Raw genomic sequence first — 72,089 nt, 5'->3', positions numbered from 1 at the left:
ATAAATCATAATATAAATATCATAAGATAGGGAGATAAGTGAAACTGCCCTGAATGGTGGATGAATTTCCCAGAATAGTGAAAAGTAGAATTGTAGATAATTGTAGGGGTAGTGCAAAATTTTGAGCGACTGATAAAAAAATAAACACAATGCTGAAGAAGATTAAAAGGTTACTCATTAAGAAACAACCATAATAATTAATATAAAGTTTAAAATTCGAAAACAAAATAGACATAAAAATAAAAATAAAAGATAAAAATAAAGATAAACATAAACATAAAAATAATCGGACTCAATGGTCCTCATCATCAGACTGATCAGTGTCACGAGTCAGTGGTGCTGAAGGAGTGATGTGAAGGTACTGGCAGATCTGCTGTAAAGTTGCATCAATACTTTCGAACCTCTGTATATAGTACTGACAGAAACTAGTGAACTCCTCGGGGGATACTCCTAGGGAACTAGCAGCAGAGGGAGCATGTCGGTGACTCGATGGTGGAGGCTGTGGTGGGTCCTTGTGATAGGGAGGAACATCATCAGTGGCATCCTCTGGATCATGTTGAATGTCAGACTGGACTAGTCTGTACTAATGAGGGTCCACCCCACATTGCTGCTCGATCATCCTCATGTGGATCATGCTCGAGATGTCCTGAGGAGACATCTGACCAACTAGGGTAAGAGTCGAGGACTGCTCTGGTGTGTCGAGTAAACCGAAGTGTCGAGCGAGACGAGTCACGTAAGGGCCAAGAAAGATGAGGCCCTTCTTATGGCGTTCAGTCTGATTGCGGCAAGTGAGTGCAATGAAATATGCCACATCAAACACATGTCCGGTAATCATGCTCCATAGGAAATAAGCGTCATAGGTACTAACCACTCCTATGCTCTTTCTCTGACCTGTCAAAGTATGAGCTAGGAGGCGTGAATATACGTAGGGCCGGAGAGAGGTGCGTCACCTTGGAGTGACTCGCGTCATAGTTAGTTAGGCCACTGTGAGCTGCACCCAACATCACGAGGGTGAGTAATGAATATGTCGATGAAGGTAGAGAAAGTCCTCAGCGCTCATGAACTCCTCTGTGTAAAGTCCTAAAGTAGCACCGAACTCTGGGATACTCATGTGTCACACCAACCCACCAAGGAAAAAGGTGATGGTGCCTAGCTTATCATGGACTGACATGACTTACTGGACTAAAAATGTGGCGCCAAACTCTAAGGTGAGCTTTGAATAGGTGGGCTCGATAATGGTGAAGAATCTATCCTATGGGGTTGTGGTAATATTTGCGCACACACCGTCAGCCAAACATACCTGCTCTAACACGGTCCAATCAATGCAGCGACCCACACCGAGGGGTCGTACTCGATGAAACTGGTATAGTTCCTCGTGAGGGCCCACCTAGAATCGAAGATAAGGATGGCGAGCCTCGGCAAATGCGCTCGAAGAAGAGGTTGTGCCAGGGTCCTTTCGCTTTTTCGAAGAAGGCATAGCAGTCTTCTTACCTCGTGTAGTTGTGATAATAGATCTACAATAAAGCAATCATATAATTCAATTTCACGAATGAACATCATTGGTAAGCAGATAAAGAAGAATCATCCAAGTTCAGCCCAACAATTAAATGAAAGTAGAGAATGGAATGAAAAGTAAAATGTTACTATACAATAAAAACTAACTAAATGATCACTATAAATAAGTAAGTAGAATACGAATGAAATCGTCAAGACAATGACCCGAAGATATATGCAAACTGCTAGTCCAAAACTAAATTAAACATAAAATTATCAATAATTGAACTGAATAAGAATCAACAAATCAGTAAAGTAGTAGTAATAATAATAATAATAATAATAATAATAATAATAATAATAATAATAATAATAATAAACAATATATCAAGAATGAAAATAATAGCAAAAAAACAAAATAAAATAGCACAGTAATAGAGAATAAGAGAAATAGTAATAATAATAATAATCAATTTGAAAATAGGAAAAAAAGGAAAACTGATGATGGGTGATGGTCGGAGTGGCGCAGGATCGGATGACGTGATAGCGGTAAGGAAAATGGTGGGTGGTCAGACGGTGGAGGAAGAAAGATGAGGGAATAAATGAGGGGAAAAAGGGGTTCGGCGGGGGAGGAGGTATGTGCGCGAAAAGGAGAAGGGGAAAAAGAAAAGGAAAGAGGGAGGATAAGGAGAAAGGAGGGAGAGAGGGCTAGGGAGGGAGTTGTGAGGGACGAGATAGGTGTAGGTGACGGTGGCCGGAGTAAGGGGAAAGGGGAGCGGTGGCTAGGGTTAATTTTGAGTGAAGAAGAAGATAAAAGATGAAAAAGAAACTAGAAGTTAGGGATTTTAAGGTGACACAGTTGTGTAACGGCCCGTGTTGGGCCATACGACAGTGTCATACGCCCCCATGTCTCTAATTCTAGCCCGTGTTCATCAAGGAGAAAATTAGCCCACTCATCACACGGCCTAGGACACGCTCATGTGTCCAGGCCGTGTGGTTTACACGGTAGTATTGCACGATCGTGTCCTACGTTGTTCGCTTCTCCCATGTTCGTGTGGTCTCCTACACGCCCGTGTGTCTGAACACACGGCCATGTGCCTTGCCCGTGGAGCTCTCTAACTTATTTAAAATTTGAAAATTTAGCTCTAATTTTTACACGGCCATTTGACATGCCCGTATGTCTAGGTCGTGTGGGTTACAAGGCCATATCGCACGGTCGTGTTCGCTTCTCCCAAGCCTGTGTGGTCTCCCACATGCCCACGTGTCTGAACACACGACCGTGTGCCTTGCCCGTAGAGCTCTCTGACTTATTTAAAATTTGAAAATTTAGCTCCAATTTTCGCACGGCCTTTGACACGGTCGTGTGTCTAGGCCGTGTGGATCACACGCCCGTGTGGATCACACTGCCGTATCGCATGCCATGTAGTCTCTATTAGGCCGTGTTTCTATCGATATTTGGGAAAATTGAGTCCCATAATCAACACGGACAAGGACACACCCGTGTGTCTAGGCCGTGTGGATCACATGGCCATGTCGCCAGGCCGTGTAGTACACTGTTTAATCCCTGTTAGAGCACACGGCCTGGGACACGCCTATGTGTCTAGGCCGTGTGGGTCAAAAACCTGCATTTAAACATGAAAAATATATAAAAATAGACTAGTTAGTGGTGCTAGTGCTCGGGTTGCCTCACGAGAAGCGCTTATTTAGAGTCTAAGCTCCACTTACCTCGTATTCACATGGTCACAGTGGATCACAGAGTTGAAACTCCTCTTTCTCGTTGTCAATTCCTTTATTTAAATAAGGTTTAAGTCAGTTGCTGTTTACCTTAAAAGTGTCGAAATGCGAATAGGTTACCTTGACTGTACCGTATGGATAGACTTTGAGTACTGTGAAAGGAGTCACTCCATTTACGTTGAGCTTTGTAGTGATAATTTGAGGGTCGGTTTCATCTAATAACTCTTGGTCACCTACCTTGAATTGGTTCGTCTCGTCTTTATGCTCGTCATGGTTTTGTTTTGATTTGGCATTGCGTATTTTTGGTTCCTCCTTGGCATGTGTCCGCCATTCATCTAATTCATCAATCTGAAGCCTTCGTTCTTCATGGATTGTTCTAATGTTGTAGAATGAACCAAAACGTGGCTCATTATTGAGACTCAAAAATTTTTTCTGCAAAAAGGGTTGAACCACATGATTAGTCTTATTATTAGAATTTAGAAGATTACCTTCATCATTCAATGTCTTAACCGAATCACGAGCCTAAAAAGTGATTGTTTCGTCACCTACATGAAGCGTGAGTTCACCTATACCAACATTAATAATAGTCCTGGCAGTCACTAAAAAGGGTCTCCCTAAGATTAAAAGAAAATCACTGTCCTCTTCCATGTCTAAAACAACAAAGTCTACTGGGTATATGAATTATCAATTTTTACTAGTACATCTTCAATGATACCCCTAGGAAATTTAATAGTTTTATCTGCTAGTTAAATACTCATCCTAGTTTGTTTGGGCTTCCCAAGACCTAGTTGCTTAAACATTTTATAGGACATGACGTTAATACTTTCCCCTAAGTCAGCCAAAGCATTATTAATAGCTAAACTACCAATTAAAGAAGGAATAGTAAAACTCCCTAGATCTTTCAATTTACTGGGTAGTTTATTCTGCAGAATAGCCGAGCAAACTGCATTCAACTCCACATGCGATGAATCATCTAACTTTCATTTGTTTGCCAGAAGCTCCTTTAAAAATTTAATCGAGTTGGGCATCTATGAAAGAGCTTCAATAAACGGTAAGTTAATGTGTAACTTTTTTAAAATGTTAAGAAATTTACTGAATTGTTCATCTGTACGATCTATCTTTGTCGCTTAGGGTATGGTATATGAGGTGTGTATTCTATGCTTACCGGTTTTTGTTTGTTCTGGCTTTCATCCACTTTATCTTGACTTACCACAATTTCTTTCCTTGGTTCTAGTTTGGACTCAACTAACCCTTATTCATGTTCAACAGTAATCGCATGAAGCTACTCTCTTGGGTTAATCTCAGTGTTGCGAGGCAAGCTACCTTGTGGTCTTTCTGAGATCAACTTAGCAAGCTGACCTATTTGAGTCTCGAGACCTTGAATCAATGCTTGCTAATTTTTAAGCACTGTTTCGGTGTTTTGGAAATGTGTTTCTGACACCGAGATGAATTTCGTTAGCATCTCCTCAAGGTTCGGCTTCTTTTCCTGCGGGTAAGGTGGTTGAAAGCCTAGAGGGGGTTGTGGTCATTGATTGCCTTGACCACCCCAAGAGAAATTGAGGTGGTTCCTCCAAACTGCATTGTAAGTATTACTCTAGGGCTTATTCTGAGGTCTAGAATTGTTACCCATATAGTTGACTTGTTCATTTGTAGTGCTAGGGTTGTAGGCTAGGCATTCTGTATTATTCATTCCTCCTCCACTTGTGTTACACTGCATCACCGAATGTACCTGCGTAGAGACACATAAACTATCAATCTTTTTATTTAAAAGCTCTACCTGGTTTGATAGCATAGTGACCATGTTGAGGTTGAAAACATTAGCTGCTTTATTAGGCTTTGTCCTCATGACTTGCCACTGATAGTTATTCAGTGACATTTCTTCAATAAATTTATATGCCTCCTCAGGTGTTTTTGTGACAGCCCTAATGTGACCCTAGTCGGAAAGTGGTTTCGGGACTACAAAACCGAGTCATAAAAATAATTAGCTGTCATATTTGATGCTTATTATATGTATATATGCATGTGTGAAAATTTCATATTTGAATTTTGTTTAATTGTAGGTGAATTTTAGTAAATAGGACTTATGTGAGAAAATTTAGAAATGTGCTAGGCAAATGTAAAGTGACCTATTAATGCATGTTATAGAAATGATGGGCTTGCATGTCAAATTGCCCAAAATTTGAGCTAGTGGCCGGCCATGCTATGGGTCATAGCATATTTTAAGCATGGTGTGTTAATGTTTCATGTTGGAAAGAATAAAATAAAAGAGTTAGTAATAAAATAAGGGGATGAAGGGTGAAGAAAAGAAAAAAAAAAGGTATCACCTTGTTCTTCTTAGCCGTACAAGAAGAAGAAAAGGGGGGGGCATTCGGCCTTTTGAATGAAGAGAAGGTTAGTAAATTTTGTTAATCTTTCGTTTGAAATCTTAGTTTGTTCAGGTTAATCATCATGTTTTTCTTACCTAGCCATACTAAAATTTTGAATTTAGAGGGTTGGGTGGAACTTTCGGTTATGGTATGTGTGAGAAAGAAACAAAAGATTGTTGATGAAAGAAATTAATCTTGTTAAAACTTTAAACTAATAACACCCATGTGTGTGATAGCCGAACATAGACTTTGTTTAAAGTCTTGATCAAAGGCCGGTTAAGTGTCTTGAAATGGATATCTAAGGTGTTAAATAATAAAACTCTTGATGACTTGGGTTAAATAGCATTCGGTCATCTTAGGTTAATATTAAGGTAAGGAGCTTATACTAGTGATAGCCGAATTAAAGAATGCTTGATGTCATGAGTAAATGTTGTTCATGTTATTTGGATGAGAAATGGTAGTTAGGTGAAGTAGAGTCTAGCAAATGAGCACATATGTGCATTAGTTGCTAAATGGAGAAAAATCGGCTAACAATTGTGTACTAAGGCCGAATATGACTTGGAATATTATTGAGTGATGTATGTGTTTTGAATTGATGGAATGGAGAGGATGCTTTAATTGTGTTATGAACAATTATATGTTAAACTAAGGTTTGCTAAGCTAGCTATTAAGGTGAAGTGCAAATGTTAGTATTTGATTACTAGTGTATATATATGTGTATTCGACGAGTTTTGAACTTGAAACAAAATGGTATTTAGTCAATACAAGTAACCATATTTGTGGAATGTATTAAGTAAATAATCGGCCTCAACATAGACATGCATATTCGGCCACATGAATGAATACATAGATTGATGTTGTACGTTCGGCTATAGGTAAGCATATTGATGGCCTTATCTTGACTTAGAAAATCGGCTAAAAGAGAATATTGGCTAAAATGTTGAATTTGATTCATGATTTCATACATATATGACTCTAATGCCTAATATATATATGGGCTAAGTACCTTAAATTCCTCCTTGATGTTCAAAATGATTAAATCAATTTATTTGTTAAATTAAGCTCAAGAGCAAAGGGGGACTAAATCCGATAAAGGAAAGGAAAAGGTGATCGAATAGCCGTTAAAATCGTTCGACAGCATCCGAGGTAAGTTTTCGAGTAATGGAACTTAGATTATGACTCGATTAGATCATGTTATATAGCGAATCAAAACCATGCTCTTTGTATGTGGCTATTGAGCCGAAAATGGTAATGGTAGATAAGTGCCTTGTGTCTGAGTTCTAGTAATGATAACGAAATAAAAATGTGTTATGATTTGTGGACATATGTGCATGATTATTCGGATGATAACCGGGCTAAGACCCGAAGGCATTTGTGCGAGTTGCTATATCCGGGCTAAGACCCGAAGGCATTTGTGTGAATTGCTATATCCGGGCTAAGACCCGAAGGCATTTGTGCGAGTTGCTGTATCCGGGCTAGGACCCGAAGGCATTTGTGCGAGTTGTTATATTCGGCTAAATCCCGAAGATACTTGGGTTTGGAAGTGAGCTATCTTGCTGTAATAATTTCAATTAATACGCTCATAAAATCCAAACGATAAGGTATGTTTTGTACATGCATCGGAAAAGTCAATTCGTTTTAAATAGTATCCGTTAAATTGATTAACGAATTTTCGGCCTTTAGATAGGTTTGATACCTTGTGTATGAATATATTGGTTGAAGTGTAAAGTAAGTATGATTATGAAAATGTGCATATATGAAGTTATTCATTTAGCTATATGAATGTTATACCTTAGCCGAAACTAATTTCATTATTCAAAACTTACTAAGCATTAAATGCTTATTCCGTTTCTTTGATTCTCTGTTTCATAGATTTTGGTTCGTCAGTTATCGGACTCGGGATTGTCAAAGTCGAAGTCGTCCACACTATCAAAGTCCTTGTGGTACTCTTTTAGTTGAACTCTGCTAATGGCATGTATAGGACTACCCTTTTATTGTTAGTCAAGTACTTTGGTGTTGTATATATTTGGATAGCCATGCAAAAATGGCTTATATATTTTGAGCATAGTGTTATAATCATTTTGTATGTATATGGTTAATGAGAGGTGTGGATATGCTTGGCAATTATTGGCCATTGGAATGGTTAATCATGATCATATTTTGTGCTATATATGCTAAAGGGCTAGTTGAATCATGGAAACTATGAAATAGGTAAAGTCTACCTTAAAGGCAGATGCTGACAGCAGCAGTGATGTAAATTTCAAAAATCACTAAAAATAGTAAGAATGGAATTAAATAGTGAATAAATTATGTAATCGAACCTTGATGAATGTAATTTCATATGGAAGAAACGAAATGATCATATGAGTCGTATTTTAAGAGATATTTAAGTTTTCATGGAACAGGGCCAGAGCGATTTCTGGATCCCCTGATCTGACTTTGAAAATTCACTATAAATTAACCAGAGATAATTAGAAGTCATTCCATATATGTATATATTCCTTTTTGAGTCTATTTTCCTTAGAAAGAAACGGCATAAGTATTGAAGCCCTGTACAGGGAGATATATAAGTCGTAATGCATGAAGGTCAGAGCAGTCAAACCCTGAAATAGGGGGGCTTTAACTAATAAACTGTACTAATTGGCCCGACAAAAAATTCTAGAAAAAAATTTGTAGATGGACTTATGGGTCTAGTTTCAGAAAAAATTTATGGAACTGGTTTTCAAGTTTTGGAACTTGAGATATGATTTTTAAGGTGACAGTGACGCAGTTAGCCAGCTTGTCTGGAAATTTTAAATGAACTGTGTTTTACAATGAAATAAGTCTGTTAACACCTCGTGTTCGACTCCGGCAACGGTCTCGGGCACGGGGCGTTACAGTTTTGTTATTTAGGGTTCCACCGGCGGTTGCATCGATTAACTATCTAGTTGAAGGGTTCAAACTGTTGTAAAAAGTTTGAACCTATAGCCATAAGGGTAACCCATGGTGAGGGCACATTCTCAATAAGTCCTTGTACCTCTCCAATGCATCGTAAAGAGTTTCTAAATCCATCTGCACAAAAGAAGTGATATCATTCCTCAAATTTTCCGTTTTAGCTGGCGAAAAATACGTTAGTAAAAACTTTTCGATCATTTGTTCCCAAGTAATGATGGAACCTCGTGGTAACAAGTTCAACCACTGTTTAGTTTTGTTTCTTAATGAAAAGGGAAATAACCGAAGATGAATGGCATCATCAGAAACATCATTTATTTTGAATGTATCGCAGAACTCTAAGAAGTTGGCCGAATGAGTATTTGGATCTTCATCCTGCAAACCATCAAACTGAACAAACTGTTGAATCATTTGTATAATGTTAGGTTTCAGTTCAAAATTATTTGCAGTAGTTGCAGGTCTAACAATACTCGATTCAGCCCCCGCTAAATTAGGCTTAGCATAGTCGTACATAGTATGAGGAGCAGGATTCTGATTCACTAGATTTGCGGCAACCATAGGAGGTAGCAGATTGTTTTGATTTTTAGTCATCTCCTTGGTAATATTAGTATCGTCTTCGTGCTCTTCCTTTATATACTATAGACTTTGCCTTATTTCTCTATGATTTTTGCGAGCTGTGCTTTCAATTTCACTATCAAAAAGTAGAGGTCCTATCTGGTTTCTTCTAGTCATAAACTATAAGAAACTGCCAGAAGCAAATAAAAGAAAAATTAGTAAATTACAAAAAAAACAAAAAAAATTTGCAATAAAAATAAAAATGGCTAAAGTAATAAAAATCAAGCGTTCCTAATATCTTAGTCCCCCACAACGGCGCTAAAAACTTGATGGTCGTTAAACTGACTAAAAATTCGACAAAGGCAAGCGCACCTATCGAGCAGTAGTATAGTTATGGTGAGACCGAAAATATCGTATCCACAAGAACTAAAAGCACTAGTAATTACTATCTTTTTGTTATCTAACCTAAGAATTAAAGGGATGTTTTTAAACTAAGATTAACTATCTAATTAACTAAGAACACGACAGAGAAAAAAGTTGGAAACTATTTTTGGAAAACCAATGGAGAAGATAATACCTAAGGAAGAATCCACCTAGACTTCACTTATTACTTCTGAATTAGACGAATTATTCACTTGACTTAATCCGTAGAAATCCCTAGCTTATGTTAATATCTCTCTAGAGACTAAAAACAACTGACTCTAGGTTGATTAATTGAAATCTATTTCTAATTAAAACCCCTATTGTCGCATTAACTCGATCTATGGAATCCCTTATTAGATTTGACTTTAATCTGGCAGATTTATGTCGTCCTATCTCTAGGATTGCAATCAACTCCGCTTAATTATGGAAGATCTACTATTAAACAGGGACTTTTGCTCTACTGAATAAGCACATCAAAACCTGAATTAATATCCTGAAATATTAAAGCAAGGATTAAAACTCATAATTAACAATAAGAACAAGTATTTATCATATAATTTAAAAGATAATAAGATTCGTCTTAGGTTTCATCTTCCCTAGGTATTTAGGGAATTTAGTTCATAACGATAGGGGAAAACATCTCAAAAATGGGAAAACAACAAAACATAAAGAAACCCAAAAACTTCGGTAGAAATTGAATGGATATCTTCAGTCTTGAAGGAAATCCTGCTTTTGAGCTGATTCTAATGGTTGTCTTCGAGTATTTTCTACCTTCTACTTTTTGTCAACCTATAAGTCTTCTTCTAGTATGTATTTATAGACTTTAGAATGCTCAGAAACCCTAAAAATTGGCTTTTTTCGTGTCTTTGGGAAATCTGGAGTGATATCAACACAGGTTGCCACATGCGGGTGTGGACAGCCCGTGTGCATCATATGGGCGTGTGCTCAGCCCGTGTGGAATTTTTCTTGGTCATGTGGATCTTTTCATTAGCCTGTTTTGTCTGTTTTTGGCCCGTTTTATGCTTCCTTTCATTCCTCTATTCTCTCCTGAGTATAAAACATGAAATTAAGAGATTAAGAGCATCTAATTCACTAAATTATATGATAAATCATCTAGAATTCGCACTTGCTCAACTTGGCTTAGAGTTGTTTCTCACAGAGTATTTGAAATACTACTCTAATATGCTTATCATGCTCATCCTCAGTCTTGTAAACCAGAATATCGTCGATGAAGACTACGACAAATTGATCTAGATAGGGCTGAAACACTCAGTTCATCAGATCCATTAATATGGTTGGAGTATTCGTCAAACCAAAAGGCATAACTAGGAACTTATAATGTCCATAACGAGTCTTAAATGCAGTCTTATGAACATCAGCTTCCTTAAGTCTCAACTGATGTTACCCTGATCGAAGATCAATATTAGAAAACATTGAAGCCTCTTGGAACTGATCAAATAGGTTGTCGATCCTCAAAAGCGGATACTTATTCTTCATGGTCAACTTATTCAGTTGCCGATAATCGATGCACATCCTCATGGTGCTATCCTTTTTCTTAACAAACAAAATCGGTGCCCCTATGGAGACACACTAGGACGGATGAATCCAAGGTCCAAAAGTTCTTGAAGCTGAGCCTTAAGCTCTGTAAGCTCTTTTGATGCCATACTGTAGGGAGTGATGGACACTGGAGCTATACTCGGAAGAAGCTCAATCCCAAACTCAACCTCTCGATTCGGAGGTAAACCCGGTAACTCTTCCGAAAAATCCTTTATAGTTCTAATATCCCCAATAGAAGAGTCCCTAGAAGCAAACACACTGACGTAAGCCAAATACGCCACACACTCTTTTCGAACCAGTTTCTCAACAAGAGTGGAGACCACATTGGAGAAATAATCTCGACGCTCGCAGATCACAACCACTTCCTTATTATCCTCAATCCTCAAAACGACCCTTTTAGTTGTGCAGTCCAAACTAGCTTGATGCTTAACCAACCGATCCATGCCCAGAATTAAGTCGAACTCCCCAAACGGAAGCTCCATCAAATTTGCCAAAAAAATAATCCCTTGCACCTCTAACGAAACATCCCTATAGAGCTTACTAACCAGAACAGACTGCCCCAATGGACTCAGTACAGTAACCTCACTAGAAGTGCTCTCAACATAAACCCCCAAGTTTTCATATACAAAGCTAGCTACATATGGATGTGTAGAACCTATGTTTATAGGAGCAGTATAAGGTACATCAGAAATTAAGAACGTACCGATGATAACATCTAGAGCATCTCTATCCTCTCAGCGTCGAGCAGCATAAACAAGTGCAGGCTGCCTCACCTCTGTCTGATTAGCACCTCTATCGATGCTCTTTGTTTGCTGCCCAAACCATTACCACCCCTAGCCGCTCCAGGCCCCTTTGAGGCTAAGGGTGTTCAGTCGGTTAACCGACCCCAAAATACCATTAATCGAATTAACCGACCCTTCAAAAATTTTAACAGTTAACCGAACCAAAATTTTTTCAAAAAAATTAACCGAACTAATATTTTTCGGTTAATTTGACCAGTTAACCGAATTAACTAAAAAGTATTTTTTTATTTTTGGTTAAAATAAGTATAAAATTAACCGAATTAACCGAATCAACTTTCTACAATCAAAGCTTTCGGCAAGACAATCCCAACATCTAGTAACTACAATCAGATAACTCTAAGTCTATGATTTATTTTCCTATTTAACAATCAAAAAAGATGATAGAATAAAATGTCAAACATTAGGGATTTTTTTATGATATTGTCCACATTATGGATCACAATTAGCCAAGTCAGTAAGTAGTACCAACTTGCTTGATGAATGAGAAACCTATAGTATCTTTACTCCTCTTCTCAACTAGCATTTTTTACTTACAGAGAAATCAAAAGTTAGAGCAAAACTACATTATTTTAGGCAATGTTTCAAACACAAAGCAATCAAATCTTCAAATCTGACTCACCAGCCATCTAGGAGACTTTGGAATGTAGAATAGAAAAGGGAGTTGTACAAGACTCAAAATTATACCTATGCATAAAATCAACCCCCCCAAAAGTTAAGTTTAGATTGCAATTCTAATACAGTTCACATGGCAATAAAGTTTGGAAGTTACCGATTAGATATTGAATCACTAAATAATTAGAAACATTACATAAGTCTTTGAACCACTACATAATTAAAAACATTACATAAGTCTTGAAATTAACACATAATTGAAATATAAGTCTTTAATATTCTCCATCTGTATCTATTTCTTCTCTCCAAAAGAACTCCATTTGCATTAAACCTATAAAAAAATATGTGCAAAAAATTAGCATATAATAGAAATATATGCATTTTAAAATATCAAATAATATAAATAAATGAATAGATTATAAGTTAACAAGAATAAGATAGTAAACATACCCTTCAATTCACAAAAGCTCATGAATTTAAGGTAGGCTCTGATGCATTCAAAGAAAAGTCCAAACATTGAATCAATTAAATAAGTAAAAGTGACATGGTAAAAAAATTGAAACTATTAAAATAAAACAATAAATATACCATTTTCAATCTTGTCAAGCTCTTGGATTTGTTCTTCAATCTTTTTGATGTCTTCTTGTGATGATGATTTTTGAATCCAATCTTGAGTACACACAAGAGCTTGTACTATTTTAGGAGTTAAAAAACTCCTATATTGATCAAGCACACGTCCCCTAATGCTAAGTGCAGACTCTGAAGCAACCGTAGAAACCGGTATAGCTAACACTCTCTGGCCATTTTTTGAAACAGTGGGAAATCTAGGGCTGTTAACTTTCCACCACAATAAAATATCAAAATCTTCAACAAATTCTTCATTAGCATCAGCTAGATATTTATCCAACTCAGATGTTTTATCCTCACAACCATTTTTCAACTCACGCTTTTTATACAAAGCTTGCATTCGCCTTTTCATTTTTTGTTGTGGTTCACTGAGAAAAACCTGTGTTAGCACACTCGATTGGCTACAAGTACTATGAAGTGGAGGTTTATACTCATCAAACAATTCATACAAAGATTCCTTCATTTTTTGCATTATTTCACAAGCTTTTTCAGAATTAGACATTTCACTAAGTGCAAATTCAAGATACTTTAGTTTTTGTCTAGGATCTAAAACACAAGCAACAAAAATAAGCAAATTCATCTTATCAATATCACCCCAATACTTATCATACTTCTCTTTCATCTTGATGGCCATAACATTGAAATCGATGTTACTATTTAATTGAGCATCTCGTAAAAGAATATCAATTTCAGAAAGCTCATCAAAAAAATTATTGGACGTGACATATTAAGTGCCAAATATACGCAAAGTGACTTCATAAAAGTGTTCCAAGAAATCCCTCAAGTTTCTAACATTAGCCCAATCATCCACACTAGGCCAACCCTCTTTCCTTTCAATTTTAGCCTTAAAGTTTGTATCTTGCCCCTCAAATCTCTTAAAAGCTCTCTCAAAGTTCTGAGCAGTGTCTAACATTAAGTAGGTCGAGTTCAACCTAGTACAAACATCAAGACACAACATCTTCTTGCACCCTATCTTTTCCACCACAACACACTCCTTAAACTTTTGTAATCTAGCTGGAGATTGTCTCACATATCTAATAGCCCCCTAACACGTTCAACAAATTTATTCATTTCCTTTAAGCCTTCAACAACAATCAAATTCACAATGTGTACCATGCATCTTATATGAAGATATTTACCATTTTCAACTAAACCCCCTCGAGTGTTAAATTTCTTTCTTAAATAACCAATAGAAACATCATTTGAACTTGTATTATCAATAGTAAAAGTAAACAATTTATCAATCCCCTAATTCAACAAGCATTTCTCAATCACCATCCCAATGGACTCACCTTTATGACTAGAAATTGGGCAAAAGTTTACAATTTTTTTATTCAATTTCCAATCGCTATCAATAAAGTGAGTAGTGATACACAAATAATTAACTCTTTGCAAAGAAGTCCATGTGTCAGTAGTCAAACAACTCTAGAACAAAAACTTTTCAAAAGTTGTTTTATGTTGACCCTTTCATCTAAATACAATTGATAAACATCCCTAGTCATAGTAGTTCGTGAAGGATTATGAAACCTAGGACAAGCCACAAACATAAATTTCTTAAATCCTTCACTTTCAACAAACTTGAAAGGTAATTCATCAATCACAATCATTTGTGCTAATCCTTTCCTATATGCTTCTTGATCAAATCTCCAAGTTGAAAGATGCTATTCTCCCCTTCTACTCCCTTTCTAGGTAAAACTAGTTGTCCTTGACTAATGTCAACAACATTACTAGGATTTTTCTTACATGAACCAATATGATATTTCAATGACCCTGTACCATTTTTTTCATATCACAACAAAATTCCTTTTGAAAATAATTACATTTAACCTTACTTGCACCTTCACTATTAACAATCTTAGTGAAGTGAGACCAAAATTTTGACCTTTGAGGAGTGGCTTTTCTTTTCCCAATAGTCCCCTTTATTTGGCTTGAAGCTCCAACTCCCTAATTTTCAAAATCTATCAAAGCAGGCAGTGTAACACTACCCTCAATAGATGTTGGCTCGGTGGACCTTCTGCAAGAAAAAAATCATATAATAAATGAAAATAAATTTATAATATTAAACATATTTTGAGAGTAGGCTTATAGAGCTTAATCATTTGTATCGAAAATGCTTAGAAAAAAACAAAACAAAATTGAAAGTTGTTTGGGTTAGAAAAGTAGAAATCAAAATTTATTGAGATTATGGTTTAATTTTTAATTAATGGATATAAGTTATATTAGGCTAATTCATGAGTAAATTTAGCATTTACCAACCCCGATTAAAGAAAGAAAAGAGTGACTGTCTGTCACTATATTCTAGGGTATTATTATTTTTCCTCCTTATGAATAAAATAAACAGAAACAAAATTACGTATACTTATAGCAGTAGCACTTCTCATGTAATCACGTGGGTTGGGAATTTTTGTTCAATAGGTTAGGCATGAAAATAAAGGAAAATAATTGATATAAATGATAAACCTACAGCTAAAACTTAGTTTATTTGTGCATGAAAATACTAATAGTTTCTTGAGGAACCAATGTAAATAAAAAATAATTGTTATATTGGATAGGAAATTACCCAGTTAGCTATGTTCTACAAAGTAGAAAGAAAAAAATGGTCTTCCATCAAGAATTTGTAGAATTAATAAATTAAGAAAAATAATGTAACATATCATAATATTGATACAAGTTGGTTTATATCCATTCATCTCTTCAGCTGTATATTGGTCTAAGAAGAATGTTGCAGCTAACTAGCAGAACAGATGTGGCATGTATAACATTTAATTCAAAGATGCACAAATGAAACTAACAATCAAGAATTTAAGGGAAACAAAACAACCCCAGCTCCTAAATAAATACTAAAATTCCAACTCCAAGTAGCATGTATCAGCATCAACATTATTTTAACATTCCCTACTCATGCTAGTTCAATGAACTTTTTACTTCTAAAATTGCACAGCACATTTTCCCCATCACTTTCCCTCGTGACAAGACTCCCTAGCATCCTAAAAAACTAGACTTAATTGATCAACTTAGGTCTTAACTAACCCAACCAAACTAACTTCAACACCAATCAGTTAAAAATGTTAAACCAAACTAAGTTCAACAAAGATGATAGCCATGAAAATCCAACAAAATTTTTGAAAAACATGGATGCAAAATGCAATTCATGATAACCCCAGAAAAGTTCAAACAAAACCCAACATTATGAAAGCTTTCAACTGTAGTGGAATATTATTGCCTACCTCAACTCACCATCACCGGTGATGGCGACCTAGTAGACGCCGGACAGAAGGTGGTTGGCCTAACAAAGAGGGAGATTGCAATTAGGGATTTAAAGGTTAGGTTTTTTTTTTTTTGTTTCTGTGTCGTGACTGTTATCTCTTATTCTCTTTTACTTTTAAGAGTTTTAGTTTTTTATTTTTTTATTTTATTTATTAAATTATATGTAATTTTTATGATTGGGTTGGGTTGGGTACTTGGGCTTATATATATTAAATTGGGTTTGTGTTGGATTGGGTTTGGGTGAATAGTGGGCCTATTTATATATTATAATTTTATTTATTAATTTTTTCGGTTAAACCGAAAAATTTCAGTTAACTGACCGATTTCAAACCGAATTAACCGTTAATTGAAAACTCAAAAAATTATTAACCAGCCCTCAACCAAATTAATTCGGTTAATCAACCGATTAACCGAATTTGGACGGTTAACCGAATTTTTTCAATTTTACCCAATTTTTGCACACCCCTATCTGAGGCTGCACAGAACCCAGAGCTGAAGCTTGCATTAGATCTGCCCACTATGGACAGTCTCTAATACGGTGCTCTAATGACCTATACCTCAAACAAGCCCCAATCCTCCTCTAACACTCACCCGGATAGCGCCTACCATAGTCATTGCATGACTGAATCCCTGTAGGAGCAGCAAGGAACCCTACTCTAATCGGCCCATCAGATCTAGCCTTTTTCTTAGAACTCTGCACAAAATTAGAGGGCTCTGAATCCCTCTTATTCTTGCCTCTCTATTTGTCCCTATTGTAACGCCCTGAATTTGGGCCTAGAAGTTTAAAGATTTGAGCATAAGAGCAGTGAGGAGGCAGCACATAAGTGATTAGTTGTGCACTTTAGTGACAAGAATGGACCTGTTGGTCTGGTGGTGGAGTGAGTGTTAGTTAAGTTCAAGGTTCTGGGTTTGAGTCCTTTGGAGCGCATTTTGGGAGAATCTTATTAGTTGGTTTTGCTTTTGGTTAATAATAATAAATCTTGTTATTATTTATTTAACTATTATATTTTTTTGAAAAAAAAGAAGTTTTACTTTATTTTTGAGTTACATGTTCTTCCTCTCCCTCTTTGTTTTTTTTTTCTTTTTGCTCTTTGCTTTTTACGAAAATGGTTTATTTGTGGATTTGGGAATCTCGCGCCTCTGTCGTCTTCTCTGATCACAAATAGGTGTGAGATTCGAACTGTAACTACGCTATTTCTATTTGTCTATTTAATTTGCAAACTCTCTATTCGACTTTTCTTGACTATAGGCCGACCCGTTCGTTTTGGGTTTTTAGTCGATGTAAGAGATGGGGATCATCGCTTTCTGATATGTGTTGATAGGGCAAAGGTTAGGGACGATTCTAGTGGCTGAAACGATGAATTAGGGCTATTTTAGGGTGGTTTCATGATCACCCCAGTGGCCACACAGCACGCGGTAATGTGGATTTGGGAACTAGGGTTTTGGGCCAAATTGGGTGCCACACAGCCTGGCCACATGGCCGTGTGGCTGATTTGGGGATTTTGTAAAAATTCACATGGCCGTGTCTTTTGGGCACATGGGCGTATGGGTTTGGGAATTAGGGTTTCAAAGATTTGGAGTCACACAGCCTGGTCACACCATCGTGTGGTTGATTTGGGGATTTAGGGATCCCACATAGGCGTGTGTTTTGGAACATACGGCCGTGTATAGTGGGCACACGGGCATGTAAGACCCTCACATGGCCGTGTCCGCCCTGCACCTTATTTTAGCGAAATTGGAAAGTGAGTTACACACTTGTTTACACGGCCGTGTCCTTACTTCACACGAGCGTATGCCTCTTTCACATCGCCGGAGCATACGAGCGTGTGGCCATATCTCGCCAAACTTGAATTTTAGGTCAAATTTAAGTGTAATTGCAACTCTCTGTGTTCCAACCCTCAACTAAGGATAACTATGACTCTGATCTAGGCTTGATATGTGTGTCATTTTTGATTGGTTGTGTGATAAGCTTGATACTGAATTTGAGTTATGAGTGTGCACATGTATGCCTTTGTAACTGACTGATGGGATGTGAATGTCTGCTTCTGATTAATTATCTGAGACTGGTATTTTGATTGTGTACATCTAGCTGTATACATGCATACATATGCATAAACTATTTTGGGTGGGATTTTGAAGAGAAGGAAGATTGAGATTGACTGAACTTGTAGCTGATCTGCTGGTTATGAGCCCCTAATACCTAGAGGGTCATGGGCGGTCCCAATACTCTGAGGGTCGCGGATAATGCGGATGGTCATTGTTTCCGAGCAACCCGAGATGACATCATAACGGTATAGCGGACTACTGCATTGCACTGTACCGTATGTACGTTAGCTACGCTACGTACCACCATCTGGTCTAGTAGTTAATACTACATGTTTGTACTACGGTTTACCGCATTGCACTGTACAGCTTATAAGCTAGCTTTGCTCGTAATATACGTGATTGGTAGTTTATCTGCATACTGATAACCCCAATACCCTGAGGGTCGTGGGCAGTCCCAATACCCAAAGGGTCGTAGACAATCCTAATAGCCATCATTGCCGGGCAACCCAGGATGACATCAATTGGAGTGTAGGGTTGGATGGGCCTTACAAGGTCCTGAGTGGAGTGATTGGTGGGACGAGCTTAAAGCTCTTATGAGGAGTGTTGGGGGACGGAGAGGTGTGTTGGCTAGATGGGTGGGTTTCTCATAACTCAATTGCATTCATATGCATCATATTGACTGTTTGGTCGATTTGTCTGATTGACTGTTCGATTGAAAGGCGCTTGCGCCTATGACAATTTTGTAGACTTTGACTGTAACTGTCTGACTAGTTAATTACTGTGACTGTTGAGAATTACTATTGCTACTGTGTCTGAATGGTACGTGAGACTGTGTGTGTCTGGTTGACCCATATGACTATAAAGTATGTATGGTGGGTGTTTGTTTTTGGGCAGATTCGCTCAACGGTCATTTGTTTGTAAGTATGTTCTGCTTCTGAACTACTTCTAGTTTTCAGTTTCCATTTCTGTAGTTTAACTGGTTTGATCTCACACTGAGCTCGAGTAGCTCACCCCTCTTCTATTTCCCCTTTCAGGTACAGTTCTGGATTCTGTTAATGGGCTTAGTACGCGGAGGTCTCAGACAACTTCGGCAAATTGGAATATCAGTTTGTGTTTTCTAGTTTTAATCTTATATTTGGTTTTCGAACTGTAAACTTTTATAATACTGTGGTACAAATTCTATTTTGGATTTTCATACTTGCAATTATTCTGGCTATTTTCAAACTACACTATAACTTCTATCTTAGTTTTAAACTTCACTACAACGGTTCGGTTTTTACTTAATAAGGTTTGAATGTTCTTAACTTGTAAAAGGATTATTTATTTGAAATTTCTCACGATCACTTCGGTGGTCAATGTAGCATCCCGGATTCGGTCTAGACTTCTAGTCCATGTTTGGGGTGTTATGTAACACCCCGAACCCGAGACCGTCGCCGGTGTCGGACACGAGGGGTTAACAAGCCAAAACCACTTATGGCACCGACCAATTCGACGCTCCTGTGCAAGCGGAAAACTGCGTCATTGTCGTCTTAAAAAGCATATCTCGAGTTTCACAATTCGGAAACTGATTCCATAAATTTTCCATGAATTTAGACTCATATATCCATTCATGGATTATTTCTAGAATTTTTGGTCGGGCCAATTGGTACAGTTTATTAGTTAAAGTCACCCATGTTACAGGGGTTGACTACACTGACCTTCGCGCGTTACAACTTGAATATCTCTCTGTACAGGGTTTCAATACTGATGCCGTTTGTTTCTAATGAAACTAGACTCAAAAAGGAATCTGCACATATAAGGCATGACTTCTAATTCATTCTGGATAATTTATGGTAAATTTTCAAAGTCACGACAGGGGACCCAGAAACCGTTCTGGCCCTGTCTCACGAGAACTTTAATATCTCTCGGTATACTGTTCATATAATCGTTTCGTTACTTTTATATGAAAATAGACTCGTCAAGGTTCGATCGCATAATTTATTCACTAATTAACACCATTCCTACAAATTTTGGTGATTTTCCACATCCACGTCACTGCAGCTGGCAGCATCTGTTTTTAAGGTAGGCTTTACCTATATTGTAGTTCCCATGGACCAACTATAGTCTAGTCATACTTAGGTCCAACATATGATCATATTTAGCCATTCCAATGGCTGATCATGTGACCAACTCTCTCATTCCAAACCATAATCACATCATGAAACCAAATATAATTACAAACCACATATGGTCAAATTTCATACTCCACTTTTACGAACCATTTTCGCATGGCCGCACACATATACATCACGGTACTTAAAACAACCGAGAGTAGTCCTATACATGCCATATCCAAAACTCAACTAAAGGAGTACCAAAAGGGCTTTGATAGTGTGGTTGACTTCAACTTCTATGATCCCGAATCCGATCGCTAACGAGCAAAATCTATAAACAGAGAAACAAAGAAACGGAGTAAGCAATTTATGCTTAGTAAGTTTTGAGCCATAATATACACACAACCAAAGCATAGCATTCAAGTAGCTAAACAATAATTCATATGCACAATTTCTCAAAGACATGCTTACTTCACAATCCCAACTCTTATATTCATACACAAATAACGGCCTAGTTAATGCCGATAGCTCATTTATCATTAGAGCGAATATTCATACGACTTACTCATAGTGTGCGAAGCACACACAAAACATACCTTGTTGTTGGGAATTTCACAAGTGCATTAACTGAAAATTTTCCAGCAAGTTCAAAGTTCTCGAATCACATACCTTCGGAGTTTATCCGGATATAGCTACTCGCTCAAACGCCTTGAGACATAGCCCGGTTATGGTAACCCGCACAAAGGCCTTGGGACTTAACCCGGATATCACAATTTGCACAATTGCCTTGGGCTTAGCCGGATATCACTCGAACATTCATACACATCTTTGTTTCAATTTCATAACACAACTTTTATGCACAATTCCCTTAGCAAAAATATCATTTCGGCTCAATGGCCACATACAAAGGCACAATTTCGATTGCTTATTACTTCATTCAATCGAATCAAAATATAAGTTTCGATACTCGAAAACTTACCTCGGACGTGGTCGAACGATTTCGACGGCTATTCGACGACTTTTTCCTTCTCCTTATCGGATTTAGCTCTCCTTTGCTCTTGAGCTTAATTTAACAAATAAATTGGTTTTATCATTTGAGCATCGAAAGAGGAATTCAAGATACCTAGCCAATATATATGCTCATTAGGCATCAAAGTCGCATATGTACGAAATCACGAATCGAACTCAACACATTAGTTAATATTCCTCTTAGCCGAATTTTCTAAGCCAAGAATAGGCATCAATATGCTTGCCTCTAACCGAATGCATGCACACCAATTTCCCCTCATGTGGCCGAATATGCATGTCCATGTTGAGGCCAATTATGCACTTAATACCACACAAAAACAGCATGCATTTTACTAACTAACGATTACATATTGTAGCTCAATACACATCTCTCATGTACTTCATAACCGAAACATCATCACAAGCAAATATATACCTTGAAATAGTATATATGTCATGCCAATACATCATGTACAAACATGTATACACATATAGGTGCAAGGTCAATCTCAAGGGTTCATACCCATCCAAACACAAATTTTACCAATCAAGTAACAAGCATAAATCATGCTCATGAATGCACCATGGCCGAATACATCACAACCATACTCTTTCAACTTCGGTCATGGTTAAACAAAGAATTCAATGTCCTACTCAAGAATACTAAAAAGAAATTTCAAGAGTAGTCAATCCATCATTACATGCATCATCAACAAGCTTCACATTTAGCATGCAATGGCTTTAACACAATATCAACCTTGGCCAAATACCATTTTTCATGGCATAGCAAGGATTTGAACCATGGCTAACATGCACATCAAGTTAGCAACCAAAACAAGCATGAATCTCATGACACAACCTCATACATACCTTAATCTTGATGCAAGTATAGCCAAAATCTCCTTCTAGATCTCTTCCAAACCAAAAAATGGAGCAAAAATCCCTCCTTCTTCCTTAGTTTTGGCTCAAAGAAAGGATGAACAAAATTTTTCTTTCTTTCTCTACAACTCACGGCAATGGGGGGGGAATACCACACTCACACACATTTTTTTTTTCATTCTTTTCTTACCCGTACACCTTTGTTTATTATTTCTCCCTAATGCACCAACAAAACATGTTTCATGACATGTTTTGCCCATCCTCTCTTGCCATGGCTGGCCACTTCATGTTGGGGGGGGAAATTTGACATGCAAATCCCTTATTTTTGCATGCATGAGCAACTAGTCATCACACATTTCCCCATCATACTTTCAAAGTTCACTACTAGGTCCTTTCTAGTGAAATTCACATTTATAACACTAAATCGAAACATCAAAAATGTCACACACAAATTAACACATATCATAGGCATCAAAATAAATTTTAAATTATTTTTATGCCTCGATTTTGTGGTCCCGAAACCACATCCCGACTAGGGTCAATTTTGGGCTGTCACATGTTACACCTATTTTGGCACGTGCTTAACATCCTCAGCGATCTTTGCCTTCTCAACCAGGACAACAAACTCTCACTCCCTCTGTGGAGCAATTAGTACACTCAAACTGTCTCTTAACCCATCCTCAAATTGAACACACCTCTCGTACTCAAGCGCTACCATGCCTCTGCCGTAGTAGCTCAATCTAAAAACTTCAGCCTGATACTCACCAAAGATCTATCCCCTTGCATGAGATTCATGAACTCACGCCTAAGAGCATCCACATAGCTCACTCTTACATACTTACTCTGAAAAGTGGTCTTGAAGAAATCCCAGGTCAGATGATCAGGCTGAGTACCTTCCTCAACCGTTAACCACCACTAGTATGCCTCATTGCGAAGCAGGGAGACTGCACTCTTAAATTTCTACTCAAGAGTACAGTCTAGGTCGTTCATAATCCTCTTAGTGGCCAGCTACACTAGGGGCGACTCCAGTGACACCCTTAAATAGCTCAGCACCATTAGACTGGAGTCATTCAGTTATCGACCCACGGCCTTCAACTCTAGAATGGGGTCCAGCGACCCTCTCCAAAATCCTTAGTATGGCCTGGAACCGTGCATCACCCCCAATTGAATGACTTTGAGACGTAGTCTTAGTAGCAGGTGAAACTGGTGTCTTACTCGTATCTAGAGGTGGCATACTACCAGTGAAGAAGACTCTGCTTGAGCCCCTACAGCCTCTACCACGAGCACAAATACCACGTCTGTGAATTCCACGAACGCTCATTGTGTAATTCGAATTTTATCTACATTACAAAGTTTTATGCATCAGTTCCAATTATTTATTAGTAGATGTTTTATGCATAATTTATCAGGAGTTCAGAGATGTTTTCAGAAGTTTCAGTCTCTAACTATTTCAGTACAGTTTCAGAAAGTACTAACCATAGTATTTCAGAACAGTTTAATTTAAGTACAGAGATACTTACTTGGATCAGCGCCGGAGACTCGGTGTACTACATACTTTCTCAATTATCCAAATCATTTAAAAACCAATTCTTTTTGGAACCCAAAATTCACAATTGAGTTTTGAAACTTGGCTCTAATACCACAAAATGTACTATCCCAACACACCATGTGGGGTTAAAAACACCCACCTATCCCTACACACCATATTGTGTCGTACGACACGTATTAGATATAGTGCAGCAAAGTTGCCAGATAATAGGCGATGATCACCGTACAAAACACTTCCTCCGTAGATAAATCCCACCCTAAAATAGATGCAGATAACAATTTAGAATTATAGAATAAACATGCTTAACATACATAGGTACAGATAATAGACATGCTTATATAGAACAGACAAATATACATTTAGTATCCTACTCAGATCAGTCTCTTAGAATTTCATCGCATACAGAATAAGGTTTATTTAGCCCTTACCGACCCTATAGTAGGCCCACAGTCGATCGAGGCGACCCGTGCAACCTTAGGAAAAATTACAGAATTATGGGCCCCCATGCCTGTGTGGGCCCATATGCCCGTGTGGCCCATACGCCTAGATTGGCCTTGCCCATGTGGCCCACACGACCTAGCCCAAGAATCCATACGCCAGTGTGTCATGCCCATATGGGCCCACACGCCTAGACTGGCCTTTACCCGTGTGGCCCATACGGCCACACTCAAGCCACCACACGTCCTGTGCTGCGCACAGCCATGCTTTCACCAACCACACGGTCGTGTTCTCGCACACGGCCTACCACATGGGTGACCACACGCCTGTGTGGTATTGACAGAAAGGTTTTTCAACTTTTGCCGACGATTTTTTTTCTGCGGTTCTAGTACACACCTGGTATCGTTTGAATCAAAAAACACTCCCGAGGCCAACCACACCTAAAAAATCAGAATACCCAACACTCAAATTCAATCAATAGTTACGAAATTTAATGAAATTAATCCACAATCGAAACTTCACAACACCCAACACGTATTCTTAAACTTATCGATAATGAAAACACCTAACGTTTAGATCGCTGCAGGAGTTCCAACCAATTCTCGCTTTTCCCCCATGCCAAGAATAAAAAGAACAATCACCATCAAAATACTAGCCACAAAACGTTAAGATTCTACCCACACAAGACTTACCGAATGAACACCATCGGAAATAGGACAAAGTAAGGTGTAATGGAAAAATTGAAAAGACAGGAAGCCAAGAAGAAAAAAAAAATTCGGTAGAGGAGCAAGGAAACTAAACGCTAAGAAGAGAGATGATTTTTTTGGGGGAGCAAAAGATAAAAATAAAATCTGATTCAGTTATCAGGATTTCCCCCAAATTCCTCCCCACAATCCCACTAACATCCACTACTCAAAATCTCATTTCTACTGAAACTCTCTCAAGCAACTGCGTAACAATTAATACCCATGCCCGCGCAAGGATTCGAACATCGAAACCCTCAAACACGTAGACTCCCTTACCACTCGAACCAGCAGGCTCATTCTGATATGGATTTACAGGCAATTAAGAATAAACCCACTGAACAGAGATAAGGCTTAGATCCAAAAATAACAAAATTTTTCAAGGGTAAGAGTTGAACCCAAGACCTCTCACACAGACCCAAAACACTTAACCAGTAAAGTAGATACACATTTGTGTCAAATTTTCTGAAGCGAAATAAATTATTTCGGGCATTACAAAGCTCTTGAAATTACAAAAATACAAAAAATCAAACAAACTATAATTTTTTCAATTTTCAATAAAATTTTATTTAAAAATTAGAATGGAAAAGAAAATTTTAAATCTAAAACAAATTTAAATTTTTAAAAAATATGAATTAAAAGAAAACAATTTAAAATTTATAGAGTTAATTACACGCCATATCTAACAACACATTATGTATCTCAAGAGCCTATAAAGTACAGTTTTGTTTTATGAAAAGGAAAACAAAATCACTACTTAATTAAAAATGATTGTATGAAAATATACAATATAAATTATCAATTTTTTTACCTTGTGTATATTTATTTAATTATATTATACTCATCTGATAAATTTTTAGTAGAAATGTTTTAACCTTACATAAATATAATGATTGAAAATGTGTAAAATTTCTGATAAAAGTTTATAATTAAAAATGTAACAAATGTTGTCAATATTACATATCTTCCATCATTTACTTAAAAATTTGTATTATGATGAATACAAATTGAGATTAAAATTTAAAATGAATTGTAATTGATTAAAATATGCACCTAATTGACAATAATACATATAATTAAAAAATTTCAACATCGATTTTCCTAAATAAATGATATATTTTAACTAAGTTTATAAAATTGATTTATTTTAAAAAATGTTTTAACTTTTATTATTAAAATATATTTTAATGTTGATATTTTTTAATATTTTTTGTTATGAATAACTTACTACGTTGATGTCCATCAAAATCAAGATAAGTTTTGATGTACTTTAAATTCTATTAGTTATTAGAGGTAGATCTCTACTTCATTTATATTTCTTATGTCTATAAATAGAGACGTTGGAGAAGCTTTGTAAATATTCTGATTGATAAATGTAACACCCCTCACCCATGTTCAACGCTGGAATAGGGTTACAGAACATTACCGAACCTATTATACAATTACACATACATTTTCAAATTTCATATAATCATCAATCAACAACATTCATATCGTCTCTAATACATGCCTACGAGGCCTAAATCATGCATCATTATGCACAATTACAAACATATATCTTCTCTAATATCAACCATTTGACAACCACGATACCAGTTATCAATAAGCATCATAAATCCTATCTCAATCACATAATATAAGCCATATATACACATATATATATACATAATCAAACCAACCAAATTAAGCCAACTTTCATGGCTATATATAAACCAAACCATAAACATTTACAAGGTAATTCAAATGGCTAAATTCATCATCAACTTATATACCAAAATGACCAAAGTTCCTATACATGCCATATATTCCAAAAACATAGATTCAAAAGTACCAAAACGATAGTTTGATAGTGTGTTGATGTAACACCCCTAACTCGTGACCGACGCCGGTGTCGGACACGAGGGGTTAACGAGACAAATCCTCTTAAAGTACCGACCAATTTGGCATTTCTGGACAGGCTGGAAAACTGCGTCACCGTCGCCTTAAAATCATATCTCGAGTTCCAAAACTCGGAAACTGGTTTCGTAAATTTTCCTGAATTTAGACTCATATACCCATCCATGGATTTATTTTTAGAATTTTGGTTGGGCCAATTGGTACAGTTTATTAGTTAAAGTCACCCATGTTACAGGGATCGACTGCTCTGACCTCCGCGCGTTACAACTTGAATATCTTTCTGTACAGGGCTTTAATACTGGTGCCGTTTGTTTCTAATGAAACTAGACTCAAAATGGAATCTGTACATATAAGGCATGACTCCTAATTCTTTCTGGATAATTTATGGTAAATTTTCAAAGTCGCGACAGGGGACCCAGAAATCGTTCTGGCCCTGTCTCACGAGAACTTTAATATCTCCCAGTATACTGCTCATATGGTCGTTTCGTTTCGTCCATATAAAAATAGATTCATCAAGGATCAGTTCCATAATTTACTCACTATTTAATTCTACTTCTACTATTTTTAGTGATTTTTCAATCTCATCTCACTGCTGCTGTCCGCAACAGTTACTGCAGTAGACTATGCCAATTTCATGAATTTTTCCTTGGCCTTAATCATCCATCATACATGACACAAATTATGGCCACCTTAACAAAATTTGAGTTTCTAAGACTCGTGGCTATAGGTTCTAGCATCCCACTCGACGACCACATAGGCCATTTTCACATGGCTTAAAGTTTACAACCCACAATTCGACAAAATATAATAGCCTATACATGCCAAATGTTCTTCAACAACAAAAACAATACCACAAGATTTCAGCCGGTGTGATGACTTCAACGACGGTTCCGAGCACGCAACAATACGAGTCCAAGAGACCTAAAATGGGTGACAAGAAAACACCGAGTGAGTTTACAACTCAGTAAGTCATAAGCATTCGTCAATCCACGATAAAGTTACTACTACATGTACAACAAATGAGGCTAGGTACTCGTCCATATCGAATCTATACCATAATACCTCGGACCTTTCGGTCCAATCTCGTACCAATTCATACATCCACATTTCATATTCTACACAACAAGATAATCAAGCATTTTACACATTAACTCATTTTCCAGCACAACCATACAATTTCAATCATCACATAGATTTAAGGCTTACCAAATTCAACCCCAAGCATGAACGTATTACCTATTCGTCATGAGCTCAAGGTGCTTACCGATCCGCTGTCCATACTCACTCGATGGAGACACACCCTCCATATAATTGTTCGATTGGAGATATTTATATATATATATATAGAATGCGCACACAGTGCTTAATACTCGATTTCGCACACTTAGTGCCATGCGATTTAAGCCCGCACACAGTGCCATGCCCTTCGAGCTCGCACACTTAGTGCCATATATTTCCAGCATGCACACTTAGTGCCATATATTTCCAGCACGCACACTTAGTGCCAATCTCGTCACCGCATACACGTATTGTTCAAGACACTTAGTGCCGAAAGCAAACTTTCTACACATTTCACTATTTCTTTTACATTCAACAATTGTCATCACTCCATACACATACATTTTCATTTATATATATATATCATCCCATTAAACACAATTGCATAAATTTTACAATCATTTAAGCAATATCAAATACGTGCTTAATGACTTACCTCGTGTTGGGTAAAATAGTTCCAAGTCGGCTACTCGATGACCTTCGTCTTTCCCTTGCTTGATTCTCCTTCTTTAACTCCTTGAGCTTAATCAATAAATCACTAGTTTAACCATCTTGCTAAACATTCATAATTCAACTACACATGCATATGTATGCTTGTATATTCGCAACCATTCTTACTAATCGCCCATTTGGTCGATTATACACCTAACCGAATATGCACCAAAAACTTGATTCAACATTACCTACATACTCACTTTAATGGCGAATATATATATATATGTACAATGTCAACTAACATCTTTTAATCACCTAATTTCATCTCATGAACATTTAATCAAATTTTCCCAATCTAGCATATATTTTCACATCCATTTGTAACATCATGTACAAACACATATACACATATATCAAAACACAAATTTTACCTATCATGCAACAAGCATAAATCGCACTTATGAGCATGCCATGGCGAATACATCCCACACCATCCCCTTTCAATTTTTGGTCATGGTTAAACAAAGAAAACTCCATGTCTTACTCAAGAATGCTAAAAGAAATTTCAAGAGTAGTCAATCCATCATTACATGTATCATCAACAAGCTTCACATTTAGCATGCAATGGCTTTAACACAATATCAACCTTGGCCAAATACCATTTCCATGGCATAACAAGGATTTGAACCATGGGCTAACATGAACATCAAGTTAGCAACTAAAACATGCATGAATCTCATGACACAACCTCAAACATACCTTAATCTTGACACAAGTATGACCAAATCTCCTTCTAGTTCTCTTCTAAACCAAGCATGAAGCAAAAATCCTTCCTTTTTCCCTTAGTATTTTCAGCCAAGATTTTGAGAATGGATGAACAATTTTTTTCCTTTCTTTTTCCTCTACTCACGGCAACAAAGGGGGGCATCCATGCTCATTTTTTTCATTTCTTTATTTTTTCTACATAATCCACTAACTAAACATGTTGGAAACATGTTCCCTTGCCCATATTCTTGTCATGGCCGGCCACTCACCTTAGGAAGTGGGTTATTTGACATGCAAGGACAACTATTTTCCCACATGTATTAATAGGCCACCTTACAATTGCCTAGCACATTTCTAAATTTTCTCACATAAGTCCTATTTGATAAAAATTCACTTACTATTAACAAAATCCAAACACGAAATTTTCACACATGCATATATACATATAATGAGCATCAATTATGATGGTTAATTATTATTATGACTCGGTTTGGTGGTCCCGAAACCACTTTCCGACTAGGGTCGATTTAGGGATGTCACAGTTGAAGTCTCCAACGATTCCTAAATTTGAGCTAACTTTGAAATCACTATAAACACAGTAAAATAAACAAAGTAAGCTTTATAGCTTAGTAAGTTCATATGATTAATAAGTATAATACCAATTCAATCACAATTTAAAGAACATAAATAATACATTCAATTCAACAAATTGCACATTGCCATAATTCTATGTATCATGTATAAATTTATCAACTTTCACTTACTTTTCATATGAACTTATCAATTATCACTTACTTGCCAAACTTTCACAAGTACCTGAACTGATCCGTATCATTGCTTACATTTTCGTACCATGATCTTTTCCTATTGAACATTCGGAATAATATCGGATACTCGGGAATCTCACACCAAAGTGCCACATATATAGCCAATGCTATCTCAATCTCATATCACATATATGCTCACTCTCAAGCTATCAACGGGTCTGCTCACACAAGCTGTCAGTCAAGACATAGCTACATGGTGCTGCTTACACAAGCTGTCAAGTAACCGCAACACATGCCGATATACTCAGCCACCGGTAGGACGTACAGGACCAACACCCGAATTACATAATCATAGTAACCCGTAGTGCCATGTCATTAGTATTCTATCTATTCCTAAGGTTCAACCGGGATTCTCACTGTGTCAATGCTTTGTCGATAGGAAATAAAATACACTCTCTTTGCTCTCCCATTCTTGTTGTTCTTTACTCTTTTCTTTTATTTTATATCGTTTTAAAATAAATAATTTTTCAACATTATCTTGAAAATTTTAAAACATATGTTTATTTAAATTTTATATTTAAAATAATTTCTCACCAAATCTAGCATAAAAAATTGTTAAATTAAATATTATAAGTGGCATACATTAGTATTTTCTATTAATTAATTTAACACCAAACAATTTGATTATAATATAAAGTACAATATATAGAAATATACAATTAATTAATTATAATAATATGTATCTAGAATATTTAATAATAACATTATATAATAACTTTATTATATATTTAACCTATAAATTCAATTAATAACATGACCCACCTTTGTGCCATTTCTCTAAAAAGAACTAACTTAGAATTACTTGTTTTCATTTTTATGTAAATATGCTACTATAGATAATATATATTATCTCACATATAATTATTAAATCAATAATTTGAAACTCTTTAATCTTTTAATTAAATCAATATATAAGAGATTAATTATTTTTTATTGATTAACTTTATATCATTATAAAAATACTAATTCTAAATAAAATATTAAATCTATAATATATATATAAACATAAGTGGAAAATATTTTGAATTGATAAATATACCTTTTATTGTTCATTGTATTACTAAATTGACATTAAAATTCTATTTCAATAATATATTATTAAAATTTTATTGGATAATTACAAAAGTGATTAATTAACTTTTAATTCATTGAATATAATTGGATAAATTAAAAATAATAAAAATATAAAAATATATTACTTATATTATTAATTATTATATGATAATAACAAAAATAAACTAATTGTCATAAAATAAAGAGAGATGAAGAGAATAAAGAACAAAGAAAATATAAAAGTAATAGAGAATGCACTTTATTGATAAAAGGGATGATTACAATGCTTCATCAGAGTGTCTATTTATAGGCATAAGAAGTATAAAATAAGTAGAGATCTAATTCTAATAACTATTAGAATTCAAAGTACATTAAAACTTTATCTTGATCACGATGGATAACCACTTAATAAGATATTCATAACACTTCCCCTTGAATATCTATTGGTAGAAAATGTGTCTCTTTAAAACTTTATTAAGAAAAACCTTGTGGGATAAAAACCTAATGAAGGAAAAAGAGTACAAAATCTATAATACGCATAATTTGTTGCCTCATTAAAAACCTTTCTAGGAAAACCTAATGGGAATAAACGTCGGTTAAGGGAAAAAGAGTACAACACACATTTCTCCCCCTCATGAAAACATCACATACTTTCTCATATTCTACGTATTTGAATACTAGTTTTTCAAATAACTATTTGAATGTATTTGTAACAACCCATTTTTCATTGAGATCGGAACAGTGGTTTTGGGACCACAAATCTAACCCAAAAATAAGGTTTACTTTTATTTTATTATATGGTCCATATTATAATAGACATGTCATTTGAAAATGTTTATACGAAAATTTTATCGATTAAGTGTTTAATTACGAGAAGGACTAAATCGCATAAAATGTGAAAGTTGAATTCTAGTAGCTATAAGGATTAAATAACTATGAAATTCAAATCTAGAGGCCCTTATATGGTAATTATACCATTAAGAAAAGTATGTAGATTTTTCTTGGTGACTCATCCATGGAAATATAGAACAAGGGCAAGGACTAAATTGAAAATTTCAAATTACTTAATTAATTAAAAAGATGATAAAAGATATCATCTTATTTTATGTCATCTTCAACCTAAAACACATGGAAACCCTAGGTGTGAGAAAAGAAACTTTCAAGGCCTAATTGGGTAAGTTTTCTTGTCTCTTTTTTAGTAATTTTGATATTTTTAAAACCGGGATAGTCTAATCTATCTATTTGAGGCATTAATTCGAAAACTTATCAAGGAATGAAAAATGGGTCATGGATGTATATGCTGAAAATTAGAAATTTATGGTAGAAAATGAAAGATTATTGATAGATAAACAACTTTTGCCAAGTGATTTTTTATGAAAACATGATTTAGAGACTAAAATGTAAAGTTTTAAAATTTGATGAAAAATTATAAATTTTTATGAGTACATGTGTCGTAAATTTTGTAATAGGGCTTTGGTTAGGCTTGGAATAGGGAGTAATTTGCACAAGTTTCATTTTCTGGGCCTAGGGACAAAATCAAAATTTATGGAAAAGTTGGGGGCAAAATGGTAATTTTGCCTAGGACGTAAATTGAGTCCATTTAAATATGAAATGTGTGAAATTGATGGTTAAATTCATTTATATAGATCCGTACAATACTAATTCGAGGTTAGATCGAGGAAAAGAAAAAGTTTCGGATTAGTAGATTTCTAACATGAACAAGTGTCAAGGTAAGTTCTTGTAACCTAATTGAGCATGTAAATATGTTAAATTGAATGTTGTGTTTGTATGTAATGTGAATTACATTGATATGATTTATTTGATTGTTATAATGAATGTTTGAATACATGCTTGAAACGATGATAAATGGGTAAGTCTTGATTGAATACTAAATTCTGATGATTTTATGCGTTTTCCCAAAACTTATAAGGTCCTGCATTTGTTGTGGACAGGATTTATCTCGGACAAGTAATCCCATTGACCTTGTTATAGAAAGGATTTAGCCTGGACAGGTAATCCCGATATAATACCTCTCGAGCATATGTTATGATTAGGGTTTAGCCTGGACTGGTAATCCTAATCGAGCTCTTCTAAGCTTACATTATATAGAGGATTTAGCTTGGACTGGTAATCCTGTTATACAATATGTGGCTAGAGAGAGTGTTTATTGGTTAAGTGCCCTAATGGGTACCCTTGAATAAGAAATTGATGGATTATTAAATCATACACTTCGAGTGTACTACTTAAGCATCCATCGAAATTCAATGATTCAACAAACATAAAACTCTTGACATGGCATGAAAATCTTGAGATGAAATGATAATGACTTGAAAGAATATTACTTGATGAGCTCATTTATGTTACTTGATTGATATGAAGATTTTGGTGACTTAGCCAAATGGATGAAAAACTTGTTATTGTATGCTTAGATTTAATAAACGAAATTAGTAAGTTTAGTTTCCGCTATATGAACTTACTAAGCATGTAATGCTTACTCCGTTTTATTTTCCCCTATTTTATAGTGCTCGGAAGCTCGTGAAGGTTGGAGATCCTTAGAGCATCGTTACACTATCAACTAGTCATTTTGGGTAGAATTAGTAAAAATAATTTTGGTATAATGGCATGTACAGGACAACTTGGCCAATAGTGGCTTGAAATGTTATTTTCTAACCTATCCATTAGAATGGCTAGTAATGGTTCATTTTGGTATGACTAAGTAGATTATTATGATATATATATATATATACACATGTGTTATGTTAAGAATATGTGATCAATGTTGTGAATGCCTAAGTTAAACTAAGGTAAGGTTGTGATCATGTATGCTTGTAGTGATATGCCTTATGAATGATGAAATTTGCTTAAGTTGAATGCTTGGATTGGTTGGTATTGGATGTGTGTTTCAAGTACAGGTCTTGGGTGAAATTTTGGGTGAGAAATGAAGCTAGAAATGGCTTAATTTTGTCCACATGGGCAGACACACGGGCGTGTGTCTAGACCGTGTGTGACACACGGCCTGGTAACATGGGCATATGGTTAGGCCGTGTGTCCCCTGAATTTTGAGAAACATAATGCTTAGAGTTGGGCACACGGGCAGAGACAAGGGCGTGTGTCTCAGCCGTATGTGCCACACGACCTAGAACATGGGCGTGTGCCTTGGCCATGTGAAACCTACACCTAATATCAAATTGAATTAATTAGCCACACGGGCTTGTGGCATGGCTGTGTGTGCAAGTCAGTGAGTTACAAGGGGTCGAACACGGCTACAACATGGGTGTGTCCCAAGGTCACACGGGCATGTCCCTTGGACCACACAAGCATATGAGCTCTGCACCTTGGAAAAATTTTTTTAATTTCGCGAAAAATTTTTAGAGGTCCCGATTAAGTCCCGACTTGATTCTGATGCTCATATTGGACCTTAAGGGTCCAATTAAGGGACGTTTTGAATGATATCGATAAATGAATAGTAAATTATAAGATTTATCTGTAAAATATTCTGAAAGTTTCGGAATACTCTGAAACCCTATTCCAACGACAGATATGGGTTAGGGGTGTTATAGTATTGCTAAGCATTATATCACCATTCTATTGAAAATTATGAGTGAGGGAAAATTTTCGGGAAATATATTTTGATCTCTTCAGGAGTTTCAACAATAATCATAGCAAACTTTAATCATGATCCTTCTATAAAAATACAAATCGGTATATTGGATCATTTTATAATCCTCTTTCAACTACTATTGACTAAGTTAAATTTACCACATATGTTAAATAATTTCAATTCATATAAATAAATAATTTCCTTAGAATTTCAATATGCTTCTAAATTCTAAATCTTTCAAGGATTTTAATATAAATTTTATCAGATAGTGATTTATAAAGGCTGTAACAACAACCATTAGACGCAAGTTAAATCTTTTATGAATTGTCAAAATAATATGTCTAAAGGTTATTGCATCCACCACAAAAGAATATTATATCTTTTCATAATCAATAGTAGTACTTAGCAAAAAACTTTATATTTTTATTCCGTTTTTACAAAACTACTTCATTTGCACCCTCATCAGCTTTATACCATTACATATTTAGACTATTGGTCCAAAAATTCCACGAATTTAATTGTACTTGAGTTATGTCTTTCTATTTTGATCAATTTATTCCATATGTATATTTCTCAATAGATTTATTCAAAATCTTCCTTTTATTTCATTATTTTAATAATAATATTGCATGCAAAATCATGTTGACCACTTTTATTATTCGGTTCCACATTTTCTCGAATTGACATAACTTATCAAGATCTCTTATTTTCATTATTTTAAAATTCAGTTTCAGGTACCTGAATCACTTCTGGAGTTTTACTTATTAGTTATGTCTTGGGTCTCTTCTGGAGCACTTGCCTCCACTATATGACCATCAAGAAGAATTTTCATCTTTGAAACCGATCAATTTATTATTTATTCTAACTGATTATCCTACTGGGACTTTGATTCAAATTAAAATATTAGATGATATATAAAACTTGGTTATTCTCATTAAGTTTGTAAATACATCTAACAGTTAACTTGTAATGAGTTATTCTTATTGAATTTCTGGTTCAAATTATTCTCTCCCTAACTCATTACAAGTTATTATTTCTCTCCCCCTAATGTCAGGAAACTATCGAATCAAAATTGTAATCACAAATCATTTCATAATTGAATCTCAAATACATTCAATTCATCTAATAATATAAAGAAACTTGTAATTACTATATATTCCCAACTTTCTTTAAGGATTCACTTATCTTTGTGCGTTGTGGTGGAGCAATTGGAACATATACTACACATCCAAAAATTGTAAGATGGGAAATATTTGGCTCTTGACCAAAAATAAATTGTAATGGGGAATATTTATAATTTATTGGCTTGATGTGTACAACATGTGTGATTACAATTCAACTAAATCATTTTGTGTGTGAACATGAGATACAGAATGTTCAACTTTTATCCCAATTGATATGCAATAATCATGGAAAAATTGGGATGTAAACTCACCAACATTAGCAAGAGGAATTTTTTTTAATTGCATAATCTGAAATTAATCATTTAAAAAAGCAATCTCAATAACGCACGTGGTTATTTTGTAGATGCATCTACCAAAATCATATAATGCCAAAACCATCCGCATGGTGGATGAATGAGCACATATTCATTTCAGAAATGCAAGACATTAAATCTCAATTTTAGCTAGTGAGTTTCTAAGAATCAATTTTCATTGAGAATAGGCAACAAATTAGAATTCTTTAAATTAAAGAGTCTTCTAATTCTTTAATGAATGTCCATATGAATTCTCAATTAATTTTCGCATCATATATGATCCAGGATGGTCTAACTGGTCATGCCAAGTAGTAAATGCATTTGTATTAGTAAACTTCTGGTTTACTTTAACATGTGTTTCAATTGTACTAAATTGTAACAAATTGATAATTTTATTATCATTCATTTTAATTTGTATCCACATATAAGTACTATTGTGACATTTACTACTTGAAATGTCTAAATCAATGTGAAGTCTATAATGCCACTTATCCAATAAATATAATTTCCAAATAATTATATGCAGTATTCACTTCAGGGAATATGCCAAAATCTTCAAATGCCCAAAAATCTATTAATAGCAAACTTTGAGAGCAGGTCTTACTTTCTAGGTGTACAATGAGTACATAACCAATGACTTTTCATACATATATTTTTCTCTCTTGTAAGTTCTCATAAGTAATATTTTACCACATAATTTTAATTGAGAACATATTCTGAATACTGTAGAGTTATACTCACAGTTTTTAAAAAACTTGCAACTTTAGGTGCATCAACCATAATAAGCTTCAGATAGAATTATCATATTCTATTGCTCATAAGTAAATCTTTCACAATCAAATATTTTGCTTTCAACCTTTTAATAGGGATGATGACAAAAGAATATCACAAAGATTATAAAATAAATATAAATTAATAACCTAATCCCTTTTTATTCATATGAAATATAATGTTTTCCTTATTCACAATCTCAATATAAGATCCATTACAAATGTATTTTAAAAGTAATGCATTAACCATTACAAATAATATTTGTTTGATTTAGTATCAAATAAGATAAATACTTTCTATCTATAATGATAGAATTTATTACTACATCTTTATATCTTTCCTCAAAAAATATTAACAGAAACAAAATATTTGAGCAAACGCCACATATGTGGCCAATAATCTTTCATATCACATTGATAACATAAGTTATCTTTACCCTTTGAAAAGTTATCTTGAGAACTCCCATTGTTCTATTATTTATTACTATGTTCCCCCTTCATGAGTATATCTTTTATTTTCTTTATGTTTACATTCACTTCGGGGAATGTAACAAATCTAATATGGCAGATTTTTAAATGCCTTTTTTGATTTTTTATTTCATAATCACCATTGTAAAACATGCGTGGATTTCAAATCAAAATCTATCTATTCATATTGTCATGATTGGTCTCCAAATATAATAAACATGATATAATAAATAAATCATAATAAAATATACCTGAAGACCTGAGTGGTTAAAGGTTCTAATGGTTACGCATAGTGCGTGGGTCTCAATTGAAGACTAAAATTGCAATAGCTCTAGAAGGCTATCGATAACAACTTGAGCAGCAAATTTGGAGTGATCGTATTATAAAATAAAAGAGAAACATGTTGATAACGTGCTATAAAATAAAGAGAGATGCAGAGAATAAAGAACAAAGAAAATATGAAAGTAATAGAGAATGTACTTGATTGATAAAAAGTATGATTACAATGCTTCATCATAGTCTCTATTTATAAGCATAAAAAGTATAAAAGAAATAGAGATCTAATTCTAATAACTATTAGAATTTAAAGTAAATTAAAACTTTATCTTGATCATGATGAACATCCACTTAATAAAATATTCATAACACTAATCATATATGTTGTTTTTTAAGTTATTAACAACTAATTAGATTTTGTATTCATATTTAATTAAATTCATTATTTTAAATTAATTGCCACTTAATCGGTGTTATACTTATATACAAACTAGACTAAGATTTAACATTATAAACAAATGTATTAGTAAGTAATTTTCATTCAAGTAGTATTTATTGAGTCATTAGAAAAATATACTTTTAGTATTATTTAATAGGTTCCATTTTTCTCAAAAAAATTAATTATTATTTTTATTTTTATTATTATTGTTATTATTTTTATTTTTGGTATAACAATCATTGCCATTATTCGAGCCAAATTGATATTTAAATAAAATTTTCTCAACTAATATTCGATTATTATTATTGCTTTTAATAATAATATAAAAACTAAATTACACAATTTTTTATGCATTTTCAAATATTTCACTTTCGTTTCAGTTTTTAGTTTTTCTGTCTTGATTTTTCGTTATTTTAATTTTAATTGCTGTTTTTTTAGCTTTAGTTAGATTTTTTATTTTATTTTTAAAGATCATTTTCCTTTTATTGCACATAGTTCCTTAATTATGATTAAACCTTCTTTTATCTATATAGCATTATTTATATTAAATATATTATGCATTATGTATTATTTTATATAAAATAAACATATATCTTTGCCCACAAAACGCTGGTGAAAAAATAAATATTTCAAAAGACCATGAAGAATGGAGTGAGATTTAATTGTATACAGCTAAAGCACCACAAGCTTCATGATATAAGAATATCACGTGGATTGAAACTCTATTGACACTTCAGACAAATGAACCAGTTAAATTAATCAAAATTTATCCCTAACTCATCGACTATCCAAAACTGGCCAATGATAAGATCATGTAGACAACCAATGATGTAATAATTAACTTTAGGTTGAAATTTGAAATTTAAAAAAAAAATTCTTTAACTTTTTTTTAAATTGAAAGAAAAATTTCACATTTGTTCTTTTAAAACAAAGTTGGAAACTTTTATTACAAATTTGAAAAGCTTTTATAATTGTTTTATTGTTAATGTTGAAAAGCCTTTGGTAGTTTTTGAAATTATAATATCTATTTATGGTTTTTTTAAAAATAATTTTGTTTTATAATTTTAAATTATTTATTAGTTTGACATATAAATAAAATAGTGTTACATTTTGAACCAATTTGCTTTAGGCCAAATTGAAATCTTTTAAGAATGAGGACATTTATAAAATATTTATTTAGTTCTAAACGTTTATAGTTATTTTTGTAAATGTCTATAGCTAGATGAATATTTGTAGAATACAGAAGAGGAAATCTCTGCGAAAAGTAGTATCATCCAGGAGTAGTTAGGGGCCGGTAAGGGATATAGTTCCCTAAGATGAAATTTTTTCATTTAAATTTTTAAAATTTTAAGATAATAAATATAAAATTAAACTTTAACTTCCTTTAAAATTAATAATAATTTAATTTAATTTTTAAAAATGATAAAATATAAACTATAAAAATAATAAAATTATATTTTTTTATTATAAAAATTATAATTTAATAACATTTTTTTTCTAAGTTCCCGGTACCCTGCATCCTTCTCCCTTCCATTGTTTCCTCTGGAAGCTACTAAAAAACCAACTTTTGATTGTACATAAACTTCATACGCTTTACTTTTGTCTTGGGTATGGTTGGGTTGACTTCATATTTACAACCTAGGAATGCAACAATGCTTATCCTATTTTAAAACATAGGTCCTAGAAGCTGCCTATATATTTAATTGTTTCAATGCATTTGTTAATGCCATCCAGCTGTTCAGTTCGTAGAACACCTCACCAACCAACTACTAATAATCAACAGACATTCCAAACATTGCCTTCGGCTCTATAAATAGCCATAAGCTCAAAAGTTCTCAGAGTGTGACAATTCATACTTACATCAATGGATACACTTTCCATTCTTTCAAATGCTCTAGGAATGCTCCTTATCACTTTTCTTATGGTTGAAACCTTCATGGTTGCTTCAGCTGGCAACTTTAACAAGGATGTTGATATAACATGGGGAGATAGTCGTGGAAAAATTCTCAACAATGGCCAGCTTCTTACTCTTTCCCTTGATAAAGCTTCTGGTTCAGGCTTCCAGTCCAGGAATGAATATTTGTATGGGAAGTTTGATATGCAACTGAAACTTGTGCCTGGCAACTCTGCAGGGACTGTCACTGCCTACTACGTAAGCAACTTTCCTGAAATTTAATTCTCTCATCAATTCTCAACTTTCTTTTGCCGATAACTTTGTTCTTGTTTGCTACAGTTAAAATCTCAAGGTTCGTCTTGGGATGAGATAGATTTTGAATTCTTGGGGAACCTAAGTGGTGATCCTTATATCGTTCACACTAATGTTTATACGAAAGGGAAAGGTGATAGAGAGCAACAATTCTACCTATGGTTCGACCCAACTGCTGATTTTCACACTTACTCGATTCTCTGGAATCCTGGACACGTTATGTAAGTGTACATAAATCAACATGCCATCTAACTCCTTACAACTTTTTTTTCTCAAACATTGCAATTAACTCTTATTGTCTTTGTCTCAGTTTCTATGTAGATGGTAGACCAATTAGAGAGTTCAAAAACCTGGAATCACTTGGTGTTCCATACCCAAAAAACCAACCCATGAGAATGTATTGTAGCCTCTGGAATGCTGATGACTGGGCCACTAGAGGAGGTCTAGTCAAGACTGATTGGAGCCAGGCACCTTTCACAGCTTCTTTCAGGAACTTCACTGCGAATGCTTGTGCCTTGTCTAATGGAGTCTCTTCCTGCAGTACAAATTCATCTTCTAACAATGCCTGGTTTTCACAAGAGCTAGATTCTTCTAGTCAGAAAGTGCTAAAATGGGTGCAAAAGAACTACATGGTTTACAATTATTGCAAAGACGCAAAACGATTCCCTAAGGGCCTACCTGTTGAATGCACTGTCAGAAACAGAAAACAGATTAAGATCTAAGTACTTTCGAGAAGGCAATTTCGTAGTATAATTCTTTAACGAATGGTAAAGTCGATAAGATGGTTGTTTCGGATAATTATATGTATGATCATTTTATATAAATAAAATTTAAAATTAATGCAGCTTTCATTGTGTTCCTTCATTGCCTATAAGCAATAGCAATGCTGATAGATGGAAATGATTTCGGACTAGGCTCACCACAAACGAAAGAGTTAGAGATGGAAATGATTTCGGATTAGGCTCCCCACAAACGAACGAGTTAGAGTACAGTAACACTTGGTTGGAATGGCCCAGTATAATGAATTATTAGGCTCCCCACAAACGAACGAGTTAGAGTACGGTAACACTTGGTTGGAATGGCCCAGTATAATGAATTTCTTTTTAAATTTAAATCATACATATTTAATATAATAATCCACATATACTATAATCAGTATCATATCTTATAATATATATAAAATAAATGCAATAGTTTATTTTTCAGTGGTGTCAATGATTTCTGGTCACAAATTCGACGAGTGAGTCCATAAAATATTATTATTTAATATTTACAAGTCAAATATAATCTTGTATTAAATTTTGATTTAATAATTTTGCTAATTGAACAAATAGAAGTACAAATAGATTGTACCGTAAATATTTAATATTAAATTTTGGTCTAAAATTTATGGTGATTTATTAGTTAATTAAAGAAAAAAACTAAATCGTAAAAATTATAAAATTTATTCGTTATTGGTTTATTTATGCTTAATTGCCATAAAACCATGGTTGAAAGGCCATGTGTTGCAATTAGATCATATCAAGTAGCTTGGACGTCAGATTGTTTTTAAGCATTTTAAATGTTAAAAATTTATTTAATAAAAATTAAAAAATGTTTTATAATAAAAAAAAGTAAAAGAAAACCCTTTTATTATCTTATCGTCTTCCCATTACTTCTTCCACCGAAATTGAAAAGGAAAGAAACACAGTAGCTTAAACTTAAGAAACACAGTAGCTTAAACTTACTTTGAGAAAGCTTTAAATCGAGTGCATGGTATGTATTTTTCATTTTTTTAGTGATTTTTATATTTTTTAGATCGTTGTAGTTTAATATTATTAATTCGGGGACTAATTCGTAAAACTGTTAAATGTTTTGATTTGTGCCATTGATGAATTTATGATATTTTTGAAGTTGATGATAGATTTATAAGCTTGATAGTTAAATAAGACTATTTTGTAAAGTAATTTTAGTTGATTTTTAGGTTAAATGACTAAATTACTAAAATAATAATTTTAGTATGAAATTCTTGTGAAATTTCAATAATTGTGGGCTGTAGATGAATGAATAAAAATTTGGCTAGCTGAGTTTTGGGCTCAATTGTGGTAATTGTGTAAGTTTCGAGTTCAGGGACTAAATTGAATAAAAGATAAAAGTTTAGGGTAAAAGTATAAAATATTGATAAAGGGTTATATATGCGAATTTACGTGTTTTAAGGTATTTAAATTGATTAATTGAGCTAAATTAATATGTTAGATCAAGAAACGAATTAGTCAATTGATAATCGCAGGAAAAGAAAAGTCGTTGAATAGTAGTCGTCGAAGTGTTGATAACTACTGCTTTTTGGTAAGTTCGTATTAGATGTTCTTACGTTTATTAATGTTGAAATCATAGTTCTATATAATTGTTTGTGTATATGTTTTTTAATAAACATGATTGATAAATAATTTGTAAATGTGATCCAAGACTTGAATGAAAAAAATATGGTTTTGTATTTGTTCGAATTGAAACATGTTATTGTAACACCTCTCACCCGTATTCAACGCTGGAATAAGGTTACGGAGCATTATCGGACTTATACCACATTTTAAATATACATTTCACATGTACTTAATCAGTGCATGTTTAATCATCTAAGGTAGTTGAGGGTTAAATTAGCAACAATATATGACGATACATTTTTCCTGCATAACTTGTAAGATTATTGTGATTAAACTGTTTCAAGGTAAGGATACTTTGTTACCTCACATATTCTTTTATGTGCTTATTAAATTGAGTTAATTGTTTGAATTGACATAGGGATATGTTTAAGAGATTATTTCAATTTAATAAGTATGTATGTGCTATAACATATTTGCCTATTAAGATTTGTTTAATCAATTGAATTGACATAGGGATATGTCCAAAAGATAAATGGATTTTGGTAGATAAGTTTGTTCATAAGTTAGCAAATTACTGAGTTTGCCGTGAATTTATTCGTAACAATATAAACATGAGTTTAATAATTCTACGTTAGGAAATGTAATTAATCTAACACAATTATGTCATCTTGATTAAAATCGTATTTTGAAATCGTGCATTTGAGATTTATTTATTTAGTTTATTTAGTTTAAAATCTTAGTTTTAATCACCCTCTTCAAACAAAATATTTTTCTTCACCAAAGTATTTTAAATAGCATTCATAAATAATTCTTTTCAGTCCCTGTGGGTACGATAACTCGACATTTACTTGTCACTTTATTACTTGTTGCGATTGTGTACACTTGCACATTTTTTTTGTTCCACCTATACATGCCATATAACCAAAACATAAGGTTAAAAGTACCAAATTGACAGTTGGATAGTTTGATGTAGTCTTCGACGATCCCTGAGTCCGAGCTAGCTTTAAAATCTCTATAAAACACGATAAAATAAATAGAGTAAGCTTTATAGCTTAGTAAGCTCGTATGAATTATACTCAATCATAACATGAATATACAAATCATCAATTTGAACATAACAACATGTAATTCATTTAACTTACAAACCTTTCACATTTCAATTATAATCTTATATATATGAACTTCACAACTTCTTCGATTTAAGCTTATACGGTTCATGTACATACCTGTACCATCTCGTATTAATCTCATACACAACCACATCTTTCATTTACCCATTGAACCATTCATAATACTATTGGATACATGGGGAACTCGCACCCGAAATGCCACATATATAGCCGAAGTTATCTCAATCTCACATCACATATGCTGCTCACACTAGAGCTATCAATGGGCCTACTTACACAAGCTGTCAGTTGAGACATAGCTACACGGTGCTGCTTACACAAGCTGTCAAGTATCTGCAATACATGTAGGTATACTCAGCCACCGGTAGGACGTACAGGACCAGCACTCGAATCACATAATCACAATAATCCCATAATGACATGTCACTAGTATCCAAATCTATTCCTAAGGTTCAACTGGGATTTCTAACATCGAATCGTTGTTGAATCATTTTCGAACATATTTTTAATCTTGTATTAACAATTTATGCAATATCAATGCATTTAAAACACATTTATAATGAAACTTATTACATACGAACTTACCCCGGATGTAAAAACGACTAAACTAGTCGATTAGTCGAGAACTTTGTTTTTCCCTCGATCAAGATCCGAGTTTCACTTTTCTTGATCTATATGTAATCAAAATTAACTTATTTAATCATCTCCCTATTCAATTTATTCCAAAATTCACTTTAAGACATTTTTACACAATTGCTCCTAATGTTTCACATTTTTTACAATTTAGTCCTTATTTCATTAAAACTCAAATTCATGCAATTTAACCACAATCCATCCTAGCCGAATTACAAATAAGTCCCTAGAAGCCCATATTTTCCATTTATTTCACATTTAAACCATAAAGTTTCCACATTTCACAATTAAATCTCTAATTTGCATTTTCACTAAAAATCACTTAACAAAACTTGTATAACTGTCATCAAACATTCATAATCTATCATTAAAAATCAAAATGCTCATTTATTCATCAATGATAACATTCAAAATCTTTAAAAATTTTGCAAAATAGTCCCTGGGCTAGCTAGACCTAGTTGCAACGATCTCAAAAACATAGAAATCATTAAAACGGGACAAAAACCGTACCTTAATGAGAAAAATAGCCTAGCCAAATGAAGAACATAAAAATGGATTCTTCTAGCCCTAACAATCAATTCCAAAATGAAGAAAAAAAGATGATAGCTTATTTTATTTGTTGTTAATTATCATTATTTACCAATTTACAAAATTAACCTTATTCATTAACCTTTATAATATCATTTTAATGACCATATTTGTCCACTCAAACTATTAGTGGTCTAATTACAATATAAGGACCTTAAATTTATGGTTCTATAACTATTTAATACGTTTAACTAATAGAACAACACTTTTGCACTTTATGCGATTTAGTCCTTTTTATCAAATTAAACACTCAAATGGTAAAAAATTTCTAAATGAAACTTTCACACAATAATATATTCATGATGTAGACCATAAAATAATAATAAAATAAATATTTCAACTTTAGATTTGTGATCCCGAAACCACTATTCCGATTTGACTAAAAACAGGTTGTTACAACTCTTCCTCCTTAGGGATTTTCATCCTCGAAAATCTTACCAGTGAATAGGTTAGGGTACTGTTTAGCTTCCTCGGGCTCCCACGTAGTCTCTTCAACCCCGTGACGTTGCCACAAGACTTCTACTAAAGCTATGCTTTTATTTCTCAATTATTTAACCTCTCGAGCTAAAATTCTGATCGATTTTTTGTTGTACATCATATCAGGTTGAATGTCAATCTATGTCAGAGAAATTACATGTGATGGATTCGATTTATATAGACGAAACATCGACACATGAAACACATTGTGAATCTTTTCCAATTCTGACAGTATGGCTAGCTGATATGCCACTGGCCCTATCCTTTCAATTATCTCATACGGTTTGATAAATCGCAGACTTAATTTACCTTTACGACCAAATCGAAGGACTTTCTTCCATGGAGATACTTTTAGAAATACTTTATCACCAATCTGAAATTCAATGTCTTTTCTTTTCAAATTTGCGTACGATTTTTTTGATATGAAGTTGCTTTTAGACTGTTGTGAATTACTTTCACTTTATCTTTAGTCTCTCAGATCAAATTAACCCCGTGAAGTTTTCTCTCACTAAGTTCGATCCAGTACAACAGAGTTCGACATTTGTGACCATACAAAGCTTCGTACAGTGCCATTTTAAGCTCGATTGAAAACTGTTGTTATACGTGAATTCAACCAACGACAAATATTTCTCCCAATTAATTTCGAACTATAACACACAACAATGAAACATATCTTCGAGAATCTGAATTACTCTCTCAGACTGACCCTCAGTTTGCAGATGAAATGCTGTACTAAAATTTAACCTTGTACCTAAAGCTTCTTGCAATTTCTTCCAAAATCGTGATGTAAACCTGTAACAACCCGTTTTTAGTCAAATCAAAACAGTAGTTTCGGGACCAAAAAATTTGAAGTAAAAATAATTATTTTATTATTATTTTAATGTTTATATCATGATTGAATGATTGTGTGAAAGTTTCGGTTACAAATTTTATCGTTTGATTAGTTAATTTGATAAAAAGGACTAAATCGCGTAAAGTGTAAAAGTGATGTTCTATTAGTTAAAGGTATTTAATAGCTAAGGAGTCTTAAATTAGAGGTCCGTATGTTGTAATTAGACCATGACTAGTGTGAGTGGACAAAGATGGACATGATTAATGAATTTTAATGATTTAATAACAAGGTTAATCTGGTAATTTGTAAATATAAGTTAATTAAATAAAAAAAACATAATTTTAAGGCTTCCATCTTCTTCTAGCTGAATTTAAAGAAAGAAAAAGACACCATTTTTGTGCTTTGAAGGTTCAACCATGGTACCTTGAGCATGTAAGTGATTTTTGACTCCGTTTTTAATGAGTTCTATGTTTTTGAGATCGTTGCAACTACGTCTAGCTAGCCCAAGGACTAATTTACAAAATTTTTAAAGGTTTATGGTTTTTCCATTAATGAATAAGCATGTGTTTTGATGTTTGATGATGGATTTTGAATGGTTGTTGATAGATAAACAAGTTTTGTTAAGTGATTTTTGGTGAAAATGCAAATTAGGGATTAAATTGTGAAATGTGGAAACTTTGAGGTTAAAATGTGAAATAAATGAAAATATGGGCTGCTAGGGACCTAATTGAAATTCAGCTAGCATGGGTTGTAGTTAAATTGCATTAATTTGTGTTTTTATGAAATAAGGACTAAATTGTAAAAAATATGAAATATTAGGGGAAATTGTGTAAAAATTCCTTTGACCATGTTGTGAGTGGTACAAGTACTTATACGAAATTAATGATATGTGAAATCTATTCTTGTTGTATGAATAGTAAGGAATGAACATGAGTAAGTTGTGTTATGAACGTTTACTCTTTTGTGCGAGTTATGATATATTGGGAGTATGATCACATGTGGTAACATGGTTGTTATTTCGATGTTTACATGCAACTTACTAAGCTTTGTGCTTACCTTTTTCCTTTCCATTTTCTTGTAGTGTCACCAAATTAGCCTGTGGATCAAAGAACGTCGGAGGCATCGCTCACACTATCACTCGAAGCTTTTGGTATAGTTAGTTTTATTATATTGAGTATGGCAAGTGATAAACCATAATTTATACATATTTTTATCCCATGCTTAGCACATTTATGGATGGTTTCTCTTTAGAATTGGTGAATCCGTTGCTCCTAATCCTTTAATTTCATGTTTTATACTTAGGTGAGCATAGGAGAGTAAAAAGAGCAAAAAATGGGCCGAAAACGGAGAAAATAAACCCACGTGGGAAATCAACACGGCCTGGACTTCCTCACATGGGCGTGTCACACACTCGTGTCCATTTGGTAGGATCGAAGCATGACTTACACGGGTAGACTACTCGCCCGTGCCCATTTAACAGCCTTGACCATGGCTTTAAGTAATCGCACACGGACGTGTCCCTGCCGAGCCCAAGTTTAGTCTAATTCAAAAAAGGCCAATTTTGAGGGCTCTTAGGCATTTGGAAAAAGCCTATATAAACACCTGAGGAGGCACTTAGAAGGGGAACGCAGAGTAGGAAGCAAGGAATTACACAAGGAAAGCCGGATTCATCATCAAGATTGAAGATCTCCCTTCAAGTTCCTTTAGGAGTTTTGGGTTTTCTTATGTTTTGTTATCTTTATGCTTTTGAGATGTTTTCTTTCATAAATATAAACTAAACCCCCTAAATATCTAAGGGGAATGAAAACTAAGACAGATCTTGTTATTATTATCTAAATTGTATGATAAATATTTGACTTGTTCTTAATTATGTGTTCTTAATTCTTGTTTTAATATTCTAGGATATTGATTCAAGCTAACTCTCTTATTCAGAGGCGGAATAGACCTTGTCTAAGAGTAAAATTGTCATAATTAAGTGGATTTGACTGCGTGCCTAGAGATAGGGTGGCAAGATTTTGCCGGATTAGGGTGAAACCTAATAAGGGAATCCATAGATCGAGTTAATGCAATTCTAGAGTGATAATTAGAAAGAGATTTCAATTATTCAACCTAGGGTTAGACATTATTAGTCTCGAGAGAGATAATAATATAACTTAGGGATTTATACGGATCAAATTAAATGAATAAATCGTCAGATTCAGAGTCAAATAACAAATGAAGTTTAGGTGAATTTTTCCTTAGGTATTGTCTCAATCGATCGAATTTTCCCAAAAGTATTTTCCTAAGTTTTCTTTTTGTGCATTCTTAGTTAGTAATTAGTTTAGATAACCAAACCTCTTAATTTTTAGGCTAAATAATAAAAAGGAAGTAAATACTAGTACTCGTAGTTCCTTTGGGTTCGACAATTCGGTCTTGCTGAACTATACTACTGTTCGATAGGTACACTTGCCTTAATCGTGATAATAAGTTAGTCTCAAGAATGATTCATTTATAAATCTTTAAAACTTGTTACAAATATCACGCATCAAGTTTTTGGTGCTGTTGTCGGGGAACTAGGATATTAGGAAAACTCGATTTTTATTACTTTAGCCATTTACTTTATTTGCAATTTAAGTTTTTATTTTCTTTTATTTTCTAATTTTTCTCTTATTTTATTCTGACAAGTTTTTCTAATTTATGACCAGAAGAAACTCATTAGGACCACTACTTTTTGATGGTGAAATAGATCACACAGTTGGCAGAAATTGGAGTGAAATAAGGCGAAGTCTAAGATACACAGAGGACGAGCAAGAGGACGATACTTCAATGACAGCTGAGGAGATGGCTGAAAACCAAGAAAATCTGCTACCTCCTGCGATTGCTGCTGATCTAGTAAATCAGAATCCTGCTCCACGCACTATGTATCATTTTGCTAAACCTAATTTAACTGGAACTGAGTGAAGTATAGTTAGGCCTGCTATTGCTGCAAATAACTTTGAACTGAAACCTAACACAATTCAAATGATATAGTAATTTGTTCAGTTTGATGGTTTGCAGGATGAGGATCCAAACGCTCACTTGGCGAATTTTCTGGAACTATGCAATACCTTTAAAATCAATGGCATTTCTGATGATGCTATTTGCCTTCGGTTATTCCCTTTTTCATTAAGGAATAAAGCTAAACAATGGTTGAACTCGTTACCATGAGGGTCAATCACTACTTGGGAACAAATGACCGAAAAGTTTTTATTAAAATAATTTTTCGCTGGCTAAAATAGCCAAATTACGTAATGATATCTCCTCTTTTGTACAGATGGATTTAGAAACACTCTACTGTAACACCCCTTACCCATACCCGAGGTCAGGATAGGGTACGAGGCGTTACCAGACAAACATACAAACATTAAACTAAAATACTGGCCATAAAATTTCATTCATATTTCAAAACGTTCATTCACTTACACATAGTCCCTTATTTGAGTCTACGAAGCCCAAAACATACTTTAGAAAGGGTTCGGGACTAAACCGAGAACTTACGAAAATCTTGGAAATTTCAAGCTTTGGGCTCTACACGCCGTGTCCCAATGTAAGTGTTCCACACACGGTGAGACACATGGTCGTGTTTCACACTGTGGAATATACCTAGGCTATTTTCCAAGCTTTGGTCAACCTTAATCTCTTACACACTTATACAAAATCAAAAGCATATAACATGGTATTCAATTAATGATTAAATATTCTCAATTAAACCATAAACATAGCATTTGTCTGTCATCATACATGTGTCTCTCATACTCATTTTACCTTGTTTATTATAGTACCACTTATACATTTATACCAAGATTATCATCTTACCAAATATCTTCACTTAATCATCAAGCATTCATATTTAAAACTAGATCATATCTTTATAAAATACCACAATTCAGATCATAAAATAACATGTTTGCTCGAAACATTTTAATTCAACTCCATACCCAACAAGCATTACATTGAGACTAGTCATATATATATACATGTTATGATACATATCATTCTCTTTCTGTTTTCTTATAAACACATATAATTTATTTCATTATATCAATATTTCATATACCATAGTTTCCATGTATTCCACATATATTTATTTTCCTCCTCCTCCTCTCCATTCCACATCTTTAATGTATATAGCATTCTTGTAAGTACGATTTCATAATTTACTAATAAATGCTCACATCAAACTGTCCACACGAGTCATAGTCACTTACTTATTTATAATTCGAGCTACAGAGCTCCAAATTAATATCCGTAAATTTCCCCTAAAACTAGACTCACATATCTTTCCATTATAAAATTTTTATAATTTTTGGTTCAGCCAATTAGTACAGTTTATTCATTAAAATTTTCCCTATTTCACTTTCTGACAGTTTTGAACTCTCTTCACTAAAATTTAATTATCTCACAGTACAGAACTCGGATAATGTTCTTGTTGATTTATCTTGAAAATAGACTCATTAGGGATTTTAAAAATATAATTTTAATCCTCTATTATTTTTATTCAAATTGTTTTGATTTTCCAAAGTTAGAACAGGGGATCACGTAATCATTCTGAACCAGTCTCACAAAAACATAAATATCTCAAAATATAGAACTCCTTTTCTTCTATATTTCTTTTATATGAAAATAGACGCATTAAGATTTAATTTTATATCTCATTGAGTCTCTGATTCAATTTTTACTATTTTTGGTGATTTTTCAAATTCACGTCACTGCTACTGTCCAAAACAGTTTTATTGCTAATTCACTCTTTCACACTTTTTTTGTATTAACCTCATTTTAACATACATATCACAAATCATTTTCACCACATTTCATATATCACAAGTATAGGACCATGATCACAAGGTCACCATGAAATCATCCTTATGTATAACTTACTTGTTTATAACCTTACCACATCTTGGTCACTTAATGAACACATCATTCACATAACCAAGTTCCTGCACTTATTCATCACAAAACTCACAAAGCAAAGCATAGAGAGTCTCCCGTTGAACACTTCAGATCTATCCTCGATACTTGGTGGTTTCAGCACATAGCTCCACCCATCATATAGTTCGGCTCTCTTGTACACATGGTGAACACTCAGTACCACTCATGTGGCCTAGCCATTTTATCTCGTAGCTCTCTTGTCTACATGGTGTCCTTCACCTGGAACCATGCATGCGACCTAGCTACATATATCCCGTAGCTCTCTTGTCTACATGGTGTACACATAGTATCACCCATGCACCTATCTACATAATAATGTCTTGTAGCTCTCTTGTACACATGATGTGCACCCAAAGACCATACATGTGACCTAGCTACATACTATCTCAGATCATCCAATCTTTCCAAGGTTCAACCGGATTTCTCTCTTTTCCAACAATTTCACTAATCAAGTAATTATCCACAAACATATTTCTAATATTATTATAAAATATCATAATACAAGTAATATTGATGTATTACTTACATATAAACTTACATCTCATTTAATATCAAGGCAATAACATTAAATTACACATTGCCTTATTAAAAATCATATGAACTTACAATTTCCCATAATATCCATAATCATAGAAATCACATTTATGTATGATAATTCAATGCACTTCATGTGCCATAAACATATTTTAAATCAATTCATAAACTTGGCACCATAATCATTTAATTTAACATAATTCAATTATTTCACTAAATTTAACTTTCAAATATAAATTACAAAGCATTATTGTTGTATTATTATCATACCAACTTACATACTTTCAACACCTCAAAAATTATAATAAATATATCAATTTTACATTGAAACATGCATAAATTAATTCTTATTATACATATGAACTTACCTCGATACTAAAACGACCATTTTACCAACTTTCCCAATTTTTATTTTCTCTCATTCTAGGTTCAAATCTCGTTTTCGGGATCTAAAACATCATATTTTACTTATTTAAGTAATTTAATATTCAAAACAGTCCTTAACTCAAACTTTGGAAAATTACAATTTTGCCCTAAACTTTTGCATATTTACACTTTTTCCCTAGGCTCGGGAATTAAACTTCATCCCTTATTCTTATGTTTTATGACCTGCTGATCACTTTTCCTTCTATGGCAACATCAAATTCTCACTCAACATATACTTATGACTATTAGGTATTTTTCTGATTAAGCCCTTTTACTCGTTTTCACTCAAAACCGAGTAGCACAAGTTGTCTAACATAATTTAAAACCTCATATTCTATCATTAAATAAAAAAAATAAATAGATTTCACCTATGGGTATTTTTCCAAATATGAACGCTAGCTTAAATTATTGCTAGAATAAGCTTAATCAAATTACCGGGATTCCAAAAACGTAAAGAACTTGAAAAACGAGGTTAGAATGGACTTACTATTGAGCTTGGAAAGCTTGAAAACCCTATCCATGGCTTCCACCATGCTAATTTCGGCCTCCATGAAAAAGATGAGTCAATTTTGGCTTTATTTTCCCTTTTTATTTCTTTTAATTACCAAATGACCAAAATGCCCTTCCTTACTAAACTTTCAAAAATTCCATCCATGTCCAATTTTTGTCCATCACTTAGAAATTGGTCAAATTTCTATTTAAGACCTCCTAATTAATATTTCAAAGCAATTTCATACTAGAAACTTCTAGAATGCAGGTTTTGTAACTTATTCAATTTAGTCCCTAACTTCAAATTGAGCACTTTATGCATAGAATTTCTTCATGAAATTTTCACACAATCATGCAATCATATCATAGATGTAATTTCCTGAATTAGGGCTTAATCGAAATAGTGGTTTCGTGACCACAAATCCGAGATAGAAATAATTATTTTATAATTATTTTGATGAATATGATATGATTGCATGATTGTGTGAAAATTTCGTGATGAAATTCTATGCCTAAAGTGCTTAAATTGAAAGTAGGAACTAAATCGAATAAGTTGCAAAATTTGCATTCTAGAAGTTTTTATTATGAAATTGTATTGAAATATTAATTAGGAGGTCTTAAATAAAAATTGACTAATTTCTAAGTCTATGGACAAAAATTGGACATGGATGGAATTTTTGGAAAGTTTAGTAGTAAGGGCATTTTGGTCATTTAGTTATTAAAATGAATTAAAAACAAAATTAAAAGCCAATTTTTGTCCATCTTCTTCATTAGGCCGAAATTTCAAGGGTTCTCTATAGTTAGGGTTTGTTTCAAGCTTCCAAGCTCCATAGTAAGTGATTCCAAGCCCAGTTTTTAATGTTCTTTACGTTTTTGGAATCCTAGTAGCTCGATTAAGCTTATGTTAGCAATAATTCAACCTAGGGTTTATATTTGGAAAAATACCCATAGGTAAAATTTGTGTATTTAGATGTTTTATGATTGAATATGGGGTTTTAAATTATGTTAGACAACTTGTGCTACTCGGTTTTGAGTGAAAACGAGTAAAAGGGCTTAATCGACAAAAATACCTAATAGTCACAAGTATATGTTAGAGTAAGAATTTGATGTTGCCATAGAAGGAAAATGATCAGCATGTTATAAAACATAAGAATAAGGAATAAAGTTTAATTCGAGCCTAGGGCAAAAGTATAATTATGCAAAAGTTTAGGGCAAAAGTGTAATTTTTCCAAAGTTCGATTAAATGACGTTTTGATGAATGTATGTATTAAATAAGATTAATTTGGCATTATAGATCAAGAGAAACGAGATTCAAGTCGCGATCGAGGAAAAGAAAAGATTGTGGACTAAATTGCAAAATCTTTATATTTTGGTACCAAGGTAAGTTCATGTGTAAATAATGTAGCATAATTGTTATTTTTAAGTTATTGATGTTAATTATATGATATGCTGATTTTTATTATGAAATATATGCTTTGTGGTTATTTTCGAATAAAATGCAAATTATGTGTATTAATTGTTAAATATAAAGTACTACCGAGTATTGGTTTTGGTATTTTACGGAAGATGGCAAGGATATGTGTTCGAGGAAAATCCCGTTTGAACCTTAGGAATAGATTAGGATACAAGTGACATGTCACTAGGATGGTTGAGCATCTGAACTCGTTGAGTTGAGTCTAAGTTCACTTATGGATGCGAATGTCCGAACTCGTTGAGTTGAGTCTGAGTTCATGAAATGTAACTAGGCATCCGAACTCGTTAAGTTGAGTCCGAGTTCACTTATGGATGCGAAAGCCCGAGCTCGTTGAGTTGAGTTTGAGTTCACTTAGAGGCGGGTTACATGATTTCTTGATTACATATGAGGCACTTATGTGCAAATTATCCGTGTATCCGAGTTGTATTCCGATGTGTTCAACGGGTGAAGTTTCTAGTGAAATGGAAGACTACTTAAGATGCAAGCGACATTTTGGTAAGTGTTGTGAAATGGACACTTTGGACAGGTATGTTCTTAATCCTCGGGTTGAAAATAGATACAACAACGATAAGGTGGTAAGATGATGAATGATGTTTAGAAATGTGATATATGTTTTGGTGATACCATGCTAAAGTTGTTTGGTATATTTGTATTGTTATGTTACTTGTTATTTACATATGAACTTACTAAGCATTTATGCTTACTCCCTCCTCTTTATTTACTGTATTTTTGAACAAGCCAGCTCGGGAATCGAGACGGGTCGAAGGTTCGATCACACTATCCAAAGGACTTTCATCTAGGTAAATGGCTTGTAAAACTTAAGTATGACATGTATAGCAATATACTTATTTTGTGTAAATAATTTTATGATATGGCCATGATTGGTTGAGAAAATGTTTTATATTGATAAGTCATGGTGATGGTTAAATTTAGATCATGTTTGATATCATGGAAGTTTAATAGGTTATCTAGTTCATAACAACTCATGAAAAGATGAAATTTGCCTTAAAACAGAATATTGCTGCAGCAATGACATGAATTTGTAAAATAACTAAAAATAGTATAAATAGAATTAAATGATGAGGAAGTTATGAAATTGAAGCTTAATGAGTCTATTTTCATATGGATAAAAAAAAACAGGCATATAAATTATACTTTATGAGATATTTGAAACCTTGTGAAACAGGGCCAGAGTGATTTCTGGATCCTCTGTTATGAATTTAAAAATTCATAATAAATTTTAAAAAAATAATTAGAAGTCATTATTTATATGTATAGATTTCTTATTAAGTCTAGTTTTAATATAAAGAAACCTTGTAGTCATTGAAATTCTGTATAGAGAGATATCTTATTCGTAATACACAGATGTCAGAGCAGTAGAACCCTGAAACAGGGGAGACTTTAACTAATAAACTGTACTAATTGACCCAACAAAAAATTCTAGAAAAAAATTAGTAAATAGATATATGAGTCTAGATTTAGGGAAAATTTATGGATCTTGATTTCGAGTTTCGTAACTCGAGATATGATTTTTCTTGTAACTATGACGTGGGCAGCTAGAAAGCTGTGAATGTAGAAACAAATGATTTGAAGTTCTTAATTTGATAAATTATGTTCGGTAACCCCTCAAGCTCGACTCCGACGATGGTTTCGGGCGTGGGGGCATTACATTTGGTGGTATCAGAGCTAGGTTTAGTCAGTTCTCGGACTACGTGTTGTATGTACGGATTTTGCTATACATGCCATATGTATGAATTGTGATAGTGTGACAACTTCTGACCATTTTAAATGATTTTTATATAGTAAATGGATCCCGATCCAGCTGTGGCAGATGAAGTAGAGAGTAATGCGCCACTCCGGTGAAGGGCAAGACTGACCGAAAACCCACCCCCATCTGTTGGTTAGGGGAGGAGAAAGGATCGAAGCCTTTCTCTAAATGATGAGTGCATGGTACATCGAGTTCGTTCAGACGAACCCAAATGTACGACCTTCCCCACCTCCCCAATTCCTCAACCTATGCCTCCGATGCCTCGTGGAGTGGATATGATAAAATTTCACGAACCCCATTGATGTAATTTGTAAACAAGGGGTTGAAGAATTTAGAGCAAATATTGATGATGATGCGAGAAAGCGAGTTCGGCTTGAAAATTCTATCCGGTATTTGATGAATTATCTTGTACACGAAGAATGTTTGAAATGTGCTACATCTTTGTTGAGAGATTCAGCCTATAATTGGTGGAAGACTTTGATTTGGTGGTACCGAAAGAGAGGGTAACGTGGGAATTCTTTCAAGAAGAGTTTCGGAAGAAATATATTAGTGAAAGATTTATTGATCAGAAATGTAAAGAGTTTCTTGAGCTGAAGCAAGGTAATATGACAGTCTCAGAATATGAAAGAGAGTTTGTTCAATTGAGTAAGTATGCTAGGGAATATGTTCCTACAGAAGCCAAGATGTGCCGACGATTTGAAGACGAGCTTAACGAAGACATTAAGGTATTTGTTGGGATCCTTGAACTAAAAGAAATGGTGGTAATTGTCGATCGAGCTTGCAAGGCTGAAGAATTACTGAAGGAAAAGAAAAAGGTAGAATTTGAAACACGAAATTGGAAGAAAAGACCAATGAGTAATGCACTCTCACAGCAAACTGGAAAGTCAAGAAATATGAATCCTCGTTCCCAAGTTTCAGCTGGGCAATCATATGGAAATTTTAAGAAGCGAAATGTGGGTCCTAAATCTCAGACTACTTGCGGCTAGTATGGGAAATACGAGATTTGTTAAACCCAAGTGCCGGTATGGTAGAAATCATTTTGGTCCGCAGAGCAAATGAATGTTTTCGATGTGATTCTCCGGATCATTTTATTAGAGACCGCTTGAGAGAGCCGAGAAAGAAAAATTTCGAATGTAAAAGCTAGTGGTGCAGACTCGAGGGAAGGTATCGAGAAAAGTGGAAGTGAAACAAGCAAGAAGAATGTAGCCAGAGATGCGCAGATTAGATCGAATGAAGAGCTCGGCTAGAACTTATGCTATTAAAGCGTGAAGATGCTTCCTCACCCGATGTGATTCTTGGTACATTTTCTCTTTATGATACTAATGTTATTGCTTTGATTGATACCGGTTCTACTCATTCATATGTATGCATGAAACGGTGTCTAGTATGAATATACTGTTGAGAACACGAATTTATGATTAGAGTGTCGAATCCACTAGGCAAATGTGTGATAGTTGATAAAGTATGCAAGAAATGCCCTTTAATGATTCAGGTCATTACTTCCTACCGACTTGATGTTGTTCCCGTTTGATGAATTTGATGTTATTTTGGGTATGGATTGGTTGACATTGCATGATGCTATAGTAAATTGCAAAGAAAAGGTTATAGAATTAAAATGTGAAAGTGGTGAAATCTTGCGGGTTGAGCCAGACAAATCAGAGGCAATATTTAGTATGATTTCTTCGATGTTGGCTCAGAGATATTTGAGAAAGGGTTATAAAGCTTATTTGGCATATGTAATTAATACAAAAGAAGTTGAAAAGAAAGTTGAATCAGTGCCGATTGTGTGTAAATTTGCGAATGTATTTCCAGAAGAATTGCCGGGTTTGCCTCCAGTCAGGGAAGTAGAATTTGGTATAGATTTGATACCGGGAACAGCTCCAATCTCGATTGCTCCATATAGAATGGCACCAACAGAGTTGAAAGAATTAAAGTTGTAGTTGCAAGAGTTGACTGATAAAGGCTTTGGGAGACCAAGTTTTTCACCTTGGGGTGCTCCCGTGTTATTTGTGAAAAAGAAGGATGGTTCTATGAGATTATGTGTTGATTATCGGCAGTTAAACAAGGTGACAATCAAAAACAAGTATCCATTGCCGAGAATTGATGATTTGTTTGATCAGCTAAAAGGAGCGACATGGTTTTCAAAGATTGACTTGAGATCCGGGTATTATCACCGCGAGTGAAAGAGTCGATGTGCCTAAAACGCTTTTAGAACAAGGTACGGTCATTATGAATTTTAGTTATGCCATTCGGGTTGACAAATGCTCCTTTGTGTTTATGGACTTAATGAATCGCATATTTCGCCATACCGGACAGATTTGTTGTTGTGTTTATAGATGATATTTTAATTTATTCAAAGGATGAGACAGAGCATGCTTGAGCATTTGAGGATAGTTTTGCAAACTTTGAGAGATAAGCAATTGTATGCTAAGTTTAGTAAAAGTGAATTTTGGCTCTAGGAAGTTGGATTTTGGGTCATATTGTTTGGTGATGGTATACGGGTTGATCCTAGTAAAATTTCAGCCATTGTTGATTGGAAACCACCGAAAAATGTAACGAAGTTAGGAGTTTCTTGGGTCTAGTGGGTATTATCGGCGGTTTGTAAATGGATTTTCTATAATTGCGGCTCCTATGACTAGACTACTCGAAAGGATGTTAAATTTGAATGGACGGAAGAATGTCAATAGAGTTTCAAGAATTGAAAAGTTATTAATCAAGCACCGGTGTTGATACAACCCGGATCAGGTAAAGAATTTGTGGTGTATAGTGATGCTTCTCTAAATGGTTTGGGGTGTGTACTCATGCAAGAAGGAAAAGTGGTGGCTTATGCTTCGAGGTAGTTAAAACCTCATGAGAGGAATTATCCTACTCACGATTTGGAATTGGCTGCAGTGGTGTTTGCTTTGAAGATTTGGCGACATTATTTGTATGGTGAAAAGTGTCGAGTATATACCGATCACAAAAGTCTTAAATACTTGATGTCACAAAACGACTTGAATTTGAGACAGCGAAGATGGTTAGAGTTATTGAAAGATTACGAGCTTGTTATTGATTATCATCCGAAAAGCGAATGTGGTTGCCGATGCTTTAAGCGAAAGTTGTTGTTTGCTTTGAGAGTTATGAACACTCGATTGAAAATGTCGATGACGGTTCGATTCTAGCGAGTTAAGAGCAAGACCGATGTTTTTACAAGAGATTTTGAGGCTCGAAAAATGATCAAGATTTGCTAGCCAAGAGAAAATAAAGGTGAAGTCGACACGGGATCGATTTGAATCGGTTCGATAGTTGTTTGATGTTTAAAAATCGGATTTGTGTATCGAAAAATGATGAGTTGATTCAAAAGATTTTGCATGAAGCACATAATGGTTGTTTGGCGGTTCATCCGGGCAGCACGAAGATGTATAATGACTTAAAGAAAATGTACTGGTTGAGTGGAATGAAAAGAGATATTTCTAAGTTTGTATCAAGTGCTTAGTTTGTCAACAAGTGAAAGCTGAACACCAAGTACCTTCGGGATTACTTCAGCTTATTATGGTTCCTGAATAGAAATGGGATCGGATTACTATGGATTTTATACGTGGTTCTTGTTAACTCGGGGAAGAAAAATGCCATCCGGGCAATAGTTGACAGACTGACTAAATCGGCTCATTTTATTCCGGTACGTATAGATTATTCTCTTAATAAGTTGGTTGAATTGTATATCCGAGAGATTGTTAGACTTCATGGGATACCTTTGTCAATCATTTCGGATAGAGATCTGAGGTTTACCTCACGGTTTTGGCAAAAGTTGCAAGAGGCATTAGGTACAAAGTTAAATTTCAGCACTACCTTTCATCCACAAACTGATGGACAATCAGAGAGAGTAATTCAGATTCTTGAAGACATGTTCAGATGTTGCGTATTGGAATTTCAAGATAGTTGGGAAAGGTACTTACCATTGGTAGAATTTGCTTATAATAATAGTTATCAGATGAGTTTGAAGATGACACCTTATGAAGCATTATATGGTCGTAAATGTCGGACGCCATTGTATTGGACTGAATTCAAGGAAAATCAGATTTATGGAGTTGATTTAATAAAAGAAACCGAAGAAAAGGTGAAAGTGATTCGAGATTGTTTGAAAGCTGCTTCAGATAGACAGAAATCTTATGCGGATTTGAAATGAAAAGAAATGGAGTTTCAAGTTGGTGATAAGGTATTTTTGAAAGTGTCTCCATGGAAGAAAGTCCTTAGATTTGGACGAAAGGGCAAGTTAAGTCCGCATTTTATTGGACCGTATGAAATAATTGAAAAAGTTGGACCGGTAGCATATCGGCTAGCGCTATCACCTGAATTAGAGAAGATTCATGATGTGTTTCACGTATCTATGTTACATCGATATCGTTCGGATCCTTCACATATAATGTCACCGACAGAAGTTGAACTACGACCGGATATGACATATGAAGAAGAACCGATTAAGATTTTAGCTTGAGAAGTCAAACAACTAAGAAATAAAAGTTTTGCACTTGTGAAAGTGTTGTGGCAAAAGCATGGAGTAGAAGAGACTACATGGGAACCTGAAGAAACTATGAAAAACCAATACCCACACCTGTTTACCGGTAAGATTTTCGAGGACGAAAATCCTTAAAAGGGGGGGAGAGTTGTAATATCCTGAATTAGGGCTTAATCGAAATAGTGGTTTCGTGACCACAAATTCGAGATAGAAATAATTATTTTATAATTATTTTGATGAATATGATATGATTGTATGATTGTGTGAAAATTTCGTGATGAAATTCTATGCCTAAAGTGCTTAAATTGAAAGTAGGGACTAAATCGAATAAGTTGCAAAATTTGCATTCTAGAAGTTTTTAGTATGAAATTGCATTGAAATATTAATTAGGAGGTCTTAATTTCTAAGTCTATGGACAAAAATTGGACATGGATGGAATTTTTGGAAAGTTTAGTAGTAAGGGCATTTTGGTCATTTAGTTATTAAAATGAATTAAAAACAAAATTAAAAGCCTATTTTTGTCCATATTCTTCATTAGGCCGAAATTTCAAGGGTTCTCCATAGTTAGGGTTTGTTTCAAGCTTCCAAGCTCCATAGTAAGTGATTCCAAGCCCCGTTTTTAATGTTCTTTACGCTTTTGGAATCCCGGTAGCTCGATTAAGCTTATGTTAGCAATAATTCAACCTAGGGTTTATATTTGGAAAAATACCCATAGGTGAAATTTGTGTATTTTGATGTTTTATGATAGAATATGGGGTTTTAAATTATGTTAGACAACTTGTGCTACTAGGTTTTGAGTGAAAACGAGTAAAAGGGCTTAATCGACAAAAATGCCTAATAGTCACAAGTATATGTTAGAGTAAGAATTTGATGTTGCCATAGAAGGAAAAATGATCAGCATGTTATAAAACATAAGAATAAGGAATAAAGTTTAATTCCGAGCCTAGGGCAAAAGTATAATTATGCAAAAGTTTAGGGAAAAGTGTAATTTTTCCAAAATTAAGTATAAATGTTGTTTTGATGAATGTATGTATTAAATAAGATTAATTTGGCATTATAGATCAAGAGAAACGAGATTCAAGTCGCGATAGAGGAAAAGAAAAGATTGTGGACTAAATTGCAAAATCTTTATATTTTGGTACCAAGGTAAGTTCATGTGTAAATAATGTAGCATAATTGTTATTTTTAAGTTATTGATGTTAATTATATGATATGCTGATTTTTATTATGAAATATATGCTTTGTGGTTATTTTCAAATAAAATGCAAATTATGTGTATTAATTGTTAAATATAAAGTACTACCGAGTATTGGTTTTTGGTATTTTACGGAAGATGGCAAGGATATGTGTTCGAGGAAAATCCCGTTTGAACCTTAAGAATAGATTAGGATACAAGTGACATGTCACTAGGATGACTGAGCATCCGAACTCGTTGAGTTGAGTCCGAGTTCACTTATGGATGCGAATGTCCGAACTCGTTGAGTTGAGTCCTAGTTCGTGAAATGTAACTAGGCATCTGAACTCGTTGAGTTGAGTCCGAGTTCACTTATGGATGCGAACGCCCGAGCTCGTTGAGTTGAGTCTGAGTTCACTTAGAGGCGGGTTACATGATTTCTTGATTACATATGAGGCACTTATGTGCAAATTATCCGTGTATCCGAGTTGTATTCCGATGTGTTTAACGGGTGAAATTTCTAGTGAAATGGAAGAACACTTAAGATGCAAGCGACATTTTGGTAAGTGTTGTGAAATGGACACTTTGGACAGGTATGTTCTTAACCCTCGGGTTGAAAATAGATACAACAATGATAAGGTGGTAAGATGATGAATGATGTTTAGAAATGTGATATATGTTTTGGTGATACCATGCTAAAGTTGTTTGGTATATTTGTATTGTTATGTTACTTGTTATTTACATATGAACTTACTAAGCATTTATGCTTACTCCCTCCTCTTTATTTACTGTAGTTTTGAACAAGCCATTTCGAGAATCGGACGGGTCGAAGGTTCGATCACACTATCCAAAGGACTTTCATCTAGGTAAATGGCTTGTAAAACTTAAGTATGGCATGTATAGCAATATACTTATTTTGTGTAAATAATTTTATGATATGGCCATGATTGGTTGAGAAAATGTTTGATATTGATAAGTCATGGTGATGGTTAAATTTAGATCATGTTTGATATCATGGAAGTTTAATAGGTTATCTAGTTCATAACAACTCATGAAAAGATGAAATTTGCCTTAAAATGAATATTGTCTGCAGAATGACATGAATTTGTAAAATCACTAAGAATAGTATAAATGGAATTAAATGATGATCAAGTTATGAAATTGAATCTTAATGAGTCTATTTTCATATGAATAAAAAAAAACAGGCATATAAATTATACTTTATGAGATATTTGAAACCTTTTGAAACAGGGCCAGAGTGATTTCTGGATCCTCTGTTATGACTTTAAAAATTCATAATAAATTGTAAAAATAATAATTATAAGTCATTATTTATATTTAAAGATTTCTTATTAAGTCTGGTTTTAATCGAAACAAACCTTGTAGTCATTGAAATTCTGTATAGAGAGATATCTTATTCAGTAATAAAGCAGATGTCGAGCAATGAACCTCAAACAGGGAGACTTTAAATAATAAACTGTACTAATTGGCCCAACAAAAAATTATAGAAAAAAATTAGTAAATAGATATATGAGTCTAGATTTAGGGAAAATTTACGGATCTTGATTTCTAGTTTCGTAACTCGAGATAGGATTTTTCTTGTAACTGTGACTCTGGTAGCTAGAAAGCTGTGAATGTAGAAACAAATGATTTGAAGTTCTTAATTTGATAAATTATGTTCGGTAACCCCTCAAGCTCGACTTCGGCGACGGTTTCAGGTGTGGAGGCGTTACAATAGACCTCAAAATAATCATAAAATAATTATTTCTATCTCGTATTTTGTTGTCCCGAAACCTCTGTTCCAACTAGACCCAATTTTGGGCTATTACAACTCTCCCCCTTTTAGAGATTTTCATCCTCGAAAATCTTACCGGAGTGAAGTTTAGTATCTTTCTCATAATTTCCAGCATTACTAACTAATTTTTTTCAAGACGATACTTTCAGAAACACTCTGTCATCAATTTCAATCCCAAGATAACTCAGTCAACTCTGATATTTCTCTAACTCTGTCCTTCACTTGTCAACCATTCTCAGTCTCTGGTCATATCTATAATTATTTTATCACTGAACTCTTTGATTCCACACTTAGGAACTTAGTCAACATGATTCTCATGAATTTCCGTTATATACACCTCATCGGTAAGGGAGTGAGGTCGTACAGTCTCTAACTCGATTCTGACATATATCTCTATGACACATTTTTTTTCATTATCCACATATGTCATTATAATCTTACTATCCACTTCAAACAATTTATTATTCATATCTATCTTATATAAAATTTCCAATTATCTCATTTCAAACAAGTGCACTCACTCATACATTCTTTGAATTTTGAATAACTTTAGTCATCACATTTACTAATTAATTTAGTCAAGCATGCAATAGCATATGTAGGCCAAACAAATATGAATAAATATATCGCTATATAACTTTCATCTCACATATTATCACATATACATATATCACGAATTCTTATTCATACCTTCCCGAGTTTAACACATCATAGCTACACTTTATTCAAATACTTCAATATTACTATTAACTGGTCAGATGTAGCTCGGTTGGAGAATACTTCATTTTAAACAAAATGATCCTCATTAGTGTCGGGAGACATCACACTATCACATATTTGTGGCATGTATAACTAAACTCTCACACTTGCTATGTTAGTTCGAGAATCGACTAAACCTACTCTAATACCACTAAATGTAACACCCCTTACCCGTACCCGAGGCCGGGATAGGTAACGAGGCATTACCGGACAAACATACAAACATTAAACTAAAATACGGGCCATAAAATTTCATTCATATTTCAAAACGTTCATTCACTTACACATAGTCCCTTATTTGATTCTACGAAGCCCAAAACATACTTTAGAAAGGGTTCGGGACTAAACTGAAAACTTACGAAAATCTTGGAAATTTCATGCTTTAAGGCTCCACATGCCTGTGTCCCAAAGTCGTGTTCCATACACGGCTGAGACACATGGTCATGTTTCTGCCTGTGTGGAATATACCTAGGCTATTTTCCAAGCTTTGGTCAACCTTAATCTCTTACACTGTAATATCCCGAATTAGGGCCTAATCGGAATAGTGGTTTCGTAACCACAAATACGAGATAGAAATAATTATTTTATGATTATTTTGAGGTCTATGATATGATTTTATGATTGTGTGAAAATTTCGTGAAGAAATTCTATGCATAAAGTGCTTAATTTGAAGTTAGGGACTAAATTGAATAAGTTGTAAAACTTGCATTCTAGAAGTTTCTAGTATGAAATTGCTTTGAAATATTAATTAGGAGGTCTTAAATAGCAATTTGACCAATTTCAAAGTTTATGGACAAATATTGGACATGAATGGAATTTTTGGAAAGTTTAGTAGTAAGGGCATTTTGGTCATTTAGGGGTAAAATGAATTAAAATACAAAATTAAAAGCCAAATTTGCTCATATTCTTCACCATGGACGTGTATAACAAGGGAGACTACATGGATAGGGTTTCCAAGCTTCCAAGCTCGATTGTAAGTCCGTTCTAGCCTCGTTTTTAATGATTTTTACGTTTTTGGAGTCCTGGTAACTTGATTTAGCTTATGCTAGCAATAATTCAACCTAGGGTTCATATTTGGAAAAATACCCATAGGTTAAATTTGTGTATTTTGGTGTTTTATGATAGAATATGAGGTTTTAAATTATGTTAGACAACTTGTGCTACTCGGTTTTAAGTGAAAACGAGCAAAAGGGCTTAATCGGTAAAAATACCTAATAGTCATAAGTACATCTTAGAGTGAGAATTTGATGTTTCCATAGAAGGGAAAAATTATCAGCATGTCATAAAACAAAAGAAAATAGGATGAAGTTTAATTTCCGAACCTTGGGGCAAAAGTGTAAATATGCAAAAGTTTAGGGGTCAAAATGAAAATTTTTAAAAATATGATTTTTGGACCCGTATGAATAGTGTGACTAATTATTAGGCTAAATGTGATATTATAGATGAAGGAAATTGAGATTCAGCTTAAATCGGAAAATACAAGGTTATGGACTAAAATGGTAAATTGTTTGTTTTCGGATCGAGGTAAGTTAGTATGATAATAATAATGCAATGTTATGTTTGAATTATATTTCTTACTATTATTGCATATATTTTATGATTTAATATATTGGAAAAGTTGACGGAATGGTGTTTATGATGTGGAAATATGACATGAAATAATGTTACATGAAATGCAGGAAAATGAAGATACATGACAAGTGATATATGAAATATGTGATATATGTTATGTAAATTCTTAAAAGCTGATTTGATATTTGAGTTGTGTCTTATTATACTATGAATGGACAATTGGTACTCTAGATAGTGAGATCGACACTTCGAGCAAATTCGTACATAAATAATCTATCGATTCTTTTTATGTTATTATATTTTGATATCATATGAAATGTGGCTGCCTATCAAATTTTTATTTGATGTAAATTATGAATTTAAATTGATTAAGGACAATTTAGTAAAATGTTGAAAAGTGAGGAATTTCTCGATTGAACCTTCGGAATAAAAATGATACGAATGATCTATTGTGAGGTCGCATGTGTAGTACTAAGTGTAGGCTACTATGCGTACCCGAAAACTGTGATCATGTGTGTAGTACTAAGTGCAGGCTACTACGTGTATCAGATGGTTAGGTCACGTGTGTAGTACTAAGTGCAAGCTACTACGTGTATCGGATAATTGGTCACGTGTGTAGTACTAAGTGCAGGCTACTACGTGTACCAGATAATTGGTCGCATGTGTAGTACTATGTGCAGGCTACTATGCGTACCAGATAGCTTTGGCTACAAGTGTGAAAATATGTGCAGGCAATTGAGTATCAGTTATTATTCCGAAGAGTTCAACGGGAAAATCGATTCAGTAAAAATACAATTGAACATGATTATATGATGAATAAGTGTACGTATATGTTTATGAAAAATTATGAGCAATGTGCTCGATAATTGGGTGAATTTCGTATGTAAGAATGAATTTTAGTGGTAAAACAGTGTTGGACAGCAGCAGTTGCATGACTTTGAAAATTCACTAAAAATTGTGGAAGTTGAATAAAAATGCAAATGATATATGAAAATAAAGCTTAATGACTCTATTTTTACATGAAAGAAACAGGGAAGCAAAAGAATTCTATATTGTGTGATATTTGAATTCTTGTGAAACAGGGTCTGAATGAATTCGAGATTCCCTGTTCTGATTTTATAAATTCACCATAAATTGTAAAAAAAATTATTAAGAGTCATACCTTACATGGATGGATTCCTTATTGAGTCTATTTTAAGGAAACAAACTTCATGGTCGTTGGAATTTTGTACAGGAGAAATTTGGTTCAGTAGTGCACAGAGGTCGAGTAGTCGACTCAAACAGGGAGACTTTAACTAATAAACTGTACTAATTGGCTAAACCAAAATTCTGGAAATTTTATGGGAGAATATATATGAATCTAGTTTCAAGGAAAATTAACGAAACTAAATTTGGAGTTTTGTAGCTTCAGATATGAATGATTTAGTAACTGTAACTCGATAACACATCTTAACTTGAATATGTGTAATTGTACAATTATAGTGTTTATTATTTTCATATGAACTTACTAAGCGTAAAGCTTACCCATCCTCTCTATTTCTTTAGTATTGGCAGGTCGGCTCAGGGTTGGAGGTCGTCGGAGGCAAAATCACACTATCAAACTATCATTTTTGGGAAAATTAATTCAAATATTAGAAATATCAAGTGAGTGGCATGTATAGGAAGTTGGTTTGTGATATGTATTTTATTATGATTTTGACCTTACGTGTCATCGCATTGAGTTATCGATATGATCATGAGATGTGGTCCTTATCCATTATGGTTTATAAGTTTAATTAATCGTGCCATGTCCTACGTTTTGATGTGATGATATAGTTAGCTTTGTTTGTTATGCATGTGTTCGAAAAGTTTTGAATTAAATGAAATTTTATGGCCCCGTTTTCGTCTATGTGTATTGTTAAGTCTGGTAATGCCTCGTACTCTGTTCCGGCCTTGGATACGGGTAAGGGGTGTTACATACACACTTATACAAAATCAAAAGCATATAACATGGTATTCATTTAATGATTAAATATTCTCAATTAAACCACAAACATAGCATTTGTATGTCATCATACATGTGTCTCTCATACTCATTTTACCTTGTTTATTATAGTACCACTTATACATTTATACCAAGATTATCATCTTACCAAATATCTTCAGCTTAATCATCAAGCATTCATATTTAAAACTAGATCATATCTTTATAAAATACCATAATTCAGATGCGCAAAATAACATGTTTGCCTGAAACATTTCAATTCAACTCCATACCCAAAAAGCATTACATTGAGACTAGTCATATATATATACATGTCATGATACATATCATTCTCTTTCTGTTTTCTTATAAACACATATAATTTATTTCATTATATCAATATTTCATATACCATAGTTTCCATGTATTCCACATATATTTATTTTCCTCCTCCTCCTCTCCATTCCACATCCTTAATGTTTATAGCATTCTTGTAAGTACGATTTCACAATTTACTAATAAATGCTCACATCAAACTGTCCACACGAGTCATAGTCACTTACTTATTTATAATTCGAGCTACAGAGCTCCAAATTAAGATCCGTAAATTTCCCCTAAAACTAGACTCACATATCTTTCCACCATAAAATTTTCATAATTTTTGGTTCAGCAAATTAGTACAGTTTATTCATTAAAGTTTCCCCTATTTCACATTCTGACAGTTCTGAACTCTCTTCACCCTCACAGTACAGAACTCGGATAATGTTCTTGTTGATTTATCTTGAAAATAGACTCATTAGGGATTTTAAAAATATAAGTTTAATCCTCTATTATTTTTATCCAAATTGTTTTGATTTTCCAAAGTCAGAACAGGGGATCACGTAATCATTCTGAACCAGTCTCACAAAAACATAAATATCTCAAAATATAGACCTTCTTTTCTTGCTCTATTTCTTTTATATGAAAATAGACGCATTAATATTTAATTTGATATCTCATTGAGTCTCTGATTCAATTTCTACTATTTTTGGTGATTTTTCAAAATCACGTCACTACTACTGTCCAAAACAGTTTTATTGCTAATTCACTCTTTCACACTTTCTTTGTATTAACCTCATTTTAACATATCACAAATCATTTTCACCACATTTCATACATCACAAGTATAGGCCCATGATCACAAGGTCACCATTAAATCATCCTTATGTATAACTTACTTGTTTATAACCTTACCACATCTTGGTCACTTAATGAACACATCATTCACATAACCAAGTTCCTGCACTTATTCATCACAAAACTCACAAAGCAATACATAGAGAGTCTCCCATTGAACACTTCGGATCTATCCTCAATACTTGGTGGTTTCAGCACATAGCTCCACCCATTATATAGTTCGGCTCTCTTGTACACATGGTGAACACTCAGTACCACCCATGTGACCTAGCCAATTTATCTCGTAGCTCTTTTGTCTACATGGTGTCCTTCACCTGGAACCACGCATGCGACCTAGCTACATATATCCCATAGATCTCTTGTCTACATGGTGTACACATAGTATCACCCATGCGACCTAGCTACATAATAATGTCTTGTAGCTCTCTTGTACACATGATGTGCACCCAACACCATACATGTGACCAAGCTACATACTATCTGTATCATCCAATCTTTCCAAAGGTTCAACCGGGATTTCTCTCTCTTTTCTAGCAATTTCACTAATCAAGTAATTATCCACAAACATATTTCCAATATTATTATAAAATATCATAATACAAGTAATATTGATGTATTACTTACATATAAACTTACATCTCATTTAATATCAATGCAATAACATTAAATTACACATTGCCTTATTAAAAATCATATGAACTTACAATTTTCCATAATATCCATAATCATAGAAATCACATTTATGTATGATAATTCAATACACTTCATGTACCATAGACATATTTTAAATCAATTCATAAACTTGGCACCATAATCATTTAATTTAACATAATTCAATTAATTCACTAAATTTAACTTTCAAATATAAATTACAAGATTATTGTTGTATTATTATCATACCAACTTACATACTTTCAACACCTCGAAAATTATAATAAATATATCAATTTTACATTGAAACATGCATAAATTAATGCTTATTATACATATGAACTTACCTCGATACTAAAACGACCATTTTACCAACTTTCCCAATTTTCGATTTTTCTCTTATTCTAGGTTCAAATCTCATTTTTCGGGATCTAAAACATCATATTTTACTTATTTAATTAATTTAATATTCAAAACAGTCCTTAACTCAAACTTTGGAAAAATTACAATTTTGCCCCTAAACTTTTGCATATTTACACTTTTGCCCCTAGGCTCGGGAATTAAACTTCATCCCTTATTCTTATGTTTTATGACATGCTGATCACTTTTCCCTTCTATGGCAACATCAAATTCTCACTTTAACATATACTTATGACTATTAGGTATTTTTTCCGATTAAGCCCTTTTACTCGTTTTCACTCAAAACCGAGTAGCACAAGTTGTCAACATAATTTAAAACCTCATATTCTATCAATAAATAAAAAAATAAATAGATTTCACCTATGGGTATTTTTCCAAATATGAACGTTAGCTTAAATTATTGCTAGAATAAGCTTAATCAAATTACCAGGATTCCAAAAACGTAAAGAACTTGAAAAACGGGGTTAGAACGAACTTACTATTGAGCTTGGAAAGCTTGAAAACCCTAGCCATGGCTTCCCCCATGCTAATTTCGGCCTCCATGAAAAAGATGAGTCAATTTTGGCTTTATTTTTCCTTTTTATTTCTTTTAATTACCAAATGACCAAAATGCTCTTCCTTACTAAACTTTCAAAAATTCCATCCATGTCCAATTTTTGTCCATCACTTAGAAATTGGTCAAATTCTATTTAAGACCTCCTAATTAATATTTCAAAGCAATTTCATACTAGAAACTTCTAGAATGCAGGTTTTGCAACTTATTCAATTTAGTCCCTAACTTCAAATTGAGCACTTTATGCATAGAATTTCTTTACGAAATTTTCACACAATCATGCAATCATATCATAGACCGCAGAATAATCATAAAATAATTATTTATATCTCGAATTTTGTGGTCTCGAAACCTCTGTTCCTACTAGACCCAATTTTGGGCTATTACATCTACGATGCATGGGAGGGATACAAAGACCTTTTGCGAAGATGCCCTCACCATGGGTTACCACTCTGGCTACAGGTTCAAACATTTCACAACGACCTGAATCCTTCGACTCGGCAGATGATTGACGTAGCCGCTGGTGGAACTACCAATAATAAGGCACCTGAGGCAGCTTACGAATTTAATGAGGAAATGTCACTGAATAACTATCAACGGCAAGTTATGAAGAAAAAGCCGACGAAGGCAGCCGGTGTTTCCAACCTCGATGTGATTACTATGCTATCTAACCAAGTAGAACTCTTAAATAAAAATATTGACGGTTTGTGTGGTTCTACTCAGGTACATCCAATGATAAGGTGCGGTTCGAATGGAAGAGGAGCATGCACAGAATATCAACTCTTCAACCCTAGCATCGAGGAGGAACAAGTCCAATATATGGGTAACAATAACTCTAGACCCCAAAATAACCCCTATAGTAAGACTTATAATGCAGGTTGGAGGAACCATCCCAATTTCTCGTGGGGCGGTCAAGGAAATCAAAGGCCATAACATCCTCCGGGGTTTCAACAACCACCTTACCAGCAAGAAAAGAAGCCAAACCTTGAGGAAATGTTAACAAAATTCATCTCGGTGTCAGAAACTTGTTTCCAAAATACCGAGACAGCTTTTAAGAATTAACAAGCATTAATCCAAGGGCTCGAAACTCAGATAGGCCAACTCGCCAAACTGATTTCTGAACGACCATAAGGTAGTTTGCCGAATAACACTGAATCTAACCCAATAGAGCAAATTAATGCAATTACCATTCAAGATGCAGAAGGGTTAGTTGCACCTGAACCAGAACCGAAGCAAGAAACTATGGTAAGTAAA

At 34.0% G+C, this 72,089-nt stretch overlaps 1 protein-coding gene and 1 non-coding gene across 2 annotated transcripts; both read left to right on the top strand.

Moving 5' to 3' along the window:
• The first annotated feature begins 8,571 nt into the window (after positions 1–8,571).
• Positions 8,572–8,678, top strand: LOC128284699 (small nucleolar RNA R71). The gene has a single exon (XR_008275122.1). It is a non-coding gene; the product is annotated as a small nucleolar RNA R71 (small nucleolar RNA).
• Positions 8,679–40,222: 31,544 nt separating this feature from the next.
• On the top strand, positions 40,223–41,460 carry LOC108472458 (xyloglucan endotransglucosylase/hydrolase protein 24-like). The gene is made up of 3 exons (XM_017773984.2): positions 40,223–40,562; positions 40,644–40,837; positions 40,927–41,460. The coding sequence occupies exons 1-3, from the start codon at positions 40,275–40,277 to the stop codon at positions 41,336–41,338; spliced, it is 894 nt and encodes a 297-aa protein (XP_017629473.1). The 5' UTR covers positions 40,223–40,274; the 3' UTR covers positions 41,339–41,460.
• The last annotated feature ends 30,629 nt before the right edge of the window (positions 41,461–72,089 follow it).

This window comes from Gossypium arboreum, chromosome 11, assembly GCF_025698485.1.
Source record: "Gossypium arboreum isolate Shixiya-1 chromosome 11, ASM2569848v2, whole genome shotgun sequence".
In the NCBI taxonomy this organism is placed as follows: Eukaryota; Viridiplantae; Streptophyta; class Magnoliopsida; order Malvales; family Malvaceae; genus Gossypium; species Gossypium arboreum.
This window is presented reverse-complemented; position numbering and strand designations above follow the sequence as displayed.

What these genes read in the sequence shown, in the direction of transcription:
- LOC108472458 (XM_017773984.2), top strand. Translation starts at nt 40,275, where the DNA reads ATGGATACACTTTCCATTCTTTCAAATGCTCTAGGAATGCTCCTTATC. An exon ending in GGACTGTCACTGCCTACTAC is followed by an intron (nt 40,563 to 40,643) that starts GTAAGCAACTTT and finishes TGTTTGCTACAG; the next exon opens with TTAAAATCTCAAGGTTCGTC. An exon ending in TGGAATCCTGGACACGTTAT is followed by an intron (nt 40,838 to 40,926) that starts GTAAGTGTACAT and finishes TCTTTGTCTCAG; the next exon opens with TTTCTATGTAGATGGTAGAC.